The sequence below is a fragment of the Lampetra fluviatilis genome, chromosome 62 (genome assembly GCF_964198595.1).
Source record: "Lampetra fluviatilis chromosome 62, kcLamFluv1.1, whole genome shotgun sequence".
NCBI classification, from domain to species: Eukaryota; Metazoa; Chordata; class Hyperoartia; order Petromyzontiformes; family Petromyzontidae; genus Lampetra; species Lampetra fluviatilis.
The window spans coordinates 2507135-2577636 of NC_136336.1; the positions used below are offsets into that span (position 1 = coordinate 2507135).

At 54.9% G+C, this 70502-nt stretch overlaps 3 protein-coding genes across 3 annotated transcripts; 2 read left to right on the forward strand and 1 right to left on the reverse strand.

The window, feature by feature from the left end:
• Positions 1–6379: 6379 nt before the first annotated feature.
• On the forward strand, positions 6380–21222 carry LOC144951387 (peptidyl-prolyl cis-trans isomerase G-like). Its single transcript, XM_078881626.1, has 15 exons — positions 6380–6856; positions 7503–7618; positions 8185–8259; positions 9123–9230; positions 9331–9375; positions 10004–10091; positions 11036–11065; positions 11234–11373; positions 13990–14200; positions 14978–15151; positions 16735–16831; positions 18663–18847; positions 19571–20077; positions 20633–20881; positions 21198–21222. The coding sequence occupies exons 2-15, from the start codon at positions 7561–7563 to the stop codon at positions 21220–21222; spliced, it is 1992 nt and encodes a 663-aa protein (XP_078737752.1). The 5' UTR covers positions 6380–6856; positions 7503–7560.
• A 7371-nt stretch (positions 21223–28593) lies between these two features.
• Positions 28594–45551, forward strand: AGMO (alkylglycerol monooxygenase). Its single transcript, XM_078881569.1, has 14 exons — positions 28594–28713; positions 29702–29837; positions 31527–31654; positions 32495–32646; positions 33634–33737; positions 34120–34215; positions 39004–39070; positions 39490–39555; positions 40543–40622; positions 41599–41733; positions 42649–42765; positions 44222–44304; positions 44550–44640; positions 44944–45551. The coding sequence occupies exons 2-14, from the start codon at positions 29715–29717 to the stop codon at positions 44998–45000; spliced, it is 1299 nt and encodes a 432-aa protein (XP_078737695.1). The 5' UTR covers positions 28594–28713; positions 29702–29714; the 3' UTR covers positions 45001–45551.
• Positions 45552–55580: 10029 nt separating this feature from the next.
• On the reverse strand, positions 55581–67750 carry LOC144951355 (tetraspanin-31-like). The gene is made up of 6 exons (XM_078881572.1): positions 67523–67750; positions 62441–62608; positions 58847–58927; positions 57476–57592; positions 56780–56881; positions 55581–56342 (listed from the first exon to the last, which is right to left on the reverse strand). Exons 1-6 carry the CDS (start codon positions 67583–67585, stop codon positions 56268–56270), a joined length of 606 nt encoding a protein of 201 aa, XP_078737698.1. The 5' UTR covers positions 67586–67750; the 3' UTR covers positions 55581–56267.
• Positions 67751–70502: the final 2752 nt, after the last annotated feature.

Genomic DNA, 70502 nt, shown 5'->3' on the forward strand with positions numbered 1-70502 from the left:
TATCATCATCATCATCAGCCATGGTCAATACACTGCTGGATAAAGACCTCCTCAAGCTCTCACCAACTCTCATCATCGTCAGCCATGGCCAATCCATTGCTGGATTAAGACCTCAAGCTTTCACCAACTCTCATCATCATCGTCAGCCATGGCCAATCCGCTGCTGGATAAAGACCTCCTCAAGCTCTCTCCAACGCCCATCATCATCGTCAGCCATGGTCAATCCACTGCTGAATGAAAACCTCCTCAAGCTTTCACCAACTCTCATCATCACCATCGTCAGCCATGGTCAATCCACTGCTGAATGAAAACCTCCTCAAGCTTTCACCAACTCTCATCATCATCATCGTCAGCCATGGTCAATCCATTGCTGGATGAAGACCTCCACAAAGACGACCCTGCGATACTCTACATGAGTAGTTGTCCTCCTCTCTCTCTGCGTGTGGTGTGCGTCGCACACACTCAGTCGGAGACGAGGTATTTGCAGGAGGCTCCGTCTTCCTCTTCGTCTTGATTATCCTGTCACACCAACTCCGGCCTCCTCCCTCTCGACCACGCTGCCGTACAGCCCGGCCTAGACACAACCCTGACCGCGTTGCAACGACGGGGTCGACCGAGACAGCCAACCACTGTCCGCCCGCGCAATTGTCGGGCGAAGACAACAGCGACGACGAGACGAGTCCATCATCATTAGGCCTCCTTTGCCAGTACCAAAATATAATAATAGGGGTTTTTCCCCTTTTTTCTGGCAACAAAACTGAAACTTTTTTTTACGTGGAATCATGTGTGCATTAACTACAATACTTGTGATCAAAATGCAAACAAAAAACACTCTCTGATAATATATGCATTGTCCTTGAAACTGATTGGTCCACACCAGAGACGGCTTTCTTTTGAGCCTCGTCTCAATTGGTGCTAGACCAGAGGACGCCAAAAGGCGTACAGCTCAAAGACAATGCCACTGTCAAAGTAATGAGGGCTTGGGGTGAGCATTTACATCATTAGACCTCCTTTGCCAGTACCAAAATATAATAATAGGGTTTTTCCCCTTTTTTCTGGCAACAAAACTGAAACCTTTTTTTTACAAGGATTCATGTGTACATTAACCACAATACTTGTGGTCAAAATGCAAACAAAAAACACACTCCCAGAACCGGCACCCCGGAGTTCTCGCTCTCCATTGCTTTTATTCCCCTCGGCGCGACCTGGCTTTGCCCTGGCCCAGCCTCCTTTCTCGAACCCACCAGAGGGTTCCAGGGGCCTCCCAGTGAGGTCTTCCGTGACCCTTGTCCCAGTTCCTCCACCCTGCCGACACACACCGTGTATATGCTCGACGGCGTGTGCACTAACTATCCACCGCAGTTGCGGCTGCTAGACAGCAGTCGGCGCTGTGTCACTACACATGTAGCACAACAGCTACCCTTCGCCACTTAAAGTGGCTGGGAGACGGCAACCACGATGTTTGTGCCAGGCTAGGTGCACTTTGTGGCTAACTCGTCGTGTGTGGAAGGCTCTCTGGGCAGGTTACGTGAACGACCCAGGTGTTACGTGGGTTTATACTAAGGAAGCCATGTGCGCCATCTGTTTAACACGTAGGTTTCCACATACCTGTCAACCCCTTATCAATGCATACCTTATTGGTCACCCTGTGCCCTTATAAATCTCAACGTTCATGCTACAAAGACCCATCACAAGGGAGAAACACAAAATAGACATTCACCACGACTACACTCACCACTACTCACCACTAGTACACTCACCACTGCATACCAGTCAACCCCTTATCAGTGCATACCTTATTACAGACCAATTCAGACCTTATTGGTCACCCCATGGCCCTTATAAATCTCAACGTTGATCCTGCACAGTCCCATCATAAGGGAGAAACACAAACAAATACGCATTTTTGTTGCCCGTATTGTAACGGCTGTACGCTGTATGGAGCATAAAACTCACTTTTCCTGTGTAGTGACATCTCAGTGACATCTCAAATGTCACTGTGTGGTGCCGGCCCGAGAGAGGCACGGCGTGCGATGTATTCACATCGCGGACACCCCGTAGGTGGGTGTAGTACCAGCCCTAGAGGGGGCTCGGTGAGCACTGGGATAGCGCAGTGGCACCACGCGTGGCGTGCAGTGCCGACTCCTACAGGAGGGAGTGTGAGAGTGTCAGCCATGGGATGAGGTTACCCCAGGCCATGGCACTCTGGTTGACCCTGGAAGGCACGTGACAAGCAAGATCTACACAGGGGCCCCAAGCAGGGGCTAGGGGGTGGTCACGTGTCAGGGTGAGATCCTACGGGAAGGGTCGAGAAATGACAAGAGGTTTCTCGAAGGTGGTCGTGGCCAAGGGCAGGGCCAGCCACGACCCGGGACCATATAAACCGGGTCCCCACAGGGACCAGGGGGCTCTGCGTTGCTGTTGTCATCTGAACATCTGCCATCTACGATCTACGTCTAAGAGAAGTCGTCACCAACACGTGGACGAGGACCCAAGCCAGGGTCCTGTCCGTTGTAGCTACTCCCAGGAACTAGCGTAGTCAGCCCGGTGGTCCACCACCATAGGTTATCTGATAAAGGGGCAGTAACCCCTTTGTGTTAATGAGTTGGTGTAAATAAATACGTGTTGCCTCCAAGAAGTACGTTTGCGACTCAGTTGAATCCACTACACCTGTACAAGAATACGGGGTAAACCATCTGGCTTGACAGTTACGACTTTTGTGACCAATATCCACAGAGTTTTTTTTGGGTTAGATCGCGTAAATATAAATGTATTGTTAAACCCGCCACCACCCGACACAGCCATTTGGTAAATGTGTGTCACGTAAGCAAAACGTGCCAATTCCTTACCATTACAGCACACCGGTGCGTTGGAGAGTAAACCCACAACTAGCATCAACCAGCATTATCAGGCGGACAGCCAGAAGTGTGGATAAATCCTCCTCCTGCTTCGGTCTTAAATAGATGGGGGATAAATGTGATGTCTTAAATAGAGGGATAATGTGGTGTATTAATAGAGGGATACATGTGATGTCTTAAATAGAAGTATAATGATGACTTGACACACTTTCTTGAGATTTTTTTTTATTGAAGACACGTTCAATTGCACAGGCGGAGACCCAAACTTCAGCAGCCCCGAGTCTCCCGTGCATCTCCCTTATATACGGTCCGAGGCCACGACCCCATTCTCGAACCTTCTCACTGGTCTTAGACACTCGGTCGACCAGTAGATTTTATTGTCCTCTTCCGTCACCTGGCCACGCTCCTTTTCTCGATCATTCCCATAGCCACCAGTCATTACCTCCTGTGGCCACTAGTCTATTCGTACTACAGGCTGACTCCCCTGTCATTACCTCCCGTGGCCACTAGTCTATTCGTACTGTAGGCTGACTCCCCTGTCATTACCTCCCATGGCCACCAGTCCATTCGCACTGCAGGCTGACTCCCCCTGTCATTACCTCCCGTGGCCACTACTCCATTCGCACTGCAGGCTGACTCCCCTGTCATTGGCCACTAGTCCATTCGCACTGCAGGCTGACTCCCCTGTCATTACCTCCCGTGGCCACTAGTCCGTTCACACTGCAGGCTGACTCCCTTGTCATTACCTCCCGTGGCCACTAGTCCATTCGCACTGCAGGCCTACTCCCCTGTCATTACCTCCCGTGGCCACTAGTCCATTCGCACTGCAGGCTGACTCCCCTGTCATTACCTCCCGTGGCCACTAGTCCATTCGCACTGCAGGCTGACTCCCCTGTTATTACCTCCCGTGGCGACTAGTCTATTCACACTGCAGGCTGACTCCCCTGTTATTACCTCCCATGGCCACTAGTCCATTCGCACTGCAGGCCTACTCCCCTGTCATTACCTCCCGTGGCCACTAGTCCATTCGCACTGCAGGCCTACTCCCCTGTCATTACCTCCCGTGGCCACTAGTCCATTCGCACTGCAGGCTGACTCCCCCGTCATTACCTCCCGTGGCCACTAGTCCATTCGCACTGCAGGCTGACTCCCCTGTTATTACCTCCCGTGGCGACTAGTCTATTCACACTGCAGGCTGACTCCCCTGTCATTACCTCCCATGGCCACCAGTCCATTCGCACTGCAGGCTGACTCCCCCTGTCATTACCTCCCGTGGCCACTACTCCATTCGCACTGCAGGCTGACTCCCCTGTCAATGGCCACTAGTCCATTCGCACTGCAGGCTGACTCCCCTGTCATTACCTCCCGTGGCCACTAGTCCGTTCACACTGCAGGCTGACTCCCTTGTCATTACCTCCCGTGGCCACTAGTCCATTCACACTGCAGGCCGACTCCCCTGTCATTACCTCCCGTGGCCACTAGTCCATTCGCGCTGCAGGCTGACTCCCCCGTCATTACCTCCCGTGGCCACTAGTCCATTCGCACTGCAGGCTGACTCCCCTGTTATTACCTCCCATGGCCACTAGTCTATTCACACTGCAGGCTGACTCCCCTGTCATTACCTCCCGTGGCCACTAGTCTGTTCGCACTGCAGGCTGACTCCCCTGTCATTACCTCCCGTGGGCACTAGTCCGTTCGCACTGCAGGCTGACTCCCCTGTCATTACAGAAGGATAAATATGACGTCTTATAGAGGGATAAATGTGATGTCTTCACCTGCGAGCCAACAAGGTGCGAAGGCCAGGGGGGGGGGGGGGCGGTACGTATATAAATTACAATGGATAGCCATTACCAGTTGGCTTATTCGTATTTATATGAATAATATTGACATTGATATTTACACCATCTCACCACCTGTTCCAGTACCGTATAACAACAACTGCGATTATAAGAATCCCATCTCCTCGGCGGGACACCCCCTTCGGCGCGTTCCATCCCTGCCGTGTTCACTCTCGACCATACACGTTTATCTACTTTGCGTTTTTTTAAAGTTGCAACGTTCTGACCCGCGCTCTTACTCGGACGCCTGTTAATAAACTAGAGAAAAAAATGAAATTCAAATTAATAAAATAAAATAATAAAAATCACGACGCTTCGGAGGCAACACAAGTCTCCGTCATCAGGTGGGACCGTCACAGCCAGATTTGCTGTATCAAGTGAGGCAGGGATTCCAAGATGCAAGTTCTTAAATACAAGTTAAAGGGGAAGAGAGGGGGGGGGGGAGCTTATCAGAATGTGGTCGCCAATGAATGGAACGTATTGGGAGGGGGGGGGCGGGGCTAAAAGAGAGCACGAGGTGTAAGTAGACATAGACGTGGACGTGTTTGTGCGCAAGCCCCTGTTGGTGCGCATGATAACGTATTGGAAGGGGTGGGGGCTAAAAGAGAGCATGAGGTGTACGCAGAGGTGTGGACTCGAGTCATGTGACTTGGACTCGAGTCAGACTCGAGTCATGAATTTGATGACTTGCGACTCGACTTGGACTTGCATAACAATGACTTTGTCCCACCTCTGGGTGTACGTGTACGTGGACCTGTTTGTGCACAAGCACCTGTTGGTGCGCATGATAGAAGAGAACGAAAATGCCCATGTTGTTTTTACCAGTTGACAATCAAATACGAAAAAGGAAAGTACTGTTAAACACTGGGGATGTTAACACTCGGTAAAGTAAAATAGTGCCTGTCAGATAAGATGGTCCAAAAATGTGTAGTTAAATCTTTTTTGCATGGTTAATAACATCTTTCCAATGATTGCTAAGTTTGTACCCATCATCACGGTTGAAATTATGTCTGTGTTTGTATATCTGAATGGCTTCGTGTACAAACCTTTGATGGTAGCCAGAGGGTTTGCAGAGCACCTGGTCTCGGAAAAAACAATATCATGAGAGCCCACCGCGTTGTAGCAATGATCGGCAACGGCGGAAGACTCAATTTTGCCGTGTTTCAAATTAATTTCATTTTTTTACCTACGTGACTTTACCGACAAAACTTAGAGTATGAATCTTTGCAGTCACGAAAGCTTCAAATCTAGAATAAACTAGAGCTTCACAGCTCATCGGATTTCTTCTTGTCGTCACGTGCCCTTGCCTCCAAACCCACGTGACTGTCCACCCCCAACCCCTCCTACACTTCTCACCCCTCCTCCTCCACTGCCCCCTTCTCCCCCCCCTCCTCCACTACCCCTCCCCTCTCCCACTACCCCCTCCCCTCTCCCACTACCCCCTCCCCTCTCCCACGACCCCCTCCCCTCTCCCACTACCCCCTCCCCTCTCCCACTACCCCCCTCCCCTCTCCCACTACCCCCTCCCCTCTCCCACTACCCCCCTCCCCTCTCCCACTACCCCCTCTCCCCCTCCCTCCTCTCCCCCCCCTCCCTCCTCTCCCCCACTGCCCCCTCCCCTCCCCCACTGCCCCCTCCTCCGCTCGTGACCGGAAGAGCTCGGTCCGTTTCCGGGGTCACGGCGTGTGCAGCGCGCACTGTACAGCGGGGCCCCGCGTGGACATCGGCGCTGCGAACAGTGCGCCTCTCCCAGGTGCTATCGGCTCGCCCGCGCTCCTCTCTCCCGGCCGGCTCCGCGGGATTATCGCGGACACTCTTATTGAGCCCGGCATACATCTACGGCGGTCTCGTTCTGTCGAGAAAGTCTTACGGCGGCGGCGGCGAGTGAGGGGTCGGAGGTGGACTTGGTGAGAATCTGTACATTGGAATTCATTGATCGCGGCCGGACTCAACGGAGCGTCTCGAGACGCGTTCAACTATCGACGCGCATTGCTCGATCGCGTGCTCCCCCCTCATCACCCACCACCCCACGCCATCATCGGCCTCCGACCTGCTGCATCGTCGAGTTTCTCCACAGCGCCCGTCGAGATCTCTACCTCGCCACCGACTCGGCCGCGTGGCCCCCGTCGATCCGAGTTCCCGACACCACCGTCGGCTCGGGTAAGAGCACCGAACGAGCTTGCCTCTGGCTGGGGGGGAGGGGGGTGTGGTGTTTTGTTTCCTGGGTCGGGAGAGCGAGTGGAAGAGAGACGTCGTCGATAAGCGTGGACCGAAGCCACGCAGCAACCGCCGGCAGCAGCAGCAGGCCCCGGCAGCAGTAGCAGCAGCAGGCCCCGGCAGCAGTAGCCGCAGCAGCAGCCACAGCAGTCACAGCAGCAGGCCCCGGCAACAGTAGCAGCAGCAGCAGCAGCAGCCACAGCAGCAGTAGCAGGCCCCGGCAGCAGCAGCAGGCCCCGGCAACAGTAGCCGCAGCAGCAGCCACAACAGCAGCAGCGGCAGCAGCCACAGCAGCAGCAGCAGGGCCCGGCAGCAGCAGCAGCAGCAGGCCCGGCAGCAGAGTGAGCCGCGCGACTGTGATGTTTATTGCCCTGTCCGCCGTGGTTGTTACCGCGCCGGGGCCGAGCGTTTTGTTGCAGAGGTTCGCGGTTCGAAGCGGCGGCCGCCACGGTTAATTAATTATGCGAGTGTGGTGGCAATGCAAACTGCCGTGCTATCACCGCCCCACACTACCCCCCAGCCACCCCCCGAAACCGCACACGAACATTTTCACACTTACAGTGGAGTAATGTACGCTTTTTTTCTTCAGGTTTGTGTCGTAGTGTGTGTTTAGCGCGACGACTTGAGGAGCTGCTGTGTTCACCGCCATGGGAGTTAAAAACAGACCAAGATGCTTCTTCGACATTGCCATAAACAACATTCCAGGTAATGTAACAACGCGTGCGTCGGCACGTTTCACTTACTCGTGAGATATACAACACCGCTTCTATTCGAACAGAATAAGCACCGAGCGTCCTTCTTAGTCTTTATATGGCGTTCTGTGGGGGTTGCTTCGGTGATCAGACGTCTGCATCAGCGTCCGTCTCCTGTAGTTTGACGTCTCATCTCTAAATCCCTATCTCGCTATCTACATCAGCTCAAGCTTCCTGTAAACCACGTGACTTCCGAGAGGCCACGTACACTCTGAACCCTTCCCATCTCCCCGCCCCCACCCCCTGTGCAAACAGACTCCGCTCCTCCTTGCAGCACCATCGAGACCCGTATGATGTTAGCATCTTCCTCACCTGACCCATTTGCTCTTTTCTTCCATTCTCTTTCCTTAATTTGCCTCTAATTTCCCGTTCCTGTTTCTTCAACCCGTGCATTATCTCCGTGACCCTACTCCCCCTTCCCGTGGTGTAGCGGTCACGTGTACACCAGTCTATAGTCCCGCTGCCACGTGAATGGACGGGTGTTAAGTTACTGTGAAATTCTCTCCTCCCCGTGCGCAGCTAGCAGGATCGTCATGGAGCTGTTTTCCGACGTTTGCCCAAAAACTTGCGAAAACTTCCGCTGCCTTTGCACAGGTGAGCCGGAAGAGACGATCAGCGAGACCCGTCAACCTCCTCGTGCGTGCACATACAGATGTTACACACGAAATGTGCGCGTGTTATAAATTGTTACATATTTTAAAAAATAATTTAAACCCACTGCGGGATGAGGGCCTCTCCCGTGTCGCGCGAGCCGTGGTGGGGTGACGTTTGATCGCGCGTCGCCATGTTGGGATGTTTAATATCCGCGTGTTAGATGCACAAACGTCGCAGTGGCTGGGGTCGCTGGGAGCGTTGACCCCGCATAGAGACCCATAGATTCACATAGACTAAGTTGTGATTAAACCGGGTTCTCAAGTCTTCTAGTGAGCTGATGGTCCCAGCCCGGTCACCAGCGACTCTCAGAGACCCAGAGATTTGCAGTGAGACCCATCTACTCGCGTAGGCTGAGTTTAAAATATACCGGCTTGGCAAGTGCAGTGAGTTGATGGTCTCAGTCCAGTCACCAGTGAATGCACAACAACAACAACAAAACCCTAATCAACAAGCCATACTGGTTGGTGGGTGAAGGCGTAGAAGTACAGTACAGCAATTCTTTTTTTTGTAACCCTATAGCCTTAAGAAACCTGCTGTGCAAGGTCTATGCCCATTGTCGCACATAGCCAACATCGGTGACAAATATATGCACCGGTCCTGGGATTCGCCTAGGGAGACTCAGCCTTAAATGGGTACATGATATGGTGTGTATAAAACATCAGTATGGGGAGAAAAAAGTGACCGGGCGTCCCCCTCGCGTGCCATGCCCACCCAAATAGGTGCTCGCTAACAGCACTTGCCCTAACAGTCTGCTAAAGGCCATACGGTGGGGGGGGGGGGGGGGATCTTTGTCTATCTTGCAGGAGAAAGAGGTGTCGGCAAAACAACACTGAAACCTCTGCATTACAAGGGAACTCCGTTTCATCGCATAGTCAAGGAATTCATGATCCAGGGCGGTGACTTCAGCGAAGGTAAGGACCTCCCAATGCCTTTGGCACAAGACGAAAGCTGTGAAGTGGAGTTTGTAGTTTTGCAGGATTCTAATCGATGTTTTTGCGTGTGTGTGTTTAGGAAATGGCAAGGGTGGGGAGTCGATCTACGGAGGATTTTTCAACGGTGAGCTTCGTTTAAAAATTGACGGTTGCCTTCTTTGTTGAAATTCAGTGCGCACGACGGTTTATTTATGAGCCTCTCCTCACTCGTCGAGGGCCGGTGACTCGGCCCCCGCTTGACCACAGTCAAGTTGGCGAGTGAACCGGTAACTTTTAAGAGGCAATCAAAACTGACGTCGAGCCTCTGCTTGCGCTTCTGTCACTTGGCACTTCAACATAAATAAGCAGACAATACGTCTCACTTCACATATCTCCCTCCAGATACAAAAACTTTTTCTTACACAAGCCATCAGCCGCACGCCACGGCCTTCTGAAAGTGCATCATGTCCAGCAGCATTGATTCATGACAAGACAAACTCGGCACCGCGTTCGACATTCGGTATCTCATCAGTCGAGTTGTCGGCCTTGCTCCAATCAATATCGGTGAACTGCCGGTGTAAGGGTGTTTGCGTTTCGCATTCTACGCATTTCTGCTTCTCCTGTGCGTGTTTGTTCTTTGTCATCCGGGCCACCACTCGGCCCCACCCATCACTCTGGATCATCCAGAGTTCGATTGTTCGATTAAAAAAACTGCGATTGTTGTTTTAAAATAACGAGCGGCATTGTTTTGCGCGCAATGTGGCCGTCGGCAGACGAGAGCTTTGCGGTGAAGCACGATGAAGACTTCCTCCTGTCGATGGCGAACCGCGGGAAAGACACCAACGGATCGCAGTTCTTCATGTGAGTTCTTCTCGCGGCCCATGGTCACCGACGTGCACAAAGACGTAGGTCCATAATAACGTTTTTTTTTTGTCGGGTTAGATCGCGTAAATACAAATTTGTTGTTAAACCTGCCACCACTTGTGAATGTGGGTTTACTCTCGAACACTCCGGTGTGCTGAACTTGTAACTAATTGGCACGGTTTGTTTACGGGACAAACCTTATTAATTGGCTGTATTAGATGGTGGTGGGTTTAACGATACATTTGTATTTATGCCGTCTGATCTAAAAATAACTTTTTATTATGGATAATATTGGTCGCGAAAGCCTACTACTACTACGTGTTAAACTGACAAAGGTTCCCTGTTGAACGCGCTGTTGCGGCAAGTGCTATTATCGAGCGACTGAAGGCCGGAACGGCGTACCTATAAGGGGAAGTGGCGTGGCCATGCACCACTCCCGGCCGCCTTTGTCTCCCCATTGCTGATGAATTTACACCAGGTGCTCATTTAAGGCTGAGTTGACCTAGGGGGAGGCACGGGACCAGTTCAGATATTCGCTGCCATCGATGTTTAGCTGCGAGTGAGAATCGAGGTCGGGTAGCCGGGTTCGTTAGCGCAGTGCGCTAACTGCTGTACCACCTCTCCCCACTAACACCCACACGCACTCCTGCACACTCACGCTCTCACATTAACAGACACTCATAGACCCCCCCCCCCCGTGCTATGAGCGAGCACCTATGAAGGCAGGCACGACACACGAGGTGGGGGGTGGGTGTCCAACATACACAACCTCGCAGACTCACAGTGGGTCAAAAATAAACGGCTGGCGGTGTGGGGAGGGTGTTTTCTAGGGATTCTATTAGCAGTGGCGTGAGCGGGCGATTGCAGGGCCGCACCTTTACCTCTTCATGATGCATGAGAACGACGATTGACCCGTTGGTTTTGTATTTTTTTTTCGCCAGCACCACGCGGCCTACGCAGCATCTGGATGGGTGAGTTTCACGGCTCTAATCGAGCCGTTCCCGCTTCACTCCCCCTCCGCACACTCTCATACCTCCCGAGCCCTCTCCATCTCAACTCCCCTTGTCCCGCCGCTCCTCCCTGCCGACCCGGTCATTCTCCGTAACGGCCGAACCTCTCTGTGCGTTGGCTGCGCGCAGGGTGCATGTGGTGTTCGGCAAGGTGGTGGCCGGGCAGGCGACCGTGCGGGAAATCGAGAGCCAGAAGACCGACCCCAACAGTCGCCCGTATGCCGACGTCCGCATCGTGAACTGTGGCGAGCTCGTCCTCAAGTCTAAGAGTAAGACAAAGGTCCCCCGTGTAGGCCTACACGCACTGTTGGGGCAAGGGGTTGCGCAACACATGTAGAACTAAATTAAACTAAAACTCAACTTTTTATTTTACCAGGTAAGGCTCCGCTGAGCTTTTGAGTTCTTTTTCAGAAGCGACCTGGCCACAAATTATATCTCAACGAGAAGTGGCTTATCATCACGTGGAAATTTATAGCAGCCAAAACCTCTAAAACACATGTTGATTCTAAATGTGGAGGGAGAAACCGGAGGACACGGAGAAAAATCCACACGATCACGGGGAGAACATGCAAACACCAGGATGCAAAGACAACGATCCACCCTGTAGCTCTAACAGACTGTTGGGAAAAGTGCTGTTCGCGAGCACCTTTGAAGGCCGGCACGGCACACGAATGGGGTGGTGGGTGGCCAGCACCACGCCCGGCCACCTTTGTCTCCACGGTTGTGATGTTTACACACCGCACCGGGTACTCCGTTGAGGCTGAGGCGGTTTAGATAATCGTACTCTCGAGTGTTGCCGGGTTTGTCGCCCGGTGCTCTAACCACTGCGCCTCCGCTCCCCACGCACGCACAACTCTCAGCATCGCATTTCATTGTTATTGTCATTTCCCTCTCATGATATGATCCTTATGTCGGTACCCCGGGGTACCAAATAATACAAAATGGCCGAGGCAAATAAATATTTAATTTCTGGGACGCTTTTTTCCAGGGGTGTACTTAACTCCGCGACTGGGGTACCAATCAATCCGAAATCAGTGCCACACTCCGCGATGTTGAAACGCAGCGAGGACGATTGCGCTGAAACCCTGAACGCTCGCGGTACGCACCGTAGTGGTGCGTCGTGTACAGCTCGTCGAGATGAGTCGATTGCCACATCGCCGACCATCAACAGACTATAAATGACTGCATCACGGGCATTGTGCGAGAGCCGGGGTACTATGGTACCCCGGGGTACCGCCATAACGTTCATATCCTGATTTCAAATGGATTTTGTTGAACCGGCTGAGAACTCGGGATCCCGGGATAGAGCTTCATTTGCAAGAATGACTTGAGATGCTGCCACAGCGGTTTAATGGTCAGAGGGGGTGGTGTCGTCTCATCGCGCCCCGAAATGCGACGTCGTTAACCGACCGATCGAACGCTCATGGGGCGCCACGGTGGTGAGATGTTAGTTACCTCGCCTAGTATGCAAGAGGACGTGGGTTCCATTCCGACCCTGACGCCTGCTGTATATTTGGAATTTGCGTGTCTCTCAATCTCCCCGTGATCGCGTGCAATTTTCCCCGGGTCCTCCGGTTTTTCCCTCCACATTTGGAATCGACATGACGCGTTCAGAGCATTTGGCTGCAATAAATTTCCACATGGTAAGCCGCTTCGTTGAGCTATCATTTGTGATAGCCAGGTCGCTTCTGAAAAAGAGCTATGTATAATAATTGTTTTTTTACCCTTTTATCTGGCAACAAAACTGACACCTTTTTTACAAGGAGTCATGTTTTCATTGACCACAATACCTGCAGTCGGAATGCAAACAAAAAAAACCACAACTCTTGATAATGTATGCACTGTCCTTGAAATTGATTGGTCCACACCCGAGACAACATTCCTTAGAGCCTAGTCTCACATGGTGTTGGACCAGATGACGCCAAAAGGTGCACAACTCAAAGACAATGCACCATCAGAGTATGAGAGCTCGGGGTAAGCATTTACACCATTGGAACCTCCTTTGCCAGTAGCAAAATATGATAGTTGTTTTTTTACCCTTTTATCTGGCAACAAATCTGACACCTTTTTTACAAGGAGTCATGTTTATTATCATATTTTGCTACTGAATAAGGATATGAGGTTCCAATGGTGAAGAGCTATGTAGTTCAGTGGGGCCTTACCTGGTAAAATAAAAGAAAGAGTTTAGTTTAGCATCGGGGAGCGTGACCACAGCGTCCATGCGTGTGCAAGGTTGTTCTTGTCCTTCTTTCAATCTTCTTGGTTCTTTCGGTAAAGTCCCGTAGAAGGGAAATAATAAAATAAAATAAATAAAACATAATAAAATACAATTCTCACGACGTTTCGGCCACAACGCAAGCAGCCGTCCTCAGGTGAAGAACAGGGCTGTCGGAAAGACAGCGTCTGAATGAACACCACCAAGCTTGGCAGCGTATATTTAAGCTGGGTTAGAGGAGGAAGGGCACCTTGACAAAGGAATTTGCATATCAACAGAGGAATTTAGCATATTTATGGAAAATGCAGATATGGGATTAGTCACTACTTGTGGAATGCGTAGGAGGTGGGGGGGGGGGTTCTCAAAGTCATATTATGCCCGTGCATTATGTAGGATTAGCAGCAACAATGTTTATCTTCTTGGTTCTTTCGGTAAAGTCACGTAGAATGGAAATAATAAAATAATAAAATAAGAGCAATAAAATTGTATTTTATTATTACATAATAAAAATACAACATTATAAAATATTATTTAATTATGTTTTCTTTTTTTTCTTTTATTATTTCCATTCTACGTGACTTTACCGAAAGAACCAAGAAGATGAATCCCTGCAGTCACGAAAGCTTTAAATCGAAATTCAACAATGTTTATGTTCCTTCCTTTAACACAGAGAAAAAAAAGAAGGCGGCAGCGGCGGGCAGCGGCGAGGAGTCTCCCTCCTCGTCCGAGAGCTCATCCAGCAGCTCCAGCGAGACCTCCTCCTCCTCCTCTTCGGACTCGAGCAGCGACAGCGACGAGGAGGCCACAAAGAGGAAGAAAAAGAGGAAGACCAAGAAACACAAATCTGCCAAGGGCAAAAAGGAGGGGAAACGCGAGAAGACGTAAGAACGCGGATGTGCAAGGCACCGGCCGGCATTGCAGGGCATCGCAAAGTGATGGACTATGGGTCTCTGTGCATGAGTCTTTGTCTATGGGTTTCTGTGCGAGTCTATGGACTATGGGTCTCTGTGTGCGAGTCTTTGTCTATGGGTCTCTGTATGAGTTTATGGACTGGGTCTCCGTATGAGTCTATGGACTATGGGTCTCTGTGTGCGAGTCTATGGACTATGGGTCTCTGTACGTGAGTCTTTGTCTATGGGTCTCTGTGTGAGTTTATGGACTATGGATCTTTGTGTTAGTTGATGTACTATGGGTCTCTGTGTGTGAGTAAGGACTATGGATTTGTGCGAGTCTATGGACTATGGGTCTCTGTGTGTTAGTTGATGTTCTATGGGTCTCTGTGTGTGAGTCTAAGGACTGGATCTGTGCGCGAGTATGCACTATGGGTCTCTGTGTGTGAGTCTTTGTCTATGGGTCTCTGTGTGAGTCTATGGACTATGGGTCTCTGTGAGTCTAAGGATTGGGTCTCTGTGCGAGTCTATGGACTACGGGTCTGTGCGAGTCTATGGACTATGGGTCTCTGTGTGCGAGTCTTTGTCTATGGGTCTCTGTATGAGTTTATGGACTATGCATCTCTGTGTGTTAGTTGATGTACTATGGGTCTCTGAGTCTAAGGACTATGGGTCTGTGCGCGAGTATGGACTATGGGTCTCTGTGCGCGAGCCTATGGACTTGCACGGTGCCGCCACCCTGCTGACTGAGCTCTGCCTCCCCCACAGGAGCGAGGCGGAAGTGGGGGCCAAGGAGGCGGTGGCGGGGGAGGCGAGCGCCCCGGAGCGCCACGAAGTTGAGAACGACGCAGCGGTGCCCTCGGTGCGGCCCGACGAGATCCCCACGGGGCCCTCCAACAGCTTCCTCATGCGGCGGAGCCCCCAGCGGACGGACGAGCAGAGGTAAGCGTGGGGGGCCCGGCCCCCCCCCCCCGTCGTCACCCCCCGGGGCGATCGTTAGTGCCGCCCCGGCTGCCCCCTGGCGCCACGTAGCTCAGTCGACCATACATGGTAAGATTAACATAGTTTATAGTCATGTGGAAGGGAGGGTAAACACTTGTTTGACCACATCCTAACCTGTTTTACGTGTGCACGTGCGTTCTCTGTTTTGTCGCTCTGTGTCTGTGCACCGTGTGTGTGTTTCTGTGCACTGTGTGTGTGTGTGCGCTGTGTGTGTATGTCTGTGCACTGTGTGTGTTTCTGCACTGTGTGTGTGTCTGTGCACTGTGTGTGTGTGTCTGGGCACTGTGCGTGTGTTTCTGCACTGTGTGTGTTTCTGCTCTGTGTGTGTGTGTGTGTCTGTGCGCTGTGTGTGTCTGTGCGCTGTGTGTGTGTGTCTGTGCACTGTGTGTGTGTGTCTGTGCACTGTGTGTGTGTGTCTGTGCACTGTGTGTGTTTCTGCACTATGTGTGTGTGTGTCTGTGCACTGTGTGTGTGTGTCTGTGCACTGTGTGTGTGTGTCTGCACTGTGTGTGTGTGTTTCTGCACTGTGTGTGTGTGTGTGTCTGTGCACTGTGTGTGTGTGTTTCTGCACTGTGTGTGTGTGTCTGTGCACTGTGTGTGTGTGTCTGTGCACTGTGTGTGTGTGTGTTTCTGCACTATGTGTGTGTGTGTCTGTGCACTGTGTGTGTGTGTCTGTGCACTGTGTGTGTGTCTGTGCACTGTGTGTGTGTGTCTGTGCACTGTGTGTGTGTGTTTCTGCACTGTGTGTGTGTGTGTCTGTGCGCTGTGTGTGTATGTGTCTGTGCGCTGTGTGTGTGTGTGTCTGCACTGTGTGTGTGTGTGTCTGCACTGTGTGTGTGTGTGTCTGCACTGTGTGTGTGTGTGTCTGTGCACTGTGTGTGTGTGTCTGTGCGCTGTGTGTGTGTGTGTCTGTGCGCTGTGTGTGTGTGTGTCTGTGCGCTGTGTGTGTCTGTGCGCTGTGTGTGTCTGTGCGCTGTGTGTGTGTGTGTCTGTGCGCTGTGTGTGTGTGTGTCTGTGCGCTGTGTGTGTGTGTGTCTGTGCGCTGTGTGTGTGTGTCTGTGCGCTGTGTGTGTGTGTGTCTGTGCGCTGTGTGTGTGTGTGTCTGTGCACTGTGTGTGTCTGCTTACTGTGTGTGTGCACTGTGTGTGTCTGCTATCTGTGTGTGTACACTGTGTGTGTGTGTGTCTGTGCACTGTGTGTGTGTTTCTGCACTGTGTGTGTGTGTGTGTGTCTGTGCACTGTGTGTGTGTGTGTCCACTGTGTGTGTGTGTGTCTGTGCGCTGTGTGTGGGTGTCTGCGCTGTGTGTGTGTGTCTGTGCGCTGTGTGTGTGTGTCTGTGCGCTGTGTGTGTGTGTGTCTGTGCGCTGTGTGTGTGTGTGTCCACTGTGTGTGTGTGTCTGTGCGCTGTGTGTGTGTGTGTCTGTGCGCTGTGTGTGTGTGTCTGTGCACTGTGTGTGTCTGCTTACTGTGTGTGTGTGTGCACTGTGTGTGTGTGTGTCTGTGCACTGTGTGTGTGTGTCCAGCAGCACCATGACAAACTCTGGCGCCGAGTACCCACGTCAGTGGAACCGGCCCAAGTACACGCGGTCAGGTCGCAAGATCAAAGGACGCGGACCCATGGTGGGTAACACCGCATCGCAGCCTCGCGAGGCCCGGCCACACGGGCCTCGGAGATGCCGACATGCCACCGCTCAGACGCCGGCTTCCATTCCGCGTTTTAGATGCCGCTGCCCTTGATTAAACCGGGTTCTTAGGTGCTGTAGTGAGTTGATTGTCTCGGCCCGGTCACCGCAGGCTTGCACAGAGACGCGTAGACTCGCACAGAGAGCCACAGACTCGCACAGAGAGCCACGGACTCGCACAGAGAGCCACGGACTCGCACAGAGAGCCACAGACTCGCACTGAGAGCCACGGACTCGCACAGAGAGCCACAGACTCGCGCAGAGAGCCACGGACTCGCACAGAGAGCCACGGACTCGCACAGAGAGCCACATACTCGCACAGAGAGCCACGGACTCGCACAGAGAGCCACGGACTCGCACAGAGAGCCACGGACTCGTACAGAGAGCCACATACTCGCACAGAGAGCCACGGACTCGCACAGAGAGCCACGGACTCGCACAGAGAGCCACGGACTCGCACAGAGAGCCACAAACTCGCACAGAGAGCCACGGACTCGCACAGAGAGCCACGGACTCGCACAGAGAGCCACGGACTCGCACAGAGAGCCACGGACTCGCACAGAGAGCCACAAACTCGCACAGAGAGCCACGGACTCGCACAGAGAGCCACGGACTCGCACAGAGAGCCACGGACTCGCACAGAGAGCCACGGACTCGCACAGAGAGCCACGGACTCGCACAGAGACCCGCGGACTCGCACAGAGAGCCGCGGACTCGCACAGAGACCCGCGGACTCGCACAGAGAGCCACAGACTCGCACAGAGCCACGGACTCGCACAGAGAGCCACAGACTCGCACAGAGACCCGCGGACTCGCACAGAGAGCCACAGACTCTCACAGAGAGCCACAGACTCGCACAGAGCCATGGACTCGCACAGAGAGCCACAGACTCGCACAGAGCCACAGACTCGCACAGAGAGCCACGGACTCGCACAGAGAGCCACAGACTCGCACAGAGCCACGCGGACTCGCACAGAGACCCGCGGACTCGCACAGAGAGCCACAGACTCGCACAGAGAGCCACAGACTCGCACAGAGCCACGGACTCGCACAGAGAGCCACGGACTCGCACAGAGAGCCACAGACTCGCACAGAGCCACAGACTCGCACAGAGACCCGCGGACTCGCACAGAGAGCCACAGACTCGCACAGAGAGCCACAGACTCGCACAGAGAGCCACAGACTCGCACAGAGCCACGGACTCGCACAGAGGGCCACGGACTCGCACAGAGAGCCACAGACTCGCACAGAGAGCTACGGACTCGCACAAAGAGCCACAGACTTGCACAGAGAGCCACAGACTTGCACAGAGAGCCACAGACTCGCACAGAGAGCCACAGACTCGCACAGAGAGCCACGGACTCGCACAGAGAGCCACGGACTCGCACAGAGAGCCACGGACTCGCACAGGGAGCCACGGACTCGCACAGAGAGCCACAGACTTGCCTGGACTGAGTTGTGAGTCGACTGGGTTCCGATTAGTATGGTTGGCTACATACACTGCGAAAGAAGTTCAGCCTACATACATACAAACCCACAAAGCAGTTCTAAAGAAATAACTTTTCAGTTTAGATACATAACATATGACAGTGTTATAATCGCTGTAAAGCGCCTTGGATAAAAAGCCGCTGCTGTGCAAATCTGGATATCGAGATAAGATGTTTGGGCAGCACGAGGCCCGAACGCTCGGCCACCGTCGGGCCGGGCCCTTCCGCCCGTGCCGCGCCTCGCGACGTCGCCGCTGACGCACCCCGCCTCTCGTTCCGCAGCGCTACCGCACGCCCTCGCGCTCCCGCTCCCGCTCGCGCGAGCGCGGCTCCCGCGGGGGCATGCGCAGCGACACGCCGCCGCACTGGCGCGCCGAGCTGCAGCGCCGGCGCCACAGCTGGCAGCTCCAGGGCAACCGGGAGCCGGGGAAGACGGAGCGGTGGAGCGCCGGCAGCGCCCTCGAGACGTAAGAGCCGGTTTCACCCCTCGGGTCACGTCGGGTTTTGTTGTTCGCACGCGAGCGAGATGGGGACGATCGTTCAGCTTGGTTCATGGTGGCGACAGCGGTGGTGGTGGCGGCCTCGCCGCTGCACGTGGCCGCCTGCGATCCAGCATTGCGGAGGTGTGGAGGCAGTGGAGGCAGCGGCGGCAGCGAGGGCTGGTCGAGCCGGTGCTGTACCGTGGGCTAGCGCAGCAAAGTGCAGACTAACCTCCATCTCATCCATCACCTATGGGATGGAGAGTTGCTCCATCGCACATTTGTGGGGTTTTTTTCCCGAGTGCTCCGATCTCCCCCCACACGTATAAGCACGTGTTCATTGGCCTGTAGTACGTATGTAGAGGACTGCAGAGCTTGGGGTGGAATTTGCTGCCGGCTCCTTACCGGCTGGTTGGCTGCTGCTGCCTTTCCTGCCTGTTGGTGGCTCCTCCTCCCCCCCCCCTCCTCCTCCTCCCTCTCCCTTCTCCCCCCTCCTTCCCCCCTCCTCCCCCCCTCCTCCTCGTTGCGCCTCCGAGTCATCGTCGTCGAGAGAAAGCGGACAAGCGGACCCTGTGGCGCACTGCTTACGTAGAGACTCGTGCGTAGACTCAACCCCGAGCGCTGCGTACGCCGGTAGGCTAACCCATTTAGGACCGGCCTGGCCGCTTGCTTCCGCGTCTCACTCTCGTCCTTCCTGCCCGGCGCCATCAGCAGAGGCAAGGAAAGGCACAAGGAGAACCGCAACGACGAGGAGGAGGACGGGGAGCGCAGGAAGAGGAGGAGGCACGGCGGCGACGACGACGGCCGGGAGGAGGAGGGCGCCAAGCGCGGGGACCGGAAGAAACCGGCGGGCGACGAGGAGCCGGAGAGGAGGAGGAGGAGGAGCGGCAAGAGGGACGGCCGCCACCGCTCGGAGGACAAGGCAGCCAGCCGAGGGGGCGGCAGGGACGAGGAGAAGGAGGAGCGTAGAAGAGGCGGAGAGAGGAGGGGGAGCAGGAGGGGAGAGAGCCGGGAGGACGTGGGGGGGAATCACGAGGAGGCGAGGGGCGAGAAGAGGTCGAGGAACGCCGAGAGTGGGAAGGGGAAAGGGGAGGAGCGGGGGGGGGAGGGGGGAGAGGAGTGGGAGGGGGGGGAGGAGGGGGACGGGAAGAGGAGGGAGAGGGCGGAGGGGGCGCAGCGCGACCACGCGGAGGAGGGCAGGGGGGAGAAGAAGTCGCGGCACGAGGAGAGGAGGAGAGAGGGCAGGGGAGAGGGCAGGGGGGAGAAGCGAGAGGGGAGGGGGGAGAAGGGAGAGGGCAAAGTAGAGAAGGGAGGGGGCAGAGGAGAGAGGGGAGAGGGAAGGGGGGAGAAGGGAGAGAAGGGAGAGGGGAGGGGAGAAAAGGGAGAGGGGAGGGCAGAGAAGGGAGAGAAGGGAGAGGGGAGGGGAGAAAAGGGAGAGGGGAGGGGGGAGAAGGGAGAGAAGGGAGAGGGGAGGGCAGAGAAGGGAGAGGGGAGGGGAGAAAAGGGAGAGGGGAGGGGGGAGAAGGGCAAGGGAGATAAGGGAGAGAAGGGCAAGGGAGAGGGCAAGGGAGAGGGGAGGGGAGAGAAAGGAGAGGGGAGGGGAGAGAAGTCAGAGGGCAAGGGAGAGGGGAGGGGAGAGAAGGGGGAGAAGGGAGAGGGGAGGGGAGAGAAAGGAGAGGGGAGGGGGGAGAAGGGAGAGGGGAGGGGAGAGCGGAAGGGAGAGGAGGGTAGGGGACGGGACAAGGAGCACAGGGAGAGATCGGGACGAGGCAGGAGCAGGTCCGAGGACCGGGAAGACGCTGGAAGAGGACATCGGGGAGAGAAGAGGGCGGACCGCGGGGAGCGGGACGGGCGGGGGGGCGCTAGCGAGGACAGGAGGGGGGGCGACGGAAGGGAGCAGCAGCGCAGCAGGAGGGGGGCGAGCACAGAGGGCAAGGCGGGCGAGGGGCGAGCGCGGGGCCGAGACGGGGCCGGAACGGAGGGCGACGCTGCCCCCGACGGGAAGGGGGAGGAGAGGCAGGGGTGAGGAGGAGGAGGAGGAGGCGGGGGTGAGGAGGAGGTGAGGAGGAGGAGGCGGGGGTGAGGAGGCCACCGAGAGCGCCCTGCGTGGGGGGGGGAGGGTGAAGCCGGCGAGGAGCTGGGCAGTGGAAATAAATCAAAGCATGGTAAGCGGTTGCTGAACAAAGGCCCGGAGATATCAAGCGGCCGACCAGCAACAAAATTCACCGTCAAAGTCGCAATCTGTGTGGGTTAGCGCTGCGTCCCGTGTTGAGCGAGGTTGTTGTGGGGGGGGGGGGGGGAGTGGGGGGGGCATCTGCCGCTTGCCGAGCCCCTGCAGGGCGCAGCGTCGCGAGGGCCGCTAGCGCTGTCTGCTCAGCGCTGTCTGCACAGCGCTGAGACGGGGAGGAGGAAGGGAGCTGCGGCAGAGGTCGCAAACGGGTTTTGATTCCTTACCCGTACCCGGCCGCACCAGGGTCGCAAACGGGTACCCGTACCAGGCCGGGTACGGGTAGCCAGGTATCGGGTAGGGTACGGGTATTGGGTACCCGGTTGCGACCTCTGAGCCGCGGCCTCCGTGGCCCGGCGACTCCCGTCGTGGCGTCGCGCTCGCTCGCTCGCTCCGGCCCGCGTGCGCGCCACGCGGCCCGGGGTGGGGCGGTGGGCGACCGTCGCGCCCGCCGGCCCGCTGGAGCGTATGCGGTACTTTGAGCCACCGTTACAACGACGACGACGACAAAACCTCCGCCCCCCCCCGCCCACGCCGCACCAGGTTATTATCTTTGCGGAAAATGTTCAACGGTGGCGTTTGAATCAAATCATCGGGTTAGGTGGGTACGTCGTGAACGTGCGATCGGGCTTGAGAAGGTTAATGTGAACAGTTATTCAAGTTAATCCTGACGTAGTAGCCTCTTGTCCTAGTATAAGTCCGTCGTTGGCTTAGAATGTAGACTTGTTTTCGTTTGGTTTGACATTTGCGTTTGTTTAGTGCTAGTAATTGGTGGTTGGCGCGCTGCGCTACGAACCCGGCGACAAGGGTTCGGTTCCCGCTCACGACCAATAACAGTTGACGGTCCTGGGTCTCCCCTAGGTAGACTCAGCCTTAAAAATGAGTACTGTGGTGCGCAGTGTGTAAAAATACATCAGCGCTGGGGGGGAGGGGGGGGGGCGGTGGAGAGACAAAGACGGCTGGGCGTCGTGCTGGCCTGGCTGCCCCCCCCGCGTGCCGTGCCGGCCATCATCGGTGCTCACTGACAGCACTTGCCCCAACAGACTGTTAAGGCTACACGGAGGGGCGGGGGGGGGGGGTCTTTGTCTTTACAGCGGAAGTTCAGTTAAAGCAAATTGTGTTGAGATGCAAGGTGCTGAGAATAGAACCCCCCCCCCTTTTGTCTTATTGTGCCGGCCCGGCTAGTGACGCGCGCGTAAGCTCAAGAACCTCTCTCTCGCGCGCGCGAACGCGCTCCGTTGTCGTGTTTGTAACTGTACATAATGTATACTGTTGTATTTTTATCCTATGAAATGGTCACGTGTAGTAGGGGCAAGTAAGTCTCTACGTGCGCGGGTGTTTTTTTTCTCTTCTGATTTTCCGGGTTAAGCGGTCTTGTTTTACGTCTTGGGACAAAGTTTGTACGTGAAACGTGCCCCCACGTGCCTGACCTCCGTGCTTGCCCGCGTTCCCTGGACCGCAAGACGCTACGGAGTAATGCGAACCGCAGAGTCGTGGTCGGCGCCGGGATGTGTGGTGACGCAGTGGTGTACGCTCGCTCCTCGCAAGCAAGAAAGGGCCTTCTGTGTGCGGTTTGTTTATAGCGGGAAAATACTATAAACGTGTCACGTTCATTATGGATGCGGAGGGAAAAAAAACAGGAGGACCCGGAGATTAAGTCCACGCGACCGCGGCGAGAGGGAAAGAGGAGAGACACGCAAACTCCTCTAGATATGCAGGCGCCAGGGTCGGGATGGAACCCACATCCTCCTCCGTACCAGGCGAGGTAGTTAACATCTAGGCCACCGTGGCGTCAGGGTCCGGATCGAAGCCACGACCTCCTGTTTACCAGGAGGCGAGTAGTTAACATCGTAGCCAACCGTGGTGGTGGAGTATTCCTGGGTAAACGTGCACATCGTGCGGAGTAAACACCGAGGTAGGTGGCGGGGGAGTGGGCAACTGCGTCGTGTCCGCCTGGGTAAACGTCGCGTGTTGCCTGGCGGTCACACGGGGATGGGCACGGAGGCCACGTGCACCCCGCAGCGTCGGCAAAAACGGAATGCTTGAAATTCTAGGTTCGTTTGAAGAGGGGAGTTTGTGTTTTTAATTAATTTTATGATAATAAAACGTCATTAAAAAACCCCGCAAGGAAGTTGCACGCATGCGTTCGTTGTGAGTGTCGCGATGCCGAGGTTCTCGGGACGAGTCCCTGCTACGGTGGGATGGTTTTGGCCAATGCCAGGGCTACGTTGTGTGGCCTTTGGGAAGACACCGTGGAAGCCCTGGAGAAAACACTCCACGCGGTGCAGGGGGGTGGGGGGGGGAGAACTTCTCTCCGTTCCCACACGGGAAGAGCGGAGCCAGGGTCCGGAATCTAACCCCGGAGACTTTTGCTGTGCGGCACAAGCGTCATTACCACTGTGCCACTCGACACGCCGTGGTTCAGTCGACGGCGTTTTACTGGTAGGAACCACCTGGTTCCACCAGCCCACGGGATTATTGTGTCCGTCCGTCGTGCATTCCAAAAATGGGAGGGGTCGGGCTGGGTGGAGAGGGGAGGGGCTGGGTGGGGCTAGGTGGGGGGGGTGGGAGCGGTGGGGCTGGGTGGGGAGGGGGCTGGTCACCCCGTGGTGCCCTTATAAAACTCAACGTTTAACCTACTCACGCCGGCTTGTGCCCGCCCTCACGCCGCCGTTGACCCTGGCCATTGACCGAGCAACCCAACGTTCCTTCCAGCTCCCTCCGCAGGACAATGTGTTTAAAACTACGGGCGGTACTCGGAACGGGTTTACGTTCCTCGTAAAGTTTGCCGTTAAGTCGAAACTACGTAAGTCGAGACCCATCCCCCCCCCCATCAGAAACAATGAGAATAGCGAGATACGTTCCTGACCAAGGGTCTGATACGCAACTTTTGTTTTAATACGTATTAATGCCTCCAGCATATTTAATCAACTACCGATCGTATATAAAGTACAATGACAGCCTTTGTAAAGTGTTCATTCATTTTTAAGGATGTCATCGATAAATAAATAAAACATGCTCTTTGGTTCTTTCGGTAAAGTCACGTGGGTAGAAATAAAATAAATCAACGTTTCGATCGCAACACAAGCGGGTTCTTTCGGTAAAGTCACGTGGTTAGAAATAAAATAAATCACGACGCTTCGATCGCAACACAAGCGGTTTCCTGATGACGACCGCTTGTGTTGCGATCGAAACGTCGTGATTTATTTGATTTCTACCCACGTGACTTTACCGAAAGAACCAAAGAGTATGGATTCCTGCAGTCACGAAAGCTTCAAATAAAACATTATTTTAAAAAAACCCACGAACGCTGAATGATGGAGAGAGGTCGTGGCCGCGGTAAGGCGGACTGGGCCGCCAATAAAAGCCACGTGGCCCAGAGTCTGCGTCGTGCCCTGGGCCACAAACTCGGGCCTGGCGATCAGCGACCGGAAGACGCGAGTCCGAACAGCACTGAAGTGGAGGGCCGCCTGGCACGAGGATAAACCAAAACGTCAAGCCACCACCCACTGTTCCCCACCCACCACCACCCTCCCCACCCACCACCACCCTCTCATCTCCACCACCCTCCCCTCCACTGGTCTGCACCCACCCACCACCCTCCCCTACCCACCACCCTCCCATCCACTGGTCTCCACCCTCCCCACCCTCCCATCTCCACCACCCACCCACCACCCTCCCCTCCACTGGTCTCCACCCACCCACCCACCACCCTCCCCTACCCACCACCCTCCCATCCACTGGTCTCCACCCTCCCCACCCTCCCATCTCCACCACCCACCCACCACCCTCCCCTCCACTGGTCTCCACCCACCCACCCACCACCCTCCCCTACCCACCACCCTCCCATCCACTGGTCTCCACCCTCCCCACCCTCCCATCTCCACCACCCACCCACCACCCTCCCCTCCACTGGTCTCCACCCACCCACCACCCTCCCCTCCCCACCCTCCCATCTCCACCAACCACCTACCCTCCCCTCCACTGGTCTCCACCCACCCACCCACCACCCTCCCCCTCCCCACCCCTCCCATCTCCACCAACCACCTACCCTCCCCTCCACTGGTCTCCACCCACCACCCACCCTCCCCAGGCGACCTGGTCCATCCACAGTGCTCGCTTGAGGCCGCGCACTCACTTCCGCATTTCCGAACCAAGAACACCTCGCTACCAAGAACACCTCGCTACCAAGAACACCTCGCTACCGGGGGGCTCGCTACCGGGGGGCTCGTCACGCGTCACGCACCAAAGTTCTGGCCCCGAGTGCCACCCTCGCTGCCCACCTCGTCGCGGAGACGCACAAACATCGTCACGTTCGACTCCGCTCATCCTCGCGGCGGCAGTGGCTGCGAAACGTCGAACAGAGAGGGCGGAGGTCGCCTGCATCGCGCGGCGCCTTTAAAGGTGCCGCTGCTAAGGGGCCGTCCATAAATGACGTCACGCACCTGGGGGGGGGGAGGGGGTCAGACATTTGTGACGATGTGTGACGAGGGGGGTGAGAAATGTGACGTCACATCAAAATGCGTAACTTTAAATAAATACAGACAACACGTTCTACTTGATTAAATAGAAATACGCACTACAATGACAATAGTTTAAAGCGATTTGAAGCATGTTTTATTTGGGGGGGGGCAGAGCTTTGTGACGTCATATTTGAGGGGGGGTCTGACTTTTTGTGACGCCATGTGACGAAGGGGGGGGCGTCAAAAATCGTCCAAAATCGCGTGACGTCATTTATGGACGGCCCCTAGGGCCGTCTGGAACGCTCCTCCGACGTTGGGAAGACGCTGGGAGCTTGTGCGCGCTTTTAAATCGTCGCCGAGATTGACAAATTCGCTTAGTTTAGAACGTCAGCTTTGTTGTTGTGTTCAGTTTGTGGTACTTCCGCCGATTTGGCAGGTTGGCTACGTGCGGTGCGAAAGAAGTTCAACGCACAGTACCGTAACGTCCCCCGTGAACTCGCTCGGTGACGCGCACACAGTTGACAAGCCACAGCGAGACTCGACAAAGAGACGCAGAGACACGCGCAGAGACAAAGATGGTCCGTGTAGCCTCAACAGGACTGTTGGGGCAAGTGCTGTTAGCAGCACCTATGAAGGCCGGCACGGCACACGAGGGGGTGGGGTGGCCAACACCACGCCCGGCCGCCTTTGTCTCCCCAGTGGCGATGTTTACTACACACCGCACCAGGTGCTCATTTGAGGCTGAGTCGACCTAGGGCAGGCCCAGGATCGATTCAGATAATCGTCACTGGTGTTGGTCGTGAGCGGGAATCGAATCCGGGTCGCGAGGTTCACAGCGTAGCGCGCTAACCACTACACTACCGCTCCCCACACACATACACACACACACAAATACACACAGACACACACGAACACACAGACACACGCAAACACACACAGACACACACAGACACACACGTAAACACACACACAGACACACACCTAAACACAGACACACGAACACACACACAGACACACACGTAAACACACACAGAGACACACAAACACACGTAAACACACACAAACACACACACGTAAACACACACACACGAACACACACAGAGACACACGTAAACACACAGACACACACGCAGACACACACACACGCGCCGCTCACACGGTTGGGCAGATTCTTGTCGCGGATGTTGGGAGCTCCACCAGAGTTCATTGCCCTCTGGACGCGACGAGAGCAAGGGGGGAGAGGAGAGAGAGAGAGGAGAGGGTCGTGAAGGCCTCTCTCAGCTGACGCCCCGACCCCCCATCCCCAGGGCCACGCAGCGAGACGGGGCCTCCGTGTGTCCCCAGTTCGCGTGCGGGTTGACTGGCCCACGTGCAGGGAGCTCCTCTACTTGCGAACGGGTCAAAGGTCGCCGCTCGTAAGTCGATTTGTTCGCTGGGTCCAAACTGGGGAGGGTGAGTTGGGTGGGGGGTGAGTTGGGTGGGGGCGGGTGAGTTGGGTGGGGGGTGAGTTGGGTGGGGTGGGGTGAGTTTGGGTGGGGGGGTGAGTTGGGTGGGGGGGGGTGAGTTGGGTGGGGGGGGTGAGTTGGGTGGGGGGGTGAGTGGGTGGGGGGGGGGGTGAGTCGGATGGGGGGGTGAGTTGGGTGGGGGCGGGTGAGTTGGGTGGGGGGGTGAGTTGGGGGGGGGGGTGAGTTGGGTGGGGGGGGTGAGTTGGGTGGGGGGGGGTGAGTTGGGTGGGGGGTGAGTTGGGTGGGGGGGGGGGGTGAGTTGGGTGGGGTGGGGGTGAGTTGGGTGGAGGGGGGGTGAGTTGAGTGGGGGGGGGTGGTGAGTTGGGTGGGGGGGGGTGAGTTGGGTGGGGGGGTGAGTTGGGTGGGGGAGTGGTGAGTTGGGTGGGGGGGGTGAGTTGGGTGGGGTGAGTTGAGTGGGGGGGGGGGGTGGTGAGTTGGGTGGGGGGGGTGAGTTGGGTGGGGGGGTGAGTTGGGTGGGGGGGGTGAGTTGAGTGGGGGGGGGGGGGGTGGTGAGTTGGGTGGGGGGGTGAGTTGGGTGGGGGGGGTGGGGTGAGTTGGGTGGGGGGGTGGTGAGTTGGGTGGGGGGTGAGTTGGGTGGGGGGGGTGAGTTGGGTGGGGTGAGTTGAGTGGGGGGGGGGGTGGTGAGTTGGGTGGGGGGGTGAGTTGGGTGGGGGGGGGTGAGTTGAGTGGGGGGGGGGGTGGTGAGTTGGGTGGGGGGGGGGGTGAGTTGGGTGGGGGGGTGAGTTGGGTGGGGGGGTGAATTGGGTGGGTGGGTGAGTTGGGTGGGGGGGTGAGTTGCACTGCTCTCGACCGAACTCCGGTGGCGCCATCGCAGCATCGAGTCCAGCACGGAGGCCTCATCCTCGATGGAAATTCCCCATTGCTGTGACGGGGCTACCGAACCTTAATGCCCAATGGGGAATTCACCAGTGGAAGTGGCCCCACAACATCCACGAGGGACAGCAACACGTGGCGCTGTTCTGTGAACGTTTTTATTTTTGTTGCTGAATAAATGCACGCACGGTTGTGCGGTGGAGAGCCAAGCCACAACATTTACAATCTTGAGTCCGACGTTTCGCCAGCAATTACAACCAGCTTCGTCAGGCGACAAGCCAGATTTGTGGAGAAATCCTCCGACACACAACCGATGTGTCGGAAGGAGGATTTGACAAACCCTTACTGGTTAGCTGTGTCGGGTGGTGGCGGTGTTTTACGACACATTTATACATTTACGCAATCTTAACCCACGACGACAGAACCCTGCATTAGGCTCAACGTCTCTTCAAAGAGGCAGCCACCCAAGAGGAAATGAGCCCAACTCCAGCTGGGAGCCACCACCACCACCAGGCCCTGCGCCATGGATGATATTGGTCGCGACAGCAGCACAGACAGACAATGAGCACTTGGCAGCGGCCTTCTCGCCAACAGAGATGCCCTCGCGTCTCCCTGTCTCTCTCTCTCTCGCCCCTTGTCCACGCGTAGAGCAACTCGGCCACTCACCCCTGCAGAACGCGCGTAAAGTCACGCACGCCCCTGACGTGCCGTTGAACCTTGGGCAAGGACCTTTAGACCCCGCGACATCCGCCGTGTCGCCTTTGGGTGACCACGTTGGTGGGACGCACAGTGCAGCGGCTACGTGCGTCTGGCAGAGGAGAGCGAGTGAGATAGTCTGTGAGTGTGTCTGTCCGTGTGGCAGAGCACAGACAGAGGGAAGGGAGTGAGTGTGTGAGTCTGGGTCCGTCTGTCCGTGTGGCAGAGCACAGTCAGAGGGAAGGGAGTGAGTCTGTGAGTCTGTGTCTGTCTGTCCGTGTGTGCTGGCAGAGGGAAGGGAGTGAGTCTGTGAGTCTGTGTCTGTCTGTCCGTGTGTGCTGGCAGAGGTGAAGGGAGTGAGTGTGTGAGTCTGTGTCTGTCTGTCGGTGTGGTAGATCACAGACAGAGGTGAAGGGAGTGAGTGTGTGAGTCTGTGTCTGTCTGTCGGTGTGGCAGAGGGAAGGGAGTGAGTCTGTGAGTCTGTGTATGTCTGTCCGTGTGGCAGAGGTGAAGGGAGTGAGTGTGTGAGTCTGTGTCTGTCTGTCCGTGTGTGCTGGCAGAGGGAAGGAAGTGAGTCTGTGTCTGTCTGTGTGTGCTGGCAGAGGTGAAGGGAGTGAGTGTGTGAGTCTGTGTCTGTCTGTGTGTGCTGGCAGAGGGAAGGGAGTGAGTCTGTGAGTCTGTGTATGTCTGTCAGTGTGTGCTGGCAGAGGTGAAGGGAGTGAGTCTGTGAGTCTGTGTCTGTCTGTCCGTGTGGCAGAGGGAAGGGAGTGAGTGTGTGAGTCTGTGTCTGTCTGTCCGTATGGCAGAGGGAAGGGAGTGAGTCTGTGAGTCTGTGTCTGTCTGTCTGTCTGTGTGGCAGAGGTGAAGGGAGTGAGTGTGTGAGTCTGTGTCTGTTTGTCGGTGTGGCAGAGGTGAAGGGAGTGAGTGTGTGAGTCTGTGTCTGTCTGTCCGTGTGGCAGAGGTGAAGGGAGTGAGTATGTGAGTCTGTGTCTGTCTGTCTGTCTGTGTGGCAGAGGGAAGCGAGTGAGTGTGTGAGTCTGTGTCTGTCTGTCCGTGTGGCAGAGGTGAAGGGAGTGAGTGTGTGAGTCTGTGTCTGTCTGTCCGTGTGTGCTGGCAGAGGGAAGGGAGCGATGGCGCCAGGAAAGGACGCTCCGCTCTCCGTGGGAGAGGGAGTGCGCATGATGTTTTACGCCCTGTCGCCGAACGAGTCCTCCTTCCAGACTCTTCAAGAAGTACCCAACTACGTGGCGCAGGTAACCCAGCCCGAACTCGCAGGTAACCCAGCCCGAACTCGCAGGTAACCCAGCCCGAACTCGCAGGTAACCCAGCCCGAACTCGCAGGTAACCCAGCCCGAACTCGCAGGTAACCCAGCCTGGACTCGCAGGTAACCCAGCCCGAACTCGCAGGTAACCCAGCCCGAACTCGCAGGTAACCCAGCCCGAACTCGCAGGTAACCCAGCCCGGACTCACAGGTAACCCAGCCCGGACTCGCAGGCAACCCAGCCCGGACTCACAGGTAACCCAGCCCGGACTCACAGGTAACCCAGCCCGGACTCACAGGTAACCCAGCCCGGATTCACAGGTAACCCAGCCCGAACTCGCAGGTAACCCAGCCCGGACTCACAGGTAACCCAGCCCGGACTCGCAGGTAACCCAGCCCGGACTCGCAAGTAACCCAGCCCGGACTCGCAGGTAACCCAGCCCGGACTCGCAGGTAACCCAGCCCGGACTCACAGGTAACCCAGCCCGGACTCGCAGGTAACCCAGCCCGGACTCGCAGGTAACCCAGCCCGGACTCGCAGGTAACCCAGCCCGGACTCACAGGTAACCCAGCCCGGACTCGCAGGCAACCCAGCCCGGACTCACAGGTAACCCAGCCCGGACTCGCAGGTAACCCAGCCCGGACTCGCAGGTAACCCAGCCCGGACTCGCAGGTAACCCAGCCCGGACTCGCAGGCAGGACCGCGCTGCGACTCGGACAGCCTTTGAATCGCTCGAATTCCATTTTTTGTTTGCTTCACTGCCGCGCTGAACTTGGGTTCGTTTGCTTTTTTGTTTTGTGTTTGCCTTCGTCATGTAGGGTGAGAGCCGTTTGTGTGTTTGTGGTGTGTTTGTGGTGTGTTTGTGGTGTGTTTGTGGTGTGTGTGTGTGTGTTTGTGGTGTGTTTGTGGTGTGGTCACTCGGCCTTGAATGAGACAATTGGTTCCCATTCTCTCCCCCGCTCCCCACGGCAACCCCTGGGTCTGTTGGGTTGCTCGCGCCTGGTGGCAAGGTGACACGTGGTGGCAGGTGGCAGGTGGTGTTTGTGGCAATGTGGCAGGTGGTGTTTGTGGCAAGGTGGTGTTTGTGGCAAGGTGGTGTTTGTGGCAAGGTGGTGTTTGTGGCAAGGTCGTGTTGGTAGCAAGGTGGCAGGTGGTGTTTGTGGCAAGGTGGCACGTGGTGTTTGTGGCAAGGTGGTGTTTGTGGCAAGGTGGTGTTTGTGGCAAGGTGGTGTTGGTAGCAAGGTGGCAGGTGGTGTTTGTGGCAAGGTGGCACGTGGTGTTTGTGGCAAGGTCGTGTTGGTAGCAAGGTGGCAGGTGGTGTTTGTAGCAAGGTGGTGTTTGTGGCAAGGTGGCACGTGGTGTTTGTGGCAGGTGACAGGTGGTGTTTGTGGCAAGGTGGTGTTTGTGGCAAGGTGGTGTTTGTGGCAAGGTCGTGTTGGTAGCAAGGTGGCAGGTGGTGTTTGTGGCAGGTGACAGGTGGTGTTTGTGGCAAGGTGGTGTTTGTGGCAAGGTGGCACGTGGCAGGTAGTCCCCCTTGACATCTGTGCACGCGCGTCCTCACCCTCCCCGCGCGCCGGCGTGCGAGGACACGGGAAGACGCACGCAGCGCAACGGAGTGTGCCACTCTCCGCTCTCCGTGTGCCGCGTGCTGCATGCCGCTCTCCGCGTGCTGTGTGCAGGCGGTGCCGTACTTCTGGGCCATGATCCTGCTGGAGGTGACTCTGTGCTGGCTCAAGGGCGCCCGCCTGCCGCGCGTCAACGACACCGTGGGCTCCGTGTCGGCCGGCATGCTGTCCCAGCTCGCCAAGTGCGTCGCACGCGCCCTGCAAGCGCCGATAGCAAACGGGGGACAAAAGATTGTCCAAATCCCCCACCGCCCGCCGCACACCCTGGTAGCCTCCGAACGGGCTGGGTGGGGGGGTGCGCTGCTGTTAGCGAGCACCTATTGAAGGTGTCACCACTCCCCGGCCGGATCACACCAGCGACAAAGATCCCCCGTGTAGCCTTAACAGGCTGTTGGGGCAAGTGCTGTTAGCGAGCAACCTGTGAAGGCGCACGAGGGGGGTGGGTGGCCAGCACCACGCGCGGCCGCCTTTGTCTCCCCCCAGTGGCGATGTTTACGCACCGTGCCAGGTACTCATTTGAGGCTGAGTCGACCTAGGGGAGGCCCAAGGACCGGTTCAGATAATCGTCACCGGTGTTGGCCGTGAGTGGGAATCGAACCCGGGTCGCCGGGTTCGTAGTGCAGCACACACACACGCACATTCACGGAGGGCTGTCGCCTCTGAGATCAAAAAACAAAACTGGAGACACCAATCATGGGCCAGGTCACATCTTTTCCAGTGTCGCCAAGCCGGGCCTCTTTTTCCACTTGTCGTGCCCGGGGGCCGTGCCAGAGCCAGGCTAGAGCCAGCTCGGCACGCGTTGCTTTTCCACTGCGCATAACCGAGCCACGCCTCCGTGCCCTCGCTTGCCCTGCTTGGTCTCCCCCAACCCCCGCCTCGCCGTGGCACGCCTCCTTACCATGCCGGCGGAAGGAAAACAAACCGCGCCCGTGCCCTGCTGGCACCCGTGCTGGCACGGCCCGCCCCGGCTGCGCGAGCGGAGAACGGTGCCAGCTGCCGTGCGCTCCGCCTTCTCCTCGCAGGTTGCTGACGCGCAGCGTGGAGCTGTCGGCGTTCATCTTCGTGCACGAGCGCTACCGCGTCGCCTCGCTGCCCTGGGACTCGCCGCTCACCTGGGCCGTGACCTTCCTCGGGGTCGACCTCGGCTACTACTGGTTCCACCGTCTCGCGCACGGTGAGGGCCGAGGCGACGGGGAGGGCGCGCCGCCGCCCGCGACGTTCTCTCTCGTTCGCCGACGTGGGCACCGGCGCTCTGGAGATTCTCGGTGCGGGGCAATCGACGCGTTCTGCTTGCGCGACGCGGCGCTTGGGCCATCGGGCTGCGTTCGGGTGGCGGTGGTCGGGACGGACGGCACGCACTCGTCTCTGTGCGATCTCACGCCGGTGTGGAACTGAAAAGGGGGATGCGTGTCACCTCGTTACCCGATCCACGGATGGATTAGGCAAATGAACGGGCACACGGCGACATTGACCCGCAAATGACGATGAACCCGGTAAAATGAAAATGTTCGACGTTCGTTTATTACCGGATCGACTGCAGCGCTGTCGATTCACTTTCATCGCGATTGACGATCCGCGTTATGCCACATGTGGGCAAAGCGCGTGGCCCCCTGACCGCCCCCCCACCATTCGATCAAACGACCCCCACGTCTCCACTCTCTTCCAGATGTTATCAAATTGCAGCGCAGGCCGAGATGAGAACCTTTATAATTCATGCTGCCGGAGGAATCCGATAAGCTGCGATCCTCTCTTTGTCGTCACAGATGTCCAGTAAGGGGCACCACGGGGGGTCAGTGAGTTGTCTGTGTGTGTGTGTGTTTGTTTTTCGATGTAAAGCTTTCGTGACTGCAAGGATTCATCTTCTTGGTTCTTTCGGTAAAGTCACGTAGAAGGGAAGTAATAAAATAATAAAAATAAACATAATAATTATAATTTTATTATGTTTTATTTTTATTATAATTATTATTTTATTATGTTTTATTTTTATTATTTTATTACTTCCCTTCTACGTGACTTTACCGAAAGAACCAAGAAGATGTGTTTGTTTTATTAAATAGCCGGCCGGTTCTCGCGTGACGCTCAAGATGCAACGGCCCACAAGGAGCGGATTCCATCGCTTCATCTCTCTGTCTCCCGCCCTCCCCTCCCCGTTCTCGCGCAGAGGTGAACGTGATGTGGGCGGCTCACCAAGTCCATCACAGCTCCGAGTACTACAACCTCTCCACAGCGCTTCGGCAGTCCGTCGTGCAGCCGTACACATCCTGGGTGCGTGTGCAGTGCGACACTCCACCTGCCACACTTGTGTGTGTGTGAGTGTGTCACCTGTGTGTGTGTCATCTGTGTGTGTGTGTTAGTAACCTGTGTGTGTGTCACCTGTGTGTGTGTGTGTCACCTGTGTGTGTGTGTTAGTAACCTGTGTGTGTGTCACCTGTGTGTGTGTGTGTGTGTCACCTGTGTGTGTGTGTGTGTCACCTGTGTGTGTGTGTGTGTCACCTGTGTGTGTGTCATCTGTGTGTGTGTTAGTCACCTGTGTGTGTGTGTTAGTAACCTGTGTGTGTGTCACCTGTGTGTGTGTGTGTGTGTCACTGTGTGTGTGTGTGTCACCTGTGTGTGTGTGTGTGTCACCTGTGTGTGTGTGGTGTTGCAGGTCTTTTATCTGCCAATGGCCCTCTTCATTCCACCGCCAATCTTCATCGTTCACATTCAGTTGAACCTCCTCTACCAGTTTTGGATTCACACGGAGGTACCGCAAGCCCATCCATCGACGGCCAGTGGTTGCGGAGCTGCAGCGCTGCATCCGACACTTTTTCTGATTTTAAATCTGGGCTGCTGACGCGTCGACGCCGCTCGACTCTCGCGTGACGAACATCCTCAGATAAGCGGAGAACGGGGGGGGGGGGGGGGTAGCCAGCCGGACGGTGAGTCGGTGCCGAATTCCCCCTCCAAGCTCTGTCGGTCCTCTAGCTATGGAGCTATGGAACTCTCTAATCCCCTTTGCACATCCGCAACATCAAATGCACTCCGACTTTCAAGAAACGTCAAAGGCCTCCTCTCGCTGTCTGCGTTGGCTCAGGGCTTTCGAGGAGCCCTGAGCCTTAGCACCGCGCCTCTGAGTTGTTGACTTGTCTGCAAAAAATCTGCCGCGTTCTAAATGTCTATTATCAGTGGGGGGGGGGCGTTGTGGCACGTGCCCCCCCTATGATACGATCAAAATCCCTAATTTCGATCGGATCATTGGGGTGTATTAGTAATACATCGGCATTTAGCGACCCGCACTGCCACTGTGTAGCATATTAGTACGTGCCAGGGACTCTATGAGATGATAGGACATCAAAGCAGTTATAAGTGACTCACAGAATTGTGTGCAGTTGCGTATACAGTACACGACTTCCCTGAAGGCATCGCGGTTCGAATTCGACCCTCGATCGATGGCTGCGCTATCGCCGCACACGCGTCGAATAAAAAGCAAGGGACAAGTCCTTACTCTATGAGATCTCTTTTACCAGTGGCAAAATATAATGGTAGGTTTTTACCCTTTTAACTGGTACAAAACTGACACCTTTATTCAAGGCATCATGTTTGCAATGACCACAACACAAGTAGTCAATAAAGCAAACAAAAAGAAGCAACTCTGATAAGGATAATAATATGCACTGTCCTTGAAGTTGATTGGCCCACACCCGAGACGGCTTTCTTTAGAGCCTAGTCCCCATTGGTGTAGGGCCAGATGACACCAGAAGGCGTACAACTCAAAAACAGTGCAATATCAGAGTATTGAGAGTTCGGGGTAAACATTTACACTATGAGATCTCTTTTACCAGTGGCAAAATATAATGGTAGGTTTTTACCCTTTTAACTGGTACAAAACTGACACCTTTATTCAAGGCATCATGTTTGCAATGACCACAACACAAGTAGTCAATAAAGCAAACAAAAAGAAGCAACTCTGATAAGGATAATAATATGCACTGTCCTTGAAGTTGATTGGCCCACACCCGAGACGGCTTTCTTTAGAGCCTAGTCCCCATTGGTGTAGGGCCAGATGACACCAGAAGGCGTACAACTCAAAAACAGTGCAATATCAGAGTATTGAGAGTTCGGGGTAAACATTTACACTATGAGATCTCTTTTACCAGTGGCAAAATATAATGGTAGGTTTTTACCCTTTTAACTGGTACAAAACTGACACCTTTATTCAAGGCATCATGTTTGCAATGACCACAACACAAGTAGTCAATAAAGCAAACAAAAAGAAGCAACTCTGATAAGGATAATAATATGCACTGTCCTTGAAGTTGATTGGCCCACACCCGAGACGGCTTTCTTTAGAGCCTAGTCCCCATTGGTGTAGGGCCAGATGACACCAGAAGGCGTACAACTCAAAAACAGTGCAATATCAGAGTATTGAGAGTTCGGGGTAAACATTTACACTATGAGATCTCTTTTACCAGTGGCAAAATATAATGGTAGGTTTTTACCCTTTTAACTGGTACAAAACTGACACCTTTATTCAAGGCATCATGTTTGCAATGACCACAACACAAGTAGTCAATAAAGCAAACAAAAAGAAGCAACTCTGATAAGGATAATAATATGCACTGTCCTTGAAGTTGATTGGCCCACACCCGAGACGGCTTTCTTTAGAGCCTAGTCCCCATTGGTGTAGGGCCAGATGACACCAGAAGGCGTACAACTCAAAAACAGTGCAATATCAGAGTATTGAGAGTTCGGGGTAAACATTTACACTATGAGATCTCTTTTACCAGTGGCAAAATATAATGGTAGGTTTTTACCCTTTTAACTGGTACAAAACTGACACCTTTATTCAAGGCATCATGTTTGCAATGACCACAACACAAGTAGTCAATAAAGCAAACAAAAAGAAGCAACTCTGATAAGGATAATAATATGCACTGTCCTTGAAGTTGATTGGCCCACACCCGAGACGGCTTTCTTTAGAGCCTAGTCCCCATTGGTGTAGGGCCAGATGACACCAGAAGGCGTACAACTCAAAAACAGTGCAATATCAGAGTATTGAGAGTTCGGGGTAAACATTTACACTATGAGATCTCTTTTACCAGTGGCAAAATATAATGGTAGGTTTTTACCCTTTTAACTGGTACAAAACTGACACCTTTATTCAAGGCATCATGTTTGCAATGACCACAACACAAGTAGTCAATAAAGCAAACAAAAAGAAGCAACTCTGATAAGGATAATAATATGCACTGTCCTTGAAGTTGATTGGCCCACACCCGAGACGGCTTTCTTTAGAGCCTAGTCCCCATTGGTGTAGGGCCAGATGACACCAGAAGGCGTACAACTCAAAAACAGTGCAATATCAGAGTGTGGGCCAATCAACTTCAAGGACAGTGCATATTATTATCCTTATCAGAGTTGCTTCTTTTTGTTTGCTTTATTGACTACTTGTGTTGTGGTCATTGCAAACATGATGCCTTGAATAAAGGTGTCAGTTTTGTACCAGTTAAAAGGGTAAAAACCTACCATTATATTTTGCCACTGGTAAAAGAGATCTCATAGTGTAAATGTTTACCCCGAACTCTCAATACTCTGATATTGCACTGTTTTTGAGTTGTACGCCTTCTGGTGTCATCTGGCCCTACACCAATGGGGACTAGGCTCTAAAGAAAGCCGTCTCGGGTGTGGGCCAATCAACTTCAAGGACAGTGCATATTATTATCCTTATCAGAGTTGCTTCTTTTTGTTTGCTTTATTGACTACTTGTGTTGTGGTCATTGCAAACATGATGCCTTGAATAAAGGTGTCAGTTTTGTACCAGTTAAAAGGGTAAAAACCTACCATTATATTTTGCCACTGGTAAAAGAGATCTCATAGTGTAAATGTTTACCCCGAACTCTCAATACTCTGATATTGCACTGTTTTTGAGTTGTACGCCTTCTGGTGTCATCTGGCCCTACACCAATGGGGACTAGGCTCTAAAGAAAGCCGTCTCGGGTGTGGGCCAATCAACTTCAAGGACAGTGCATATTATTATCCTTATCAGAGTTGCTTCTTTTTGTTTGCTTTATTGACTACTTGTGTTGTGGTCATTGCAAACATGATGCCTTGAATAAAGGTGTCAGTTTTGTACCAGTTAAAAGGGTAAAAACCTACCATTATATTTTGCCACTGGTAAAAGAGATCTCATAGTGTAAATGTTTACCCCGAACTCTCAATACTCTGATATTGCACTGTTTTTGAGTTGTACGCCTTCTGGTGTCATCTGGCCCTACACCAATGGGGACTAGGCTCTAAAGAAAGCCGTCTCGGGTGTGGGCCAATCAACTTCAAGGACAGTGCATATTATTATCCTTATCAGAGTTGCTTCTTTTTGTTTGCTTTATTGACTACTTGTGTTGTGGTCATTGCAAACATGATGCCTTGAATAAAGGTGTCAGTTTTGTACCAGTTAAAAGGGTAAAAACCTACCATTATATTTTGCCACTGGTAAAAGAGATCTCATAGTGTAAATGTTTACCCCGAACTCTCAATACTCTGATATTGCACTGTTTTTGAGTTGTACGCCTTCTGGTGTCATCTGGCCCTACACCAATGGGGACTAGGCTCTAAAGAAAGCCGTCTCGGGTGTGGGCCAATCAACTTCAAGGACAGTGCATATTATTATCCTTATCAGAGTTGCTTCTTTTTGTTTGCTTTATTGACTACTTGTGTTGTGGTCATTGCAAACATGATGCCTTGAATAAAGGTGTCAGTTTTGTACCAGTTAAAAGGGTAAAAACCTACCATTATATTTTGCCACTGGTAAAAGAGATCTCATAGTGTAAATGTTTACCCCGAACTCTCAATACTCTGATATTGCACTGTTTTTGAGTTGTACGCCTTCTGGTGTCATCTGGCCCTACACCAATGGGGACTAGGCTCTAAAGAAAGCCGTCTCGGGTGTGGGCCAATCAACTTCAAGGACAGTGCATATTATTATCCTTATCAGAGTTGCTTCTTTTTGTTTGCTTTATTGACTACTTGTGTTGTGGTCATTGCAAACATGATGCCTTGAATAAAGGTGTCAGTTTTGTACAAGTCCTTACTCACTAACAACTCCTCTACCATTTTTCATTGCTGGAGGGGTTGCCCCCCCCCCTACCTGAAAATCCTATTATTGTTCTTCGTCTTCTTCTTTGGCTGATTGAATACAAAGGGCGATGAAACCCAGAGCACCCGGGATCTTTCGCGTCCCTCGTGAGTGCGACGGACGACGCGGAAGCATTTTACGGTTTCATGCCACGGCGCCGCAGTGTTAAACCGGGGTGGCCCGCTGGATTCGAACCGCAAAAAAAAACTCCTCCGTGACGACAGCCGGCCCAACGCGCTGACCGCCGACGGGACCCACGGCGCCGCCCCGCAGGGGTCAACCGCGGCACCGCGGCAGCTCCAACATCCCCGTCGCGAGGCGAACAAGAATCGCGTTGCTGGAGACCCGCCCCACCCCCGCCGGCGGGGACGCGTGGGTGGGTCGCTGCGCCAACTCACGCGCGGGACGTTACCGTTGCAGATGATCACTTCCCTGGGACCTCTCGAGCACGTGCTGAACACCCCGAGCCACCACCGGGTCCACCACGGTGAGCCTGCCGCGTCGCCGCGTCTGCGGCGTCAGCGGGCGGACGGTGACGCGCGTCCCGCTCGTATCCGACGATGATTTTCTTTTTTTACAACGACGCGTTCATTCTAGGAGTGCATTGGTTCGACGTGAGTAGCAACAAAACAACAACAACAACAACAACCCTGGGGACTGGTTTCGGCAATCGGTGTCACATCGGCGGAACGAGGCGCGCTCGTGTGATTGGCTACATTGGAGATTGGCCCCAACAAATCCGACCGTTTTAGTCTTAATTGATTGGTGGGTCAAAGACAACCGCAGTTCTAACCTCGCTCAAAGGGTTCGGGTTTACGCCCAGCGAGACGCAGCGTCTCTCGTCGTTGTTGTCGTTGTCGTCGTTGTTGTTGTTGTCTAACCACGCGTGTCGCAATCGTGCCCTAGGCCGCAATCCGTACTGCATCGACAAGAACTACGGTGGCACGCTGATCATCTGGGATCGCTTGTTTGGTAACTCGCTGCCCCCCAAAGAGCTCACGCACGCTCCTACATACGCACGCTCCTACACACGAACACACGCACGCACACACGCACGCTCTTACACACACACACACACGTACGCTCCTACACACGCACGCACGCTCCTACGCACGCTCCTACGAACACACACACGCACGCCAAAGTCGGCGCAGCCCAGCGGTGGCGCGTCTGGCTACCGCTTGCGGCAGAGGCTCGCGGTTTCGACTCCAGTGGCCGCCCTGGTTAATACTGCGGTGCGGTATTGACCATAGATATACCACGTGCCGTCGTCCGCAAGAGCTGCCCATCGTGGCCTAAACTTTCCGGATTACGAAAAGGAATGGACCGCTTAATTACTCAACCTGGATTACACATCTCGCAATTACTGCCCCCGCAGCCTCCCTACCGGCGAAACTAATTCCCGCCTGCGGGCCAGCTGGCGAAAGTCACTTTACGCCGCACGGGGACGGCTGCCGCTGGGGGTTCCCCTCTTTGCGACGCGCCGTGCGGCGCACGATGGCCCGGGGTGGAGGTGGGCGGGAGCCCCCTTCAAACAAAGCCTGCTCATTATTCATTCTAGATTTGAAGTTTTCGTGACTGCAAGGATCCATACTTTTTGGTTCTTTCGGTAAAGTCACGTAGGTAAAAAATAAAAAAACAGATATGTGGAAATCCTCCCCGTAGAGGTGGTTCATTCTAGATTTGAAGTTTTCGTGACTGCAAGGATCCATACTTTTGGTTCTTTCGGTAAAGTCACGTAGGTAAAAAATAAAAAAAACAGATATGTGGAAATCCTCCCCGTAGAGGTGGTTCATTCTAGATTTGAAGTTTTCGTGACTGCAAGGATCCACACGCTTTGGTTCTTAGAATGAACCACCTCTACGGAGAGGATTTCCACATATCTGTTTTTTTTTTCACCTACGTGACTTTACCGAAAGAACCAAAGACTACGGCTCATTGTGTCGCTGTCTCTTGAAGGGACCTTCCAATGGGAGGGCGAGAAGGTCGTGTACGGACTCACCCACAACATCAACACCTTCAACCCCTGGGTGGTGCAGGTTCGTGGTCGACCCTGCGTGTGAAGGTCACATTTGGAGTTTGCGTCTCTCTCTCTTTCTCTGTCTCCCCCCCCGTGGTTCCGTTAATGTTTGCCCGGGCCCTCTGGTTTCTCCCCTCCACATTTAGAATCAACGTCACGCGTTTAGAGAGTATTCGGCTGCTGTAAATTTCCACGTGATGATGATGATGATAAGCCACTTCGTTGAGCAATCATTTGTGATAGGTCACTTCTGAAAAAGAGCTATACAGCTTGGTGGGGCCTTACCTAGTAAAGTAGAAAAAATAGTTTAAAGGCGCAGCCCTGCAATTGCTGGCTCCCGCTACCGCTGGCTGGCAGCAGGACTTCCTACACAAGACCGAGCGAGTTCAGAGATCCGCTCTCGAGGGTTTCTGGGCCGACTCTTCATACGCCGTTGGGAAAAGATGGGAGCACCCAACACCGAGAGAGGTTTAATGAGTTATCTTAATTCTAGATTTGAAGCTTTCGTGACTGCAAGGATTCATATTCTTAGGTTTTTTCGGTAAAGTCACGTAGGTAAAACATCAAAATTAATAAAAATAAAATAAAACAAAAATCACGACGTTTCGGAGGCAACACAAGTCTCCGTTATCAGGTGGGACCGTCACAGCCGGATGCAGCTAATCCGGCTGTGACGGTCCCACCTGATGACGGAGACTTGTGTTGCCTCCGAAACGTCGTGATTTTAGTTTTATTTTATTATTATTAATTTTGATGTTTTACCTACGTGACTTTACCGAAAAAACCTAAGAATATGAGTTATCTTACACTCGTTAATTCGCACGTCGTGTTCTTATCGGATTTGATTTCGAGCCGATGTCTGACGCAACCGATTTTTTCTTCAGATCGTGAATTTGGGTTCGCTTCTGCCTCACGTCACCATCACCACCATCACCACCACCACCACCACGACCACGGAACGTTGACTAGTCTTCTGCCAACGTTTCGGTTCTCAGTACGTCCACTTCCGGCACATCTGGCGCACATTCTGGACGACGCCAGGCTGGTGCCACCGCCTCTGGATTGTGATCAAGGGCCCCGGCTGGGCCCCCGGGAAGCCCAGGCTGGGCTGCCTCGACGACATCCCCAAGGTCTCTGTCTTCCGTCGCTCGTGACCTCTGGCGTGGCGACCCCTGGCCTTGACCCCTGGCATAGCGACCCCTGACCGTGACCCCTGGCATGGTGACCCCTGACCGTGACCCCCTGGCATGGGGACCCCTGGCTGTGACCCCTGGCTTTGACCCCTGGCATAGCGACCCCTGACCGTGACCCCTGGCATGCGACCCCTGATCATGACCCCTGGCATAGCGACCCCTGACCGTGACCCCTGGCATAGCGACCCCTGACTGTGAACCTCGGCATGGTGACCCCTGACCGTGACCCCCGGCGTGGTGACCCCTGGCCATGACCCCCCGGCGTGGCAACCCCTTGGCCGTGACCCCCCCCGGTGCCGCGACCCCCGGCCATCTTCAGGATCTCGTCCTGAAGAAGCTCGACGCAGTTTCAAGCGAAGCGTCGCGTACCTCGTGCAGCTAAGGTCGGTCGTGAGAATCGCTCTTCGACTCACCGGCGGCTGGGCTGAAGCTGAACGCTCGCACCACGCCACGTGGCGGCTTATTTGGTGGTGGAGGGTTGTCGCCGTGGAAATGTTACCGGATTATTTCGTGGCCCGACCGATATTTTTTTTTACACGAATCAATGGCTCCAGAGTCTCCCGTTTGACCCAGACAAGGAATGGGCATCCAACATCTGGGGTGGCAGGAATTGATTTGTTCCGAGATCTGGTACGGTACGGGTCTTGCTGCAGCAAACCGAACAGCCCTAACAGTCCGAGAGGCTCACCGAGAGACGTCTCGGTTGGGTCTACGCTCGACAAAAAATAAAGTGAAGTTCGACCGGCACTATACGGCTCGGTCGAAACCCCGACGCGGCGAGCGACTGGGGAGGCCGCCTCCCATCCAGCAGCGGTTTGATGAAGGCGGGGGCGTGCGTGCGCCCGTGTGCAGATAACGGGGGGCGAGGTGCCCTACGACCCCGCGCATCCCGGGTGGGTGCAGGCCTACGTCGCGGCGCACTACGCACTCGGCTTCGGCCTTTACGAGAAGCTCATGGCCAGCAACGAGGTGAGGACGGGGTCGTAGGGCACCTCGCCCCCCCCCCACCTCCGGTGAGGGTGAGGAGCGACCGGAGCGCTCTGTCACCGCTGCTGAGCCGATTTTCTATCGAACGGCCCCGTCGGCTCAGAGCCGCCGCCGCCGTGCTGTCGAGAACAGCCGCTCACGTGCCCACCCTCACCCACCCTCACCCACCCTCACCCACACACCCATACACCTCACCCCCCCACACACCTCAACCCCCCCACACACCCCACCCCCCACCCACCCCACACACCTCACCCCCCCCCCACACACCCCACCCCCCACCCACCCCACGACCCCACACACCTCACCCCCCCACATACCTCACCCCCCCCACACACCCCACCCCCCACCCACCCCACCACCCCACCCCCCACCCCCCCACACACCCCACCCCCCACACACCTCACCCCCCCCCACACACCCCACCCCCCACCCACCCCACCACCCCACACACCTCACCCCCCCACACACCTCACCCCCCCCACACACCCCACCCCCAACCCACCCCACCACCCCACACACCTCACCCCCCCACACACCTCACCCCCCCCACACCTCACCCACCCCCCCACCTCACCCCCCCACACACCTCACCCCCCCCCCACACACTCCACCCCACACACCCCACCCCCCCCCCCACACCCCACAAACCTCAAACACCCCCCCCCCACCGCTCCACGTTACGGTCGCTCACGTGGCAAAGCGTGGCCGAACGGAGTCGCCGCGCGGCTTCCCGCGAACGCCGACGCGGCGGCTCGCAGACGCAGCGGCGCTCGTTGTGACGTCACCGCCGACGACGCCGACGCCGCCATTTGCGGTGCTGCCGTGAATGTGCACGCGATGATCGATCCGCTTCGTCGAGATCTCATTCACGATGGCCATCGTGTTGTTGTTGTTGTCATTGCTCGTTGTTGTAACGTCCGCGTCCCAGTGGCCCCCTGCCGGACGTCCGTGAAGAAGAGCTTGCTTACGGCTCTTCGGACTCCTCCTGCGGTCTCAGCAAACATCCCGGTTGCGAATTCGAGCTGCGGCCCATAGAATCGCCCGACGCGGGGCTCCCAGTGTCTCCACGCTCGTGTGCTCGTCCCGTGTGTCCCACCAGGCAACAGCTCGATCAACGGGGAACACAGTTTGGGGGGCCGAGCGCCTCTCCGCTGGCCCCCCCCCCATTCTCCGTGGGAGTGTCTCCGTTTCTGTGACGGGACCGTTGTGAACCTCCCGAGAGAGAGAGAGAGGGGGGGGGGGCAAGTAGAGACGCCCAGACCCCCAGGGCCTTGCAACCGAGAGTGCGTCAACAATGGTGGCGGCCTCAAAATGTCCCTCGCAACACTCTGCCCTTGTGACGTCTCCCGGCTGCCGGGAGGGGGAGGAAGGGATGGGGGGGCACGGCAGCCCCCCGCTCGAGCTGAGCGCCAGATGTCGCCCTCTGCTCCCACAGGCGGCCACGCAGGCTGAAGTTCTCACGCTCCTCGCGTCCATCCTGCTGGCACTCAGCTGCTACAGCTTCATCATGGACAAGCGGTGAGCGTCCTCCCCCCCGCCCCGCCCCCCCTCTCTCCCACCCCCCCCATCCCTCCCCCACCCTGGTGCAAGATGGGATTTTGCGCTCGGCCGTGCCACCGTTCGATTCGGGGGGAGGGGGGCGGAGAGGGGGGCAATGGGCACGAGCCCCCTTGCGAACAGCACTTGCCCTAGCAGCCCGTGTCAGCAGCCCGTGTCAGCAACACGGGGGGGGGGCTCTTTATCTTTTCCCGCGTGCGCCGCAGGACGTACGCTGCCCCCGCGGAGGCTGCGCGCTGCGCCCTCCACCTGGCCTGCCACCTGCTACAGCTCGTGGAACTGGGACTCCCCGCGCAGGTACCGGTCGCCCGCGGCGACGGCGACGACTGTGGGGCGCGCCGTGCGTCGCCGCACCGCCCCTCGTCGTGTGACCCCCGGAGGTCACTTGGAGGGGGGAGGGGGACCTTGAAGGCGGCTCTGCGATGGCCACTTCCGCGGGCCCGTTGGCCTGACGTTTTAAAACCGCGCCTCCCGTTTGGCACGGTTGGCTACGTGCGGTGCGAAAGAAGTTCACCGTACGTACACACACACACACAGAGAGCCGGACGCGAATTTTCCACTCTTGGTGAAAAGGTTCCTGTCCCCCCCCCCCCCCGCCAGGTGTTGTTTGCATCCTCGATGGTGATTTGGAGCCTCAGAAGCCTGAGAGTGATTTAGCTTCCGTCGCCAGACTCTCCAGCCAGCCGACGAGCGACCGCAGACGGATCCGTGGGACGTCATCGAGGACAGAATGTGCCGGACGCCTCCCGATGCCAGCTGTGGGAGGCGAGGCCGATGTCGACGCGGCTGGGCCACGACCACAATGTCCCACGGTCGAGGTGGTCGCTCCCCCCGCTGACTGGGTCCCTACCCACAATGCCCCACGGTCGAGGTGGTCACTCCCCCCGCTGACTGGGTCCCTACCCACAATGCCCCACGGTCGAGGTGGTCACTCCCCCCGCTGACTGGGTCCCTACCCACAATGCCCCACGGTCGAGGTGGTCACTCCCCCCGCTGACTGGGTCCCTACCCACAATGCCCCGCGGTCGAGGTGGTCGCTCCCCCCGCTGACTGGGTCCCTACCCACAATGCCCCGCGGTCGAGGTGGTCACTCCCCCCGCTGACTGGGTCCCTACCCACAATGCCCCACGGTCGAGGTGGTCGCTCCCCCCGCTGACTGGGTCCCTACCCACAATGCCCCACGGTCGAGGTGGTCGCTCCCCCCGCTGACTGGGTCCCTACCCACAATGCCCCACGGTCGAGGTGGTCGCTCCCCTCGCTGACTGGGTCCTTACCCACAATGCCCCGCGGTCGAGGTGGTCGCTCCCCCCGCTGACTGGGTCCCTACCCACAATGCCCCACGGTCGAGGTGGTCACTCCCCCCGCTGACTGGCTCCCTACCCACAATGCCCCACGGTCGAGGTGGTCGCTCTCCCCGCTGACTGGGTCCCTACCCACAATGCCCCACGGTCGAGGTGGTCGCTCCTCCCGCTGACTGGGTCCCTACCCACAATGCCCCACGGTCGTGCATGACGCCATCATCCCTCCCAGCCACCGCTTCTCAGCCTCTCTCTTCTCACTCACTCTCTCGCTCCACTCACTCACTCATTCCACTCACTCACTCCACTCACTCCACTCACTCCACTCACTCATTCCACTCACTCACTCCACTCACTCACTCCACTCACTCACTCCACTCACTCACCCCACTCACTCATTCCACTCACTCACTCCACTCACTCACTCCACTCACTCACTCCACTCACTCACTCCACTCACTCACTCCACTCACTCACTCACTCCACTCACTCACTCACTCCACTCACTCACTCACTCCACTCACTCACTCCACTCACTAGTTCCACTCACTCACTCCACTCACTCACTCCACTCACTCACTCCACTCACTCACCCCACTCACTCACTCCACTCACTCACTCCACTCACTCCACTCATTCACTCATTCCACTCACTCCACTCACTCACTCACTCCACTCACTCACTCCACTCACTCACTCCACTCACTCACTCCACTCACTCCACTCACTCACTCACTCCACTCACTCACTCCACTCACTCACCCACTCACTCCACTCACTCCGCTCACTCTCTCACTCCACTCACTCCACTCATTCACTCATTCCACTCACTCCACTCACTTCACTCACTCCACTCACTCCACTCACTCACTCCACTCACTCACTCCACTGACTCCACTCACTCACTCCACTCACTCACTCCACTCACGCACCGCTCACATTGCCCAGGCCGGCTCCATCTCTTGTGGCCACACCGAGACACAAATCCATCGCTCGAGGGGGGGGGGGGGCTGAGTTAGTGGGTGGCATGGAGGGGGGGTGGGGTGGTAACGCCCCGCACAAACTGGACGCCTTCATTGATTAGCTTTAGAAGTTTACAATTAAGAATTAAAATAAATTGTATGCGCCCGCGATTCATGATGTGAGGGACTAAGAAAACCTCTGACCCCCCCCAACATACCCAACCAAGCCCCCCCCCCAACCCAAACATATGGGGGTGGGTATGGGTGGACCCTCGGGTGTCTAGGGCTGCGTCGAGAACTTGGAAGTGGAAGGAAATCATCCACTCCTTTCGGGGGGGTTGATAAAATGAAGTACCAGCCCGTGGGGAAGATTTTATCAAAGAAAATGACTGAAGAATCTACACCATTGGAACCTCATTTGCCAGTAAAAAATATGATAATTGTTTTTTTACCCTTCTATCTGGCAACAAAACTGACACCTTTTTTTACGACAGAGTCATGTTTGCATCGACCACAATACCTGCAGTCATAATGCAAACAAAAAACACAACTCTGATAATGTATGCACTGTCCTTGAAGTTGATTGGCGTCATTTGGTCCAACCCATGTGAGACTAGGCTCTAAGGAAAGCTGTCTCGGGTGTGGACCAATCAACTTCAAGGACAGTGCATACATTATCAGAGTTATGGTTTTTTTTGCATTATGACTGCAGGTATTGTGGTCTATGCAAACATGACTCCTTGTAAAAAAAGGTGTCAGTTTTGTTGCCAGATAGAAGGGTAAAAAACCAATTATCATGACTGAAGAAGTTCACTTTTCTTGGGAACATTTCGTTTACGTGATCAAAGCAAAACGCAATATACACGAGCCGTTGTGATCGGAGGCCATTGGACTTCCTGTGATATTGCCGTTTGTAACAATAAACGATATTCTGTTGACGCGTTTGGCCGTGTCAATTTTATTTTGCTACAACTTGGCTGCTAGTGCTGGCAGGTGGAATCGAACCGGCCCATCATTGCAATATTGCAAGCCCAGTGTGGTGACCCATCACACCACTGTGGCAGCTTGCATCTATTTAAAGCTGTGTCTTGATGTGAGTCTACGTGTCTCTGAGTCTACGGGTCTCTGCTGGAGTCCACGGGTGTCTGTGCGAGTCTACGGATCTATATGGGAGTCGACGGGTCTCTGTTCGAGTCTATGGGTCTTTGTGTGAGTCTACGGGTCTCTATTCGAGTCTATGGGTTTCTGTGTGAGTCTACGGGTCTCTGTGTGAGTCTACGGGTCTCTGTGTGAGTCTACGGGTTTCTGTGTGAGTCTATGGGTTTCTGTGAGTCTATGGGTCTCTGTGTGAGTCTACGGGTCTCTGTGTGAGTCTACGGTCTCTGTGTGAGTCTACGGGTCTCTGTGTGAGTCTATGGGTCTCTGTGTGAGTCTACGGGTCTCTGTGTGAGTCTACGGGTCTCTGTGTGAGTCTACGGGTCTCTATGCGAGTCTATGGGTCTCTGTGTGAGTCTACGGGTCTCTGTTTGAGTCTACGGGTCTCTGTGTGAGTCTACGGGTCTCTGTGTGAGTCTACGGGTCTTTGTTCGAGTCTATGGGTTTCTGTGAGTCTATGGGTCTCTGTGTGAGTCTATGGGTCTCTGTGTGAGTCTATGGGTCTCTGTGTGAGTCTACGGGTCTCTGTGTGAGTCTACGGGTCTCTGTGTGAGTCTATGGGTCTCTGTGAGTCTATGGGTTTCTGTGAGTCTACGGGTCTCTGTGTGAGTCTTTGGGTTTCTATGAGTCTATGGGTCTCTGTGTGAGTCTACGGGTCTCTGTGTAAGTCTACGGTCTCTGTGTGAGTCTACGGGTCTCTGTGTGAGTCTACGGGTCTCTGTTTGAGTCTACGGGTCTATGTGTGAGTCTATGGGTCTCTGCGTGAGTCTATGGTTCTCTGTGTGAGTTTACGGGTCTGTGTGAGGCTACGGGTCTCTGTGTGAGTCTACGGGTCTCTGTGTGAGTCTATGGGTCTGTGTGACACGTGAAGTCATCCCAATCGATTTGCCCAACTCACCCACCCACCACCTCATTGCTTCTCGCAAAACAAGACTGCCATTCTCTGTCTCTCGAGCGCTCGGCCGCTTCAACAAGACAGACATGGGGGGCTGGGTAGGTGGGGGGGGCTGGGTGGGTGGGTGGGGGGCTGGGTGGGTGGGGGGCAGCTCCGTGGTTGATCGACAGTTCCGCAGGAGTTGGGCGACGCGCGATGCAAGATCGGCCGCGTTAGATCGTGAGACAACAATAATTATCTTAAGCTCGTTTAACTTTCGCGGCGTAAATCATTTACCGATTAAAAGCGCTCCACCAACATTCAACTGCTATAAATTGCCACGTGATGACAAGCCACTTCGTTGAGCAACTTGTCGTCTGTGGCCAGGTCGCTTCTGAAACAGGAACTATTTAAGCTCAGTGGGATCTTACTTGGTCAAATAAAATGAGTTCAGTTTGGTTAGTGACCGACCGTAACCTCCACGCAACTGTCACACAGTGCCGGATTATCGCAGGAGCTACATATGTAGTAGCTACATATGTAGTAGTAGCTACTACATATGTAGTAGTAGTTACATGAGTAGCAGCTACGGGCCCCGCACTTTCAAGGGCCCCGCGCTAAATGCTTTCAAGCTATCAATTCCGGTTCAGTGATTCTGCACTTGCTCTATTACTATAGTACTACACCGCCTTCGACTTTTATGAACGACCGAGTGTTTAAGGTTAGCGATTTGTCGTATTATCTGGCTGTATAGCAAATGAAAAGATACGATTACTTTACTATGCAAGTAAAAAATGTGTGTTTTAATATGCTATGTGTTTTTTATTTAGGGCCCCTTTATAACAACATATGCTGCAGGCCCCGCACTATCTTAGTCCGGCATTGCAACACAGCACCCCCATCCTACTCGCTAGCCTCTTTCGCCATGACTGAAAACAAGACCACAGCGATTGTACAATGCAGCTGATCGTCGATTATTTTATTGTCCGGCTGCTTCCAATAATAATCCGGCGGTCCCGGGGTCGATCGGGCGAAACCGCTCCAAAGGTTGTAACCCAGTCCGGCGATAATCACACGCAATCGTGGTGGTGGTGATTGTTGTTGTTGTTGAAACAAGAGCGTGGTGGTGTCACGACTCGGACGACGACATTACTAGGAGCCACTTTATTAACACCGAACAATCTGGGCCCGGGATTCGTGCTTGGACTTGAACTTTCCCGTCGAACGCCACCCCCCTCCCACCCCCCTCGTGCTTCTGCCCTTTCACATCGTCCCTTTGCCCCCTCTCTCGAATGCCCCCTCACTCTTTTCCCTAAGCCCAATCCCCTTGCCCCTTGACACCTCTGACGGATTTCCCCAACCCTCACCTCAGGGTCCCGTTCTGTTTTTCCGCCGTATTCTCATTTAAACCTTTTCCTCCATCATACAGGTGGGGGTTGTTATGGGTTAGATCGCGTAAATATATAAATGTGTCGTTAAACCCGCCACCACCCGACACAGCCAACTAGTAAGGGTTGTCACGTAAACAGAACGTGGCCAATTTGTCACTAGTACAGCACTAGTGTATAGTGTAGTGTATAGTAGTGTATAGTAGTGTATAGTGTAGTGTATAGTGTAGTGTATAGTGTAGTATACTAGTACAGCACTAACCGGTGTGTTCGAGAGCCGAGCCACAACATTTACAATCTGAGTACGACGTTTTGCCAGTAATTGCAACTAGCTTCATCAGGCGACAAGCCAGATTTGTGGAGAAGTCCACCTGTTTTGTTCCTTATAAAGAGGCATAGATGTGGTGACAACACTTGTGCACTCTTCTTGCGCGAATAGGGGGGGGGGTTAATGGGTCAACGTACATTATACATGCGCATTATGCGAGCCCATTGATCTTGTACCTTCTGTTGATTGTGTGCACTAAAATAGCCGTACCAACGGTAATCCCTATTGAAGTATGGTGGCCAGTATAGGCATGCATTTAAACAAAGTATTATTTGACGATTCGCTTCCAAGCAGCACTAAGCCTATAGCTATCCGAACGGTTAAATGCATTTTTTTATTTCAATTTTGATAGATTCTCTAATTAAGTATTGGACAGTAGTTACTATTTGTTTCCCTTCAATCATTTCAACGCCCAGCCTCCCGACCAATCGCCGTGGAGGCCTCTTTCAGCCAATCGGAGACCTTGGTTTATCTTTGAAGTCGTTCGGCTGCACATTGCCTTGGGGCATTTCCCCGTGATGCAGTCTTCGAGATTAGAATGGTAAGGTACGGTATAGTAAATACGGTAAATTGTTTTACAGTAGGATATTTATTTTTGCCTGTGTGTACACGTTTATTCATGCCCAATTTCATAGAGTAAACGTTTTAAAAACGCAAACAACACCAGAAACGTAATGTTACGCAATCTTAAATGATGATATCGTGATTATACATTTTTTTAAATGTCCTGTCAGAACATTGAATATGTCATCGATGAAAATGAACGGCATCCTTTTAAAGCTGCGCCATCCGATATAATAATCATAGGAAAAAAATAGTCGTAAGACATTTTTGCTTAAAATATACCTTGATATTTTTCTCAATTATTTCAAATTCGATCTGCTTATGTGCGGCACACATCGCGCACGCTCTCATATAATAAGGGAAGCAGCAGCAGCTGTTCGAAAGTAATCACTGACGTATATTCTTAGGTTTTTTTCGGTAAAGTCACGTAGGTTAAAAATTATAATTAATAAAAGTAAAATAAAATCAAAATAACGACGTTGAGGAAGCTTGTGTTGCTTCCGAAACGTCGTGATTTTTATTTTATTTTTATTTTACTTTTATTAATTAATTTTTTTTTCCTACGTGACTTTACCCGAAAAAACCTAAGAATATGAATCCTTGCAGTCACGAAAGCTTCAAATCTAGAATTAATCACTGAAGGCCTACGAAACAGAAGTGCATTGGCCCTACAAGAACCTTACTCCGACCCTACCCCCACCCGAGTTCTCCACTCGGCCTTCCCTTCCAGAACCGTCCCTGTGTCTCTCATTCCTCATCGCACGGTGATCGGGTCTGTCAACCCCGCCCCCCCCCCCCCTCAGACTCGACTGCTCCTCGTGAACTCTCTCGCCATCAAGTAACGCCGACAGCTGTCTGTCCTGCACAACCCCCTCGCAAACGGGAACCCGTACCCTACCCGTACCCTACCCGTACCCTACCCGTAATGAGTGACAAACGGTTACTCACCAGTGATTCACGGCCTACCCGTACGGGTACCCGTTTGCGACTTTGGTGCGGCCGGGTACGGGTAGCCGGGTATCGGGTACCCGATTGCGACCTCTGCCCCGTGGTGGTGGCGGCGGCGGTGGGCGTGGTCAGTACCGAACGTGACGTCACTGTGACCGCACCGGGCAGACGACGGCGTCTACCGCAGGGAGCGCGCGCGCCGCGTTGCAGCGAACTCTGGCCCCGAGAAGGCGACCTTTGACCCTCCTAAAGCACAAAAACAACTCGGCGCACTGGGGAGTTGACAACGGCCGCCTCGTGGCCTTCGAAGGAAAGCAACCGCGGTGGAAACGGGGCGACGTTTCGGGCAACGTTCCTTGCGTAGAAAAATTGCACGTGCGATATGATGAAGGATCGTTGCCCGAAACGTTGTTGTTGATCATGTTGTGCGCCAACTGCCAACGCAGCACCAGCAAATAATTATTTCACCCTCCCTCCCGCCCACCGCAATCTTTACAGCTTTTCACTCTTCAACCTTCGACACGTTCACAGCGGCAATGTTTATCACACATCGGCATCGGCAACAGCCGTGATGCATCATCCACTGCTGGATGAAGGCGAACCTGCCTGCCATTCCCCCCCGCAAGCTGCCATGCGATGACTGACAAATACAACCGGAGCCGATTTCATCGCTCCGTCTCCACGGGGGAGAAGCTGACCCCCTTTGGGCCGCGTTGCCTCGCCTCTTGGCTGCAGCTCTGGGCCGATCCCCGTGTCTGGGCCACATCGTCCGCTGACCCCGCTAGCCAAGCCGACACCTTTGAACCTTTGACTCCACGACCCACGTGCCCTCTCTAACCCGCTCGTCCGTGTCTCCCTCTTTCAGGTTCTTTCCGTGAACTCCAATGCCGTCCTCAGGTGAAGAACAGGACCTGTTCTTCACCTGAGGATGGCTGCTTGCGTTGTGACCGAAACGTCGTGAGAATTCTTTTATTATGTTTTATTTTTATTATTTTATTACTTCCCTTATACGTGACTGTACCGAAAGAACCAAGAAGATGAATCCCTGCAGTCACGAAAGCTTTAAATCGAAAAAGTGAAAACTTTATTATTATTTGACCAGGTAAGGCCCACTGAGCCATACACGGGCCGTCCATAAATTACATAACGCGATTTTGGACGACTTTTTACCCCCCCCCCCCCAAAATGATAGCTCAACAAAAGTGGCTTTCTCGTCACGTGGAAATCTAAAGCAGCCAAAATACAACCGAAACGCGAGATGTTGGTTCTAAATGTGAAAGAGGGAGGAAACAAAACGTTGGAGCCGGAGAAAAATCCACGCGACCACGGGGAGAGAGACACCGCAAACTCCAAATATACAGCAGCAGGCGCCGTCAGGGTCGGGATCGAACCCACGACCCCCTCCCTGTTACATTACGAGGAGTAGAGTCGAGGCGATTGCTCTACGGGAGAAAGTGGAAGGCAGAGGAGAGGGAAGAGAGAAGAGAATGGGAAGTAAGGGGGGAGATGGTGGTGGGAGAAACGGAAGCCAAGGGTCAGTAGAGACGAGGAGAGAGAGATGCTGCGTCAGGGCCTCCACGCTGCTGCTACTGCACGGAGCAGAGTCTGTTTTCACAGCGGGCGGTGACGGGGAGAGGGGAGGGGGTTCAGAGTGGGGGGGGGGCCGCCAGGTAGAGGTCACGTGCTCCACGTGGCGAGTGCTCCCCTGCTCCCTGCTGGTCAGCACGAGTATGGCATCATCGGTGGCAGGGCGACTGTGGCCAGGTGGCTCATGAGGTTAGCGAGACGCTTATGCCGGGCTCCCGTCAAGAACCTGGGTCCAATGCGGGTTTCAGCCGCCCAACCACGGTGATTAAACATAATTTCTCAAGTGTAATGCGTTGATGGTCTCAGCCAGGTCACCGGTGACTCGCACAGACACCCGTAGACTTAAAGAGACCACGTTCCGAGTAAACCGGTCTACTCAAGTGGAGTGAGTTGGTGGTCTCAGCCCGGTCACCACTGCACAAAAACACCACCCCCCCCCCCCCCATCTCACAACATTTGCTTCTGTACATATTTGTGGGAGAAAAAATTACAGAATTAAAGATGTCGGTTCGAGAGTCATGCGATGAACATGAATGAAAAACCTTAGAGCGGGTGGGAAATTGCTCCTGCAATTTGTACGTAGAACTTCTTTCCCACCATACATAGCCGCCCGTGCTAAATCAGAGGTGCGAATTTGGACCAGAGATCACTTGCAGAAGGGATATCGGAGGAAGCTATGCGACATCCGCTTCTGCGGGCTGTTTCACGAACGCGAAGGTTTCGCGCTGCTCACTGCAACATCTCCAGATGTGCCCCTCTCGTGTCGACACGACGCCCGTGGGACATATATTTCTGTCGGGCCATTTACCTGGTTGTGTTCCCACCCAGCACACCAAAGACAAAGATCCCCCCGTGTAGCCTTAACAGACTGTTGGGGCAAGTGCTGTTTGCGAGCAGCACCAATGAAGGCCGGCACAGCGCACGAGGGGGTGGGTGGCCAGCACCACGCCCGGCCGCCTTTGTCTCCCGAGTGGCGATGTTGAGATACCACACCAGGTACTCATTTGAGGCTAAGTCCGCCAAGGGGAGGCCCAGGACCGGTTCAGATAATCCTCACTGGTGTTGGTGGCCGTGAGCGGGAATCAAACTCGGGTTTGACGGGTTCGTAGCGTGGCGTGCTAAACGCTACACCACCGCACCCCGGGGCACACCACGTCCACTGACACTCACTGTGGGCTGTGGTTGCTACTCATGCCTTGCCACCTCGGCCAGGCGGTGAGAAATGCTTATCGCTTCTTCGGCTCTTGATGTGAGACGGCAGTTTGGCACCGCGTGTACTGGTGAGAGACATCGACCAGTGTGTGACCCCCGTCTCCACGTGACCACGTTTATTCAATGATTTTGCTCCCCTTGCAAACAGAAGCACGACATTCAAACTCCCACACATCGTCTCCCACCCACGATGCCTCCACCACCTTCCACAACTCCCACAGGTCACCTCCCGGCCACGATACCTCCTGCATCCTCCTACGGAGCCCGGCTCTCGTCAACTCCGATTCACGCCAATCACCGCCCCCACACAACTCCCGCCGAGCATATTTGTGCGAGCGCAGACACGGAACGTCGAACGACAGGAGCGCTACATTCACCGGACGATTCAGTAGAAGTGTCGACACGTTCGTCAGTAAGACTGCGTGGGGCCTTAAAAGAAAGAAAAAAAAAAGTTAATAATTGGCGACGCTACAGGCAATGGCCCGTTTCTTTATGGCACGTAAATGATTTTAGATTAATTTATGACCACACAGCGTTACTTATGAATGTATTGAGTCTTCTGTCATTTATTTGGGCTGGTGCGAACTACTGCCAACGCAGCGGCGGTGGCGGCAGCATCACCGTATAATTTGTTAAAATAAAAATGGGATCCGCATTTAAATCGGAAACGTGAGGTCACTGCCAAATGCCGTCACGCTGTGACGTCGCGTGGATCCTCTCCCTGGTGTCCCGCAGTAACCGGCGGCGACGGTGACGACGACGGTGGCGACGCTCGCGTCGGGCATCGAGCAGCCGCTCGCATCGCGCAGTGAAGACGATCGGGAAAAATGTGAAAACAAAGCTCAGAAATTGTCCTAAAAAATCTGAAAGCGTTTAATCCAAAAACTCATCCCCGCCCGCCCGCCCGCCCACACTGTGAATCTACAGAGCAACATAAGCAGGCGGAAATTACAACGCAAACTCAAACCCGTGCCAATTTCCCCCAAAAATATATACCGGGTCCCGCGCACAAGAGAGTAGTAGGGGGGGGAGGGGGGGGCTTTTTGGAGGACCCCCACAAAGGTGCAGAGAAAAAAAAAACTGAAAAAGCGGTCGCTCGCCAAAGCTCCACAGCGTTAACGACGCAAAGCAACGCGGGGGGGAGCCTCGCGTGCACAGCGCCCCCCACCGCAGACTTGACGTAAAACCGCGTCTCCGCAAACGCGCGCAAAAAGACGTCGCACGCCCGACATTCCCGGTGTAGTTCCGTGCACAGGCAGTACAAATATTACCCACAGGGCAGCGCTGCGTGCGGCCTTCTCCGTGAGCCCCCAGGCCAAGATTCAATGGGTTCTTTGCGTTACTCCCAACGGGGTCAACTACGCAGGCTGCGCGTCCTCAGCAACGAGGCCGCAGGGCTTGGACACGGGCCCGAGCAACGGCCTTCGTGGCATTAACGGGGTTTCGTTTTAGAAAACCGATACCGACTTAATCGTCGTCATGTGACCGACCCCCCTCCCCCCCTCCCCCCCTGCCCACCCGGAGATAAACGGCTGCGGGTAGGCGGTGAGGGTGGCGGTGAGGTGGTGGAGGAGGGGAGGGAGGTGGAGGAGGTGGAGGAGGAGAAGGTTACAGGAATGCCCCGGAGTGACCCCGCGGATCCTTCTGGTTGCGGTAGCGGTGGGTCAGCCACAGTCCCAGCAACTGGCGGACAACACACGGGGGGGGGGGGGGGGGGAGACCGCAACGGGGAGGGCGAGAGGGTCAGACACGGGGAGTGGGAGACGTGGGAGACGTGGGAGATTTGGGGAGTGGGAGATGTGGGAGACGTGGGGAGTGGAAGACACATGGAGAGACATGGGGAGTGGTGACGTGAGAGATTTGCGGAGTGGGAGATGTGGGGAGTGGGAGACACGTGGAGAGACACGGGGAGTGGTACAGTGGAAGACACGGGGAGGGGTGATGTGGGAGATTTGTGGAGTGGGGGATGTGGGACACACGGGGAACGGAACGGTGGGAGACACGGAGAGTGGGAGACACGCGGAGGGGTGACGTGGGTGATTTGTGGAGTGGGAGACTCAGGGAGAGTGAGGGACAAAGATGGACGAGAAGGGGTGGGAGAGACAAAGATGGGGACGCACCAGGCTGAAGGCAAAGAAGAGTCCAATGCCCCCGACTGCGCGTAGGAGTCCGTCTAGGGACTTGCCAAAGACCAAGCTGCAAGGCGTGTAATTGGGGTGAGCCTGCACGACACACGGTACACAGACACAGGTTACCACGGCGCCTGTACCAGGCAAGGTGCACTCTCAGGTGTGGAAGGCTCACAGGAGGTCACAGGACAGGACGACTGCCAGATGTGCCACTTGTGCTCCCCACTGTCACCGTTCTGCATGTTATCCGCCCAGCGGTCTGCTCGTTGTTGTGAGCATCACTCCTCCATCCTCCACTGTTGATGTAGGGGACGACTGCCTCTTAACTGCCCCAATAGCACCGCCGGTACCAGTCATCGGCAAGTCCACTGGGCTCCACCGTCAGCCCATCTCTTCTCCAGACCGTGCCGTGCCCCCTCTATTTTGGCCAAACAGACGCTGCATGGGCATGCGGTGGCAGGGCATGCGGACCACGTGACGAGTCCCCGCCTGCCAGAGGAGCTCACCGATGGGAATGTGCGAGTTCGCGGGCGTCTCCCGAGGATTCAAGCCGATATTTGGTGCGATATTTACAAATAGATCCGGTTCCCCTTGAGCAGACTTTGAGCCCATAAACTCGCTCAGTTAGCTCAGCGTTGGTGGCCGTGGGGCTGTCGTTGTGGCGGGGGAGTGTTGTGGTCGGCAAACCTCGGCGCAGAGCGGATCTTCCGTGGTGTTGGTGAAGCCACAACACTGCAGGTACTTCTGAACGTCTTCGCGGGTCTTGTTGTTGGCGTTGGCCCAGCTCAACTCCAACAGGGTGTCCTACCGGAACACAAAGACAAAGATCCCCCACGTAGCCTTTTAATAGACTGTTGGGGCAAGTGCTGTCAAGCGAGCACCTACGAAGGTTGCAACGGCACACGAGGGGGTGGGTGGCCAGCACCACGCCCGACCGTTTTTGTCTCCCCAGTGGCGCTGTTTACACACCGCACCAGGTACTCGTTTGAGGCTGAGTCGACCTAGGGGAGGCCCAGGACTGGTTCAAATAACCGTAAGCGGGAATCGAACCAGGGTCGCCAGGTTTGTAGCACAGCGCGCTATCCACTACACCACCGCTCCCCAGCATAAAGACAAAGATCCCCGATATAGCCTTAGCAGACTGTTGGGGCAAGTGCTGTTAGCAAGCACCTATGAAGGCAGCAATGGTACACGAGGGAGTGGGTGGCCAGCACCACGCCCGACCGCCTTTGTCTCCCCAGTGGTGATGTTTACACATCGCACCAGGTACTCATTTGAGGCCGAGTCGACCTAGGGGAGGCCCAGGACCGGTTCAGAAAATCGTCACTGGTGTTGGGCCGTGAGCGGGAATCGAACCCATGTCACCATGTTCATAGCGCAACATAGCGCCAACCACTACACGACCGCTCCCCAGCACACACACAAGGGTACACAAACACCCAGGACAAAGACAAAGATCCCCCCCCCCCCCCCCCCCCGTGTAGCCTTAACAGACCGCTGAGGCAATTGCTGTGTGGCATCACATTACCATCAGCCATGGTTAAATCCACTGCTGGATGAAAACCTCCCGAATTCCACTGCCATCTCTCGCTAATAATACTCCACCCCCGCCCCCACATGGCCCTGCTTGCCCCCCCCCCCGAGCCAGACTCGGACAGATGTTGTCTCGTGAGGCCAGCAGCATCGCCATGCTCTGCTTCTGGCTCGGCTCGGCAAAATAGCCGGTGGGGAAAATAAATTATCATAATCCCACCGAGGACCGTGAGGGACACCCGTGCGCTGACCCGGCTAGGATCTGCCACTGGAAAACAAGCGGTAAGGGAGGGGGGGGGTCACGCTGCATGTCAGCTGGGGGCAGCACGGGAACACGTGCTCACACGCAAGGGAAATCCTTACAGTGGAAACGAAGGCCTCGACCTGACCTCCCGTAGGACCCCCCCCCCCGCCGCTACCCTCACCGAACCCCGGCCGTGGTTCGCTGGCACTTGCGCGGTTCCCGCCGTCTCACCACCAGCTGGTTCCCGCCGTCTCACCACCAGCTGGTTCCCGTCGTCTCACCTGCTGGTTCTCGTTGAGGGCGAGGCAGGTGCAGGACACGCCGAGCTGCACGATGAACATGGGCACCAGGATCACCATGTACTGCACGCGCTGCGTCAAGGACAAAGGGGACTGCGCGGGAAGGAGCCACACACGTGACCCACGGCCGCGCCCTCACTCGCCCCTTTAGCCGTCAGCACCACACTCGTCCTCGACATCTGTCCAACGTTTCACCCTTTCACGTTCCGAGAAGTCCGCAAGTTGGAGGGTGCGGATGTCCCCCGTTCACCGCCGAATCTCGGGAAAAACGCGGGCGGCCCAGCGTCCATTTTGCTTCGAGAGGCGAAGCGGCGCCGCTGTTTTCTGAAGGATGCTGTACAGTGCTCACCGCGGAGAACTACAGCAGCACGACCGCCGACAGGCTACGATAGCCGACAGCCAAACTGGTGCCACGCGCCCTCCCGCGTGGGCCTTTCACTCGCGAATCGATTACCGTTCTGCCGACGTAAACGTCCGGAATCGGAAGAAAAACCGATGATGTACGTGTACATCATTGGAACAGGAAAGGGTTAATAAGCAACTTCTTATAATTAGAGGTTTTTTGGGTTAGATCGCGTGGAATATAAATGTGTCGTTAAACCCGCCACTAGTACAGTACGCCGGTGTTGGAGAGCAAATCGACAACATTTACAATCTGAGTAGATTGAGTAGATTGTAAATGTTGTGGATTTACGCAGTAAGGAATTGGCACGCTCTGTTTACGCGAAAAACCTTACTAATTGGCTGCCGAGTGGTGGCAGGTTTCATGACACACATTTATAGTTGCACAATATAACCCAAAAAAAACCTGTATTATGGATATTGGTCGCGAAACTAAGCAACTTTTTGTTTAGTAACTTAAAAAATTAACCCGTAAAAACAAAATTTTTCACTATAAATCCTTTATATGCGTGGCATCGGTTTTATTTTATTATTCATTTATGTTTTTCTTGAGTAAGAGTTTCATTTTTATCACATTGGTATTTTAAATAAAATATGAAAATTCTTTTCCTAAAAAGTGGAAAATTTTGGGAAAAAAATTTCAGGAAAACAAATTGTCACGCACAACGAGTCTGTGTGCAAAATGTCAGCTCGATTGGATCACGGGAAGTGGGTTAAAAAACGACTGAAAGATGTGCACGGTCGTAAGCGCGCAAGCAAGCAAGTGAACTTAATATAAAGGATTTAAAAATATATACATTTCCACGTACATTTACATCCAGAACCAATGAACCCACCCCCCCCCCCTTGCCCACTACTGTTTTAGGCTCTCACAGCTGTACCGATTGACGGTGGATTTTATCAAGCGACCCGCTAACCTCTACTTTGCACTCCCATGGTGTTTTTGTGTTGTTTGTTGTTGTAACTTTCTAATCCCCCCCACCTACTGGACATCTGTGAAAAATTAGCTTCATAGCTCATCGGATTCCTCCAGTCAGAAATAAATATTCTGATACAGTTGGCTTAGCTGTGTGGCGATTGGGTCCAGACAAGGGTCAGAGGTTATGAAACATATTTTCTTTAAAACTGCTTTTCGTGTTTAGTTTGTCTTCCTTCCCCCGCGGTCGGCTATGTACAATACAAAAGAAGTTCAACTTACATACACCGCGCCTCCGATTAGCACGTGCAACTTGGTATTAGAGACAAATTATATGTAACCATAAGAGTTTTTTTTGGGTTAGATCGCGTGACGCGGTGGTACCGGCGTACCAGTACCACCGCAACAACCACCGCAACAACCACCACTGCAACAACCACCACTGCAACAACCACCACTCAGGGCTGCTGTGGAACCACAACCGCCCCCCGTCGCTGGAGACAGGAAGCAGAGGCAGGATGTCAATCCGAGACAGGACAGGATGCCGGGCAGTGAAAAATCCAATGCAGCTCACAACCGCGCCAGCCCCTCTTCCCCCCCCCCCGCGCGCTTTTGTGAGCGACTCTACTGACCCCCCACCGCCACCCCCCCCCCCCCCGTGGTGGCGTTACCCAGCATGCACCCTGCAGAGCGGGGGGACCCAGCGGTGACGGGGCGGGCAGCGCCACTCCAGCACGCTTGTTGAGTGAATGTCATCGACACAGGGAGGGATACATACATGGAAGGAAAACCACAATCGCCGACGCACTTCAGAAAGGACTCGCATAAGCACCTGTGCTCCACCACCAGCAGCAGTACCAACACAACCCCTACAACCACCACAATAACCACCACCAGTACTAATACAACCCCTACAACCACCACCACATCCACCAGGAGTACTAACACAACCCCTACAACCACCACCACCAGCACTAACACAACCCCTACAACCACCACAATAACCACCACCAGCAGTACCAACACAACCCCTACAACCACCACCACCAGTACTAATACAACCCCTACAACCACTACAACAACCACCGATACCCCCACCACCAAAACCACAAACATCCCCTACAACCACTACCGATACCCCCTACTACCACCAGCAGTATCCCTACTATGACCACCACTAGCGCTACCGCCACAAAAAACAAAGATCCCCTGTGTAGCCTACGCAGGCTGGAGGGGCAAGTGTCGCAGTGAGTATGAAGGCCGGCACAGCACACGAGGGGGGTGGGGTGGCCAGCACCACGCCCAGCCATTTTCGTCTTCCCAGTATGGATGCTTACAAACCGCACCAAGTAATACATCTAATGCTGAGTCGACCTAGGGGGAGAGGGGGACGGGGGTGGGGAGGCCCCGAGACCGGTTCAGATATTCATGAACCAATGTTGGCCGTGAGTGTGGAAATTGAACACGAGAACGTCGAGGGGGGATGGGGGAGGTGCGCTTGTTAGCACGTAAACCGCTGCACCGCCACTCCACACAGCGACGACGACTGAAATAATAAAAAACACGCTGAAATCGTGAGCAGCGCGGAAGAAATCGGCGTCCAGTTTTGGCGACGATTCATCGCGACGCCGTTTCACGACCACCTGACACAACCCCCCCCCCCCCCGCCAATCACGGTTCACGACGCCGCCTCTCCGCCCCGATGGCTGTCGCCACCTGGCCGCGCACAAGCGGCAGGCTCGGAATGAGATGCGGCCGGTTTGAAAATCATCGAGAAGATCAACTCCCCCCCCCCCCGCTCCGCCTCCGACTGCCGCAGGGTAGGTGGGGAACGCGGAGCCACCTGCACGGGCAGAGCCGGCGTGGCAACCCCCCACTCCCTCCCACTCCTTCCCACTCCCTCCGGCCGCCCCGTACCTTCCACTTCACGGCCGTGAGTCGCTCAACGTTGTGAGAAACCCGAGTCTCGGGGGGGTAACAGCGACCCCCGAGGGTAACAACAACGCCCGGGGGTAACAGCGACCCCCGAGGGTAACAACAACGCCCGGGGGTAACAGCGACCCCCGAGAATAACGGCGACCCCCGAGGGTAACGGCGACCCCTGAGGGTAACGACAATCCCTGGGGGTAACGATGACCCCCGAGAATAACGGCCAAGAGTTGCGACAAGTCTCGATGGTAACAGCCCTCGAGACTCAGCGACGTCCCGTGGTGCCGCCCTGCCTCGGTGGCCCCGCCGCGCCAGGCCGGTGAGGATACGAAGAAGAGCAGCACCTGGTGGTGCTTGACGGCACCGACGAGGCCGACGATGGAGACGAGGAAGAGGAAGAAGCCAACGGAGATGACGCCGCCCACCACCGAGATGCTGGAGATGATGCCGAAGCCTGCGCCGTAGGCCGCGACCCCGATCAGCAGCAGCCCCACGAGCTGCACGGTGGAGGGGGGGGTCGGGGGGGGGGAGAAGGGAGAGGTGAGAGAGGTTGGGGTTGAGGTAGGGAGGTTTCAGTTTATTTGGTATAGCCCTGTGAGCCATTCGGCTCTTGAATCGGGTGCAACTGCAAGAAAACAAAAAAACATGAACAAGAAAACATCTTAAAGTGACTATGCGCAAACAGAAAAATGCAGAAAAAACTGCAAAGTCTTCCAGAAAAGCACCGTACACCAACGCTGTGTGCAAAAATCCCAGTTGGATGCAAGTCAAACAACAACAACCACAAGACAATTTAGATTAAAGCCATCCGTCTAACTCCATACTACAACAAACAAAACATGGCCAAATCAAAAAAACTTTTGAAATCACCAAAATAAAGGCATAAGCAATGTAACAGTGATCATAGGAACTGTGACCGAATTTTCACAAAAAACGACATAAACAACATGTACCACCAACCCCTTTGGCCACAGCTGGCTGCACGAGTCACTCCACAACAGCAGCAGGAGCATCAGTCGGAGTATCAACATTTGTCAATGCACCTTTAAGATCAGCGCACTAAATCAAAACACAGATCATACTTTGCCGCGGTCATCTGGAGCGAAAACATTTGATTTTAGGCCAATGAATAGCAGTGGCAGCTAGGGATGTACAACTCCTCTAGAGCAGTTTTGAGTGAAGATCTCACAGGTAGTGATCCAAGTTGCAGTTTATTGGCGATAGCATTACAGACCCTGGGGTCATTAATAGCAAAGGCCCTTCCTCCAGTATTTGTACGGCAATACGGAATGTGAAGCTGGTAATTGAGCGAAGACCTTAGGTCACATTTGTTCTTCGAAACAGAGAGGAGATCCAGCAGGTAGTCTGCGGATTTTTTTGTAACTACATCGTGAATAAATAAGATCTGGTGCACAAGCCGTCGAACATTAAGAGATGTTAAGTTTGACCCAATGTAGAGATCTCAGTGGTGAGTCCTATATGGGCAGTTCAATGCAAATCTTAAGGCCGAGTGATAAATTGAGGTGGGAGGGAGGGGAGAGAGGGAGGCGATGGGAGACAGGCGATGAAGTGACGATGTGAGGGGAGCGTGTCGCGGGTGAGAAGGGAGAGGGGTGAGGGGAGGGAGGTTGACACGGAGGTGGGAGAAGTTTGAGGGAGACGATGTCGAAGTGGATTGAGGAGCAGAAGGGAGGAGAGATGCAAGAGGAGAGGGAGGAGGGTGACGAGGGCGAGGTGGAGGACGGGACGCCGATGAAGGAGGATGACGTGGCCACAGGGTTAAGAGGTCAGAGGACATCAAACAGAAATGCTTCTTCCGATTGCAAATCCACCCTTGAACAATCATCGCCCACTGTGGTCACTTACAGTGGTCGGTTTACCGTCACGCCCGAGAGCCCACGACGTACGTGTGTGTGTTGAACTTCTTTCGCACCGTACGTAGCCAACCTTGCTAATCGGAGGTGTGGCTGTAGGCAAGCAATGCAGATTCGCTAGCCTCCTTACCACACAGGTAAATGCCAGGTGGCACAGACAATTGCATCTCATGCAAAATTGAACTAATCTTTAAATATAGATTCTAAAATCTCTTTCAGCCAACTGCGTCTGGATTGTGCTGCTATTGGTGCCGCGTGGTCACGAGACGTAAAATCCATTTGGAGCTCTCGCAGTGAGCAGTGTGATCCCCTTCGCGTTAGAGATCGGCCCACGGAAGCGGATATCACAGATCTACCTCCGAGATCCCCCTCTTCAAGTGACACTCTGGTCCACACAGAACGGCCCACTGAAGTGGTGATCACAGATCTACCTCCGAGATCCCCCTCTTCAAGTGACACTCTGGTCCACACAGAACGGCCCACTGAAGCGGTGATCACAGATCTACCTCCGAGATCCCCTTCGGCTTCAAGTGACAACTCTGGTCCACACAGAACGGCCCACTGAAGCGGATATCACAGAGCTCCCTCTGAGAACCCCTTCGGCTTCAAGTTCAACTCTGGTCCACACACGGGAGGGGGCAGTGCCTTCCCGCCCCGCCCCTCCGCCCGAGAGCAATGTGCCGTCGCATGACAGCCACAACCAAATGAGGTGCAGAGAAGCACAGTGCGATGGGGGGAGGGGTGGGGGTTGTGGTGCAGCCATTGGTGACCGGGCTGAGCCCAAAAACTCACTCCAACACTTGAGGAACCGGTTTCACCACAGGCCACTGAAACCCGCCTACAAATTTCCTGGCCTCCTTGGTTTAAAATAATTCACGGCTACATTTCGGATGAATGCGGCTTGTGTCAACGGTGGCTAGGAGATGTTAACTACCTCACCTGGTCTACAGGAGGTCGTGGGTTCAATCTAGACCCTGACGCCTGCTGCTCTATATTTGGAGTTTTCGTCTCTCTCTCATCATCATCACGGTGGCTTGGAGATGTTAACTACCTCGCCTGGTGTGCAAGGAGGTCGTGGGTTCAATCCCGACCCTGACGCCTGCTGCTGCTGTATATGTGGAGTTTGCGTTTCTCGACCTCTCTCATCATCACGGTGGCTAGGAGATGTTAACTACCTCGCCTGGTCTGCGGGAGGTCGTGGGTTAGATCCCAACCCTGACGTCTGCTGTGTATTTGGAGTTTGCGGTGTGTCTCTCTCACGGTTGGTTTTTCCCCTCGGCGTACAAAATCAACACCGCGCGTTTCCAGTATTTGTCTGCTGCAAAACGTCCACGCGACAATAATAATCCACACTTCGTTGAGCTATCGGCGAGGGAAGGAGGGATGGAGGAGATGGGGGCACGGCAGAGGGGAGAACGAACGAAAGGTGGCGGCAAAGGTGGCGAGGGCGAGAGATGTCGAGGCGAGAGGGCAGCAGGAGGAGGCGAGGGGGCCGCAGGAGGAGGGGGCAAAGGGGCAGGAGGGGGCAGCAGGAGGCGAGGGGGCAGCAGGAGGCGAGAGGGCAGGAGGAGGGGGAGAGGGGGCAGCAGGAGGAGGGGGCAGCAGGGGAAATGAGGCGAGGGCGAGCGGGGACCAAGAGAGAAGTTGACGAGGGCAGGCAGATGGCGTTGAGGGGAAGGTGGCGAGGCGTTAAGAGGTGAGGGGTGAGAAGTGATGAGGGGGGGGGGGAGTTGAGGAGGGAGGCGAGAGAAGGCAAGTGGATGAGGGTAGGTGGGGAGTGGGTGTGAGGAGGAGGTGATGCTGAGAAGAGGGGAAGAGGTGAGGGGTGAGGGGAGCCATGAGGTGAGGATGGAGGTGCGGGCGGGAAGAAGAGGCGGAGGGAATGGCAGGCGATGCGGGGAGAGGGGGAGCGGTGATGTAGCGGTGAGCGCGACCCGAGTTCCTGGGTCTCCCCTAGGTCGACTCCGCCTCAAATCCGTACCTGGTGCTGCGTGTAAACATCGGGGGTGGGTGATGGGGGGTGGCGATGGGGGGGTGGTGATGGGAGTGGCTGTTGATTAGGGGGGGTGATGGTGATGGGGTGGGTGATGGAGGGTGGTGATTAGAGGGGGTGATGGGGGGGTGGGTCATGGGGGGTGGTGATGGGGTGGGGGGTGATGGGGGGGGTGATGGGGGTGGTGGTGAGGGGGGTGGGTCGTTGGGGGTTGTGGTGAGGGGGTGAGTGATGGGGGGGGGGTGATGGGGAGGGCCGCCGCCAGGTGAACAGCACAAACGCGAAGGGGATTTCCAGGAGTCGTCGTCTCAGCTCACAGAACCCCCCACCCCCCACCCCCGAGACCAGTCAGGCTCGATCCACAGTTTGATGTCAAAGTTTGACGTCAACCTGTGGCTCGAGCCCCCCTCTGTGAGTCTCTCGCCCCCCCCCCGCCCCCCCCCCACCGTGTCTGTGGCGACGTCGACCGCTGTGTCTCCGCGCTGAGGTGAAACCCCGCGTTTAATTGACTCGTCAAAAGTTCGCGTTTTTTGTAACGGAATCGAACGTTCTCGCCTCGCCGCGCCGTATCGATACCGCACGAGACGCGTACGGAACGGACAAACAACCGATTTAAAATCGAGGCGATTCTCTCTCTCACCTGGCCCACATCGGAGGGGTCTCCACCATGAACACGCCACCGCATCCCTCACGACCCCCCCCCCCCGAGTCCCCTTAGGACCCCGATGATACCGAGACCCTCATAAGAGACCCCCCCCCCTCCCCTATGAGTCCCCGCTTCTCATAGAGACACCGATCCCAGATCACAGATATGTCCTCCCTTATATAAAAAAACCCAAATCCTACACTCAGAGAGACCCCTTTTTCTAGAGACTACCTTGAAAAGTAATTTTCTTTAGAACTGCTTGTTGTTGTTGTGTTAGTTTGTTTGCGCGGTTGGCTACGTACGGTGCGAAAGAAGTTCAACAAACACACTTCACAGAGACCCCACTCCTGTAGACCCCTGCAGAACCTCTTTAAACATCCCCAGAGACCGCATACAGACCCCCCTAAACACTCAGACCCCACTCAGACAGACCCCTAAACAGGCCACAGAGACCCCTGAGACCCCACACCCAGAGACCCCTAGAGACCCCTGGAGACAAACCCAGAGACCCCTAAACAGCCCACATGGACCCCTGACACCCCACACCCACAGAGACCCCTAGAGAGAGAACCCAGAGACCCCTAAACAGCCCACAGGGACTCCTTACACCCCACACCCAGAGACCCCTAAGAGACAAACCCAGAAACCCCTAAAAAGCCCACATTGGACCCCTGACACCCCACGCCCACAGACCCCTAGAGACAAACCCAGAGACCCCTAAACAGCCCACAGGGAGCCCTGACACCCCACACCCAGAGACCACTAGAGTCAAACTCAGAGACTCCTAAACAGCCCAGTGAGACCCCTGACACCCCACGCCCACAGACCCCTACAGACCCCTAGAGACAAACCCAAAGGACCCCTAAACAGACCCCCCGGGAACCCCCCGCCGCCTCACCATGAAGAGGGTGTTGAGCGCCCCGAGGGCGTTCTTCGAGCAGACGAAGCCTCCGCACACCATCTTGGCGTCTGGCGGTATCCGGACTCTTGTCGCGGATGAAGCGGTGATGAGAGAGGAGGGGGAGGAGGGGGAGGAGAGGAGGAGGGGAGGAGGAGGAGAGGGGCTTCTCCTCGGCTCGGTTCGCGGGGTCCGCTCGGGGTCCGGTAGAGGATCCCGATGGGAGGAATCGGAGAAGCGGGTGCGGGTCGCGGAGAGAGGGAGGGTAGATGGAATGGACGTCGGCAGAGACGACCAGGTGTCTGCGTTGATCCTCAGCCAGGTGTCTGCGTTGAACGTCGACCAGGTGTCGGGCAGGTGACGAAAACCGAGGACTGCACCGTCGGTGAGGTTTGACTGCAGCGGGCGGCGGAGAGGAGGTGAGGATGAGGCGGCGAATCGACGAGGTTCCGGTGTGATCCCCGGACGGTGTAGAGGAAGGAGGTGGAGGGGAGGGGGAGGAGGTGGAGGGGGGGAGGTGGCAACCCACGCCCCGCCCCCCATCTCCACGTCGCGCATTTCGCGTGGCCCGGCCGCACCTGCGCGCTCGCTTGGCCAGGGCTGTTGCCAACTCAGCGGATTTTGTCGTACATCCTCGTAGGGACCCACAGACTCGCACAGAGACCCACAGACTCACACAGAGACCCACGGACACGCACAGAAACCCACAAACACAGAGACCCACAGACACGCACAGAGACCCATAGACTCACACAGAGACCCACAGACACGCGCAGAGACCCATAGACTCACACAGAGACCCACAGACACGCACAGAGACCCATAGACTCACACAGAGACCCACAGACACGCACAGAGACCCATAGACTCACACAGAGACCCACAGACACGCGCAGAGACCCATAGACCCATAGACTGACAGACCCACAGACACGCACAGAGACACATAGACTGACAGACCCACAGACTCGCACAAAGACCCACAGACTCACACAGAGACCCACGGACACGCACAGAAACCCACAAACACAGAGACCCACAGACACGCACATAGGCCTACAGACACGCACATAAACCCATAGACTCGCACCGAGACCCATAGACTCGCACCGAGACCCATAGACTCGCACAGAGACCCATAGACTCGCACCGAGACCCATAGACTCGCACAGAGACCCATAGACTCGCACAGAGACCGATAGACTGGCACAGAAACTCATACACTCCCAGAGACCCATATATTCGCACAGAGACCCATAGACTTGCACAGAGACCCATAGATTGGCACCGAGACCCACAGACTCGCACAGAGACCCAGAGACTCGCACATGCACCCATACACTCTCAGAGACCCATATACTCGCACAGAGACCCATAGACTGGCACAGAGACCCAGAGACTCGCACAGAGACCCATAGACTCGCACAGAGACCCATAGACTGGCACAGAGACCCAGAGACTCGCACAGAGACCCATAGACTCGCACAGAGACCCATAGACTCGCACCGAGACCCATAGACTCGCACAGAGACCCATAGACTTGCACAGAGACCCATAGATTGGCACAGAGACCCACAGACTCGCACAGAGACCCAGAGACTCGCACATGCACCCATACACTCTCAGAGACCCATATACTCGCACAGAGACCCATAGACTGGCACAGAGACCCAGAGACTCGCACAGAGACCCAGAGACTCGCACAGAGACCCATAGACTCTCACAGAGACCCACAGACTCTCATTGAGACCCACCGACTCTCATAGAGACCCACCGACTCTCATAGAGACCCACAGACACGCACAGAGACCCATAGACTCGCACAGATACCCATAGACTCGCGCAGAGACCCGTAGACTCGCACAGAGACCCACAGACTCACACAGAGACCCAGAGACTTGCACAGAGACCCATAGACTGGCACAGAAACCCATAGACTCGCGCAGAGACCCATAGACACGCACAGAGACCCACAGACTCACACAGAGACCCAGAGACTTGCACAGAGACCCATAGACTGGCACAGAGACCCATAGACTCGCACAGAGACCCATAAACTCGCATCGATACCCATAGACTTTTATTTGAATCCCCCCCTCAAATATGACGTCACAAAGCTCTGCCCCCCCCCCCCAAAAAAACATGCTTCAAATCGCTTTAAACTATTGTCATTGTAGTGCGTATTTAATGTGGCGCTGCACTCTGAAGTTGTAGAATCAAACATTTATTAAAAAGTATATTTAGTTAAGTAGAACGTGTTGTCTATATTTATTTAAAGTTGCGCATTTTGATGTGACGTCGCATTTCTCCCCCCCCCCTCGTCACACATCGTCACAAATGTCTGACCACCCCCCCCTAGGTGCGTGACGTCATTTATGGACGGCCCCTAAGTGGCTCTTTTTCAGATGCGACCTGGCCACAAATGACAGCTCAACGAAGTGGCTTATCACGTGGACATTCATAGCAGCAGCCAAACACTCGAAACGCGTGACGTTGATTCTAAATGTGAAGAGAAAAACCGGAGGACCCGGAGAAAAATCCACGCGACCACGGGGAGAGAGACACGCAAACTCCAAATATACAGCAGCAGGCGTTAGGGTCGAGATCGAACCCACGACCCCCTGTACACCAGGCGAGGTAGTTAACATTTCCTAGCCACCGTGATGATGATGATGAGAGAGAGACACGCAAACTCCAAATATACAGCAGCAGGCGTCAGGGTCGGGTTCGCACCCACGACCTCCTGTAGACCAGGCGAGGTAGTTAACATATCCTAGCCACCGTGATGATGATGAGAGAGAGACACGCAAACTCCAAATATACAGCAGCAGGCGTCAGGGTCGGGTTCGCACCCACGACCTCCTGTACACCAGGCGAGGTAGTTAACATATCCTAGCCACCGTGATGATGATGAGAGAGAGACACGCAAACTCCAAATATACAGCAGCAGGCGTCAGGGTCGGGTTCGCACCCACGACCT

Excerpts from the sequence above, each read along its gene's own strand:
- LOC144951355 (XM_078881572.1), bottom strand. The coding sequence starts at position 67,585 with ATGGTGTGCGGAGGCTTCGTCTGCTCGAAGAACGCCCTCGGGGCGCTC. Across the intron at positions 62,609-67,522 it reads CGCTCAACACCCTCTTCATG|CTCGTGGGGCTGCTGCTGAT; the intron begins GTGAGGCGGCGG and ends TCCACCGTGCAG. Across the intron at positions 57,593-58,846 it reads CCCTCAACGAGAACCAGCAG|GACACCCTGTTGGAGTTGAG; the intron begins GTGAGACGACGG and ends GTGTTCCGGTAG.
- AGMO (XM_078881569.1), top strand. The coding sequence starts at position 29,715 with ATGGCGCCAGGAAAGGACGCTCCGCTCTCCGTGGGAGAGGGAGTGCGC. Across the intron at positions 39,071-39,489 it reads CCACCACCGGGTCCACCACG|GCCGCAATCCGTACTGCATC; the intron begins GTGAGCCTGCCG and ends ATCGTGCCCTAG. Across the intron at positions 44,641-44,943 it reads AACTGGGACTCCCCGCGCAG|GTGTTGTTTGCATCCTCGAT; the intron begins GTACCGGTCGCC and ends CCCCCCCGCCAG.
- LOC144951387 (XM_078881626.1), top strand. The coding sequence starts at position 7,561 with ATGGGAGTTAAAAACAGACCAAGATGCTTCTTCGACATTGCCATAAAC. Across the intron at positions 8,260-9,122 it reads CTTCCGCTGCCTTTGCACAG|GAGAAAGAGGTGTCGGCAAA; the intron begins GTGAGCCGGAAG and ends TCTATCTTGCAG. Across the intron at positions 10,092-11,035 it reads AACGGATCGCAGTTCTTCAT|CACCACGCGGCCTACGCAGC; the intron begins GTGAGTTCTTCT and ends TTTTTTCGCCAG.